The sequence below is a fragment of the Xenopus laevis genome, chromosome 7S (assembly GCF_017654675.1).
Source record: "Xenopus laevis strain J_2021 chromosome 7S, Xenopus_laevis_v10.1, whole genome shotgun sequence".
Classification (NCBI taxonomy): domain Eukaryota; kingdom Metazoa; phylum Chordata; class Amphibia; order Anura; family Pipidae; genus Xenopus; species Xenopus laevis.
In genome coordinates this window covers 108,450,856-108,520,067 of record NC_054384.1, presented here as the reverse complement: position 1 = coordinate 108,520,067, position 69,212 = coordinate 108,450,856, and the positions used below count along the sequence as shown (strand labels likewise).

The window sequence follows — 69,212 nt, the reverse complement described above, 5'->3', positions numbered from 1 at the left end:
ACGATGGAGTGATCCTTTTCTGGCTTTTTTTTTTCTTTAAATTTTCCGGGACAGACGCATGTGCAGTAGAAGGATATAGGTAGGGATGGGCGAATTAGACCTGTTTAGATTCGACAAAAATTCGCCGCTGGTGAAATGTCGCAGACGGCCATTAAAGTCTATGGGCGTCAAAAATTGGTGAATTTTTTTTGATGCGCCTCTTTTTTTTTTTTGACGCACGCCGCCATAAAAGTCTATGGGCGTCATTTCCACGGTGAAACAAGGCGAAAAATTTCGCCCATCCCTAGATATAGGCAACTTCTTAAAGTTACGCTTTTCGCTCCACCGTTCATGCGCAGCCACGAGAATGAAGAGGAAGCCAATGGTTCCGTGGTGCTCCCTGGAATAACCCCGGGCCGGTGCAGTCTTTTGTTTTTCAGACAGTTAATCTTTTTAAAGCTTTTCAAATGTTTCACATGTTTATAAGTCATTTTTGAAACCTATTGTTATTTTAGGGTTACATTGAAACTTGGGTTTTTACACAGACGCTTCTAATCCCCATTCATTTCCTTATGAAACACCGATTATATATTGAGATGAAATGCAAGGATACTTACTGCATTAATACTGCTCTCGGGTGATAATTCATAATTTTCAGCAGAAAAGCAGAACAAAAATGAATTTCTTTTCCATGAAATCCCATGAATGTGCCTCAGTTTTTTTTGTAATTTATCAGTCATGAATGTGGATTTTTAATCTGCTATTAGATCCTATTTGTCTGGCACCCAGGCAGCTGCCTCGAATTCTAGGTGTTTCCTTCTATTCAGCTTTATACAAGTCAATGGTCTGATCCACATGAAGTAATGAAACCAATGTATCTCGCACCATCCCACTCTAATCCCAGTTTAGCCACTGGTCACAGAGACAATGATCTGGGAAAGCCTGAGATACAACATTGCTGTCACTTGGCTCCACATATCTACAACTGGTTCCATTGTGTTATATTTCTATTATGATTGACTCACAGAGGCAGCGGTATTACTTTCTCTTTACATAAACTGCCCTATCAAAGAAGTAATGCACATGACACAGAGTGGGTTATTTATCAAACTTACATTTTTTCAAATTTTTTAAAGGAAAACTATACCCCCAAACAATGTAGGTCTCTATAAAAAGATATTGTATAAAACAGCTCGTGTGTAAAACCCTGCTTCATGTAAATAAACCATTTTCATAATAATATACTTTTCTAGTAGTATGTGCCATTGGGTAATCATAAATAGAAAATTGCCATTTTAAAAAATAAGGGCCGCCCCCTGGGATCGTAGCATTCACGGTGCACACAAACATACCAACAAACTATACATGTTAGGTCACATGAGCCAATTAACGGACAGAGTTGTGTGTTTTGCTTCCACACTTCTTCCTGTTACAGTTAGAGTTGTAGTATTTCTGGTCAGGTGATCTCTTCCTGTTTCAGTTAGAGCTGCAGTATTTCTGGTCAGGTGATCTCTTCCTGTTACAGTTAGAGTTGTAGTATTTCTGGTCAGGTGATCTCTTCCTGTTACAGTTAGAGCTGCAGTATTTCTGGTCAGGTGATCTCTTCCTGTTACAGTTAGAGCTGCAGTATTTCTGGTCAGATGATCTCTTCCTGTTACAGTTAGAGCTGCAGTATTTCTGGTCAGGTGATCTCTTCCTGTTACAGTTAGAGCTGCAGTATTTCTGGTCAGGTGATCTCTTCCTGTTACAGTTAGAGCTGCAGTATTTCTGGTCAGGTGATCTCTGAGGCAGCACACAGACCATCACGAAATGGTGGCTCAAGGCAAGAGATGTAAAAGGGCAATATTTACTTAAATATATATTCCAGTTTGGTAAGATTCTTTTATATGCCATTTAATATGATATGAACTATCTGTTGTTTTGGGGGCCGATTCACTAAGCTCGAGTGAAGGATTCGAATGAAAAATACTTCGAATTTCGAAGTATTTTTTGGGTACTTCGACCATCGAATTGGTTAAATTCGTTCGAATTCGAACAATTCGAACGATTCGAAGTAAAAATCGTTCGACTATTCGACCATTCGATAGTCGAAGTACTTTCCCTTTAAAAAAAACTTCGACCCCCTACTTCGGCAGATAAAACCTACCGAAGTCAATGTTAGCCTATGGGGAAGGTCCCCATAGGCTTGCTAAACTTTTTTTGATCGAAGGATTTTCCTTCGATCGTTGGATTAAAATCCTTCGAATCGTTCGATTCGAAGGATTTAATCGTTCGATCGAACGAAAAATCCTTCGATCGATCGAACGAACGTTTAGCGCTAAATCCTTCGACTTCGATATATTCGAAGTCGAAGGATTTCAATTCGAGGGTCGAATTTCGAAGTATTTTTAACTTCGAAATTCGACCCTTAGTGAATCTGCCCCTAAGTGTTCATTTTGGGGGTATAGTTTTCCTTTAAGTAAAAACAGTCCGACCAAACTAGAATCCATGATTTGACCCTTTTTATCATTGAAAAAGCTTGATAAAATTGGTTCGGTAAAAAAAACTCAGGTTTTATACCTGAAACGCTCTTGTTGAACTGAATTTGGCTCATAGTACTTATGCCTGGCGATGGTATAGAACAGGGGTTCCCAACCCACTTGAAGGAACTGGGCTGCTGAGCCGAATACGTATTTGATCAGGATGCACTGAATTTGATGCAGATGCACCAAATTTGTCTCAGCACGCAGGCAGTTGACGTCCCAGGGTCCTTGCAAAAAATTCTGCCTTTACACCGGTCCCTGGGGCAAAAAAGGTTGGGGATCCCTGGTATAGAAGACCTACACTCTGCACTCTTGAGGCACCTACATCTTTAAAGAAGCAATCAATAGACATATCTCCTTTATGAAAAAAAGTAGCAAATTAAGCTTACTCTAAATGCATACTTTTCTATAAATATATAGAAAAAAATATAACTATACAAATATGGGACCTGTTATCCAGAATGCTGGGTTTTCTAATCTTTCTGTAATTTGGATTGTCATCCCTTAAGTCTACTAGAAGTCTACTAGAAAAATAAAATTTTTCGAGATTTAGGGGCACATTTACTTAGGTCGAGTGAATAAATAGAATAAAAAGTACTTTGAATTTCGAACGTTTTTTTTGGCTACTTCGACCATCCAATTGGCTACTTCGACCTTCGACTACGACTTCGACTACGAATCGAACGATTCGAACTAAAAATCGTTCGACTATTCGACCATTCGCTAGTCGAAGTACTGCCTCTTTAAAATATACTTCGACCCCCTACTTCGCCAACTAAAACCTACCGAACATCAATGTTAGCCTATGGGGAAGGTCCCCATAGCCTTTCCTGTCAATTTGGGATCGAAGGAAAATCGTTCGATCGATGGATTTTTCCTATGATTGTTCGAACGAACAAATTGCGGTAAATCCTTTGACTTCGATATTTGAAGTCGAAAGGATCTTACTTCGACGTTCGAATATCGATGGATTTTTCCTATGATTGTTCGAACGAACAAATTGCGGTAAATCCTTTGACTTCGATATTTGAAGTCGAAAGGATTTTACTTCGACGTTCGAATATCGAGGGTTAATTAACCCTCGATATTCGACTCATAGTAAATGTGCCCCTTAGTATACCCCGAAGATGGAAAAGGTATGAATCTGAAAAAAAAAGCATCTCAGACATGTCAAGGTTGTATATAAGTCAATGGGAGAGGTCCTTATCCCATTTGGATGTTTCTGTGGTCTGCACTGGAATTAGCATGAAACTTTTTGGGCAAAAAATCAGGAAAATTCACGCTTTTTGGGAAAAAGTCTGAAAAAAACGTACTATTCAGAAAAAAACGTACAATTCGGGTTTTCTCTCAATTTTGTCAACTTCCCGATCTGATTAAATTGTGCTTTTTTAATAATAAATAAGGTCTCATCATGGATTCTAGTTTGGTCTGACTTTTTTTTTAAACAAAATATCAGATAAAAATGGATTTTGATAAATAACTCCCTTAATAAAACCAATAGGCTGGTTTTGCTTCCAATAAGGATTAATTATATCTTAGTTGGGATCGAGTACAAGCTACTGTTTTATTATAACAGAGACATTACAAGGCAAATCATTTTTAAAAATCTGGACAAAAAAATGTATCGTTAAAGCAAATTTTCTAAATGAAGAACTATTGACAGTGAATCGTTTATAGAATTCTATAATTTAGCAAATTGCTCTGGAAACACAACAAACCTGTATAATCCCACTGGAAATCCCTGGCTTCCATAGCTAATACTTTCAATGAAACTGAGATTTTTTTTTGTACCCAAGATAAATGGAACTATTGTCTTTGTGGTTATTTTGTTTGGTACAGCCCAAAAATTACTCAAAACGAAATGTATTAGTAATATTACAATGTCTATTACCTGCTTTGAAAACAATTTTGTAAGGCCTTTGCCCCACCTCTAGTAACTACAGAATGATATAAATGTCGGACTTTGTAGCCTGTGTAACATCACTTCTCTCCACGATGGTCACAATGAGATCAGCCCTGAGAGTCCTGTGTGTCCTCCAAGCTCTTCTGTCTACTGGTAAGAACCAACTTTATGAGCTTTATTTATTAAAGTCCGTATTTATCTGAGTATTTTAATCAAAAAAATCTGACAACTTTCCCAAAAACAATGGGCTTTTTTTTATTTTCTTTTTATTTGTCTTTACATCCACTGGTTTAGTTAGTATTTGTTAGAGTTTCTATGTTTTTTTTATATATATCAATGTTATTCATTTTTGAAAATAACATGCCATTGTACCCATTACAGCATATCCTCTGAGTCTGCTGTCATATAGATTTTTCTTGTTTATGTGAAAATCAAATAATATATTTTAAAACAAAAAAAATCAGACCAAACTAGAATCCACGACTGAACCTTATTTATTATGCAAACATGAAAAAATTGAGCGAAAATCAGAATTGTACGGAAAATCAGAATTGTACGTTTTTTTCTGAGGTTTTTCACGCTCTGTTTTTTCAGATTTTTTCCCGAAAAACCTAAATTTTTCAGATTTTTGCCTGAAAAGTCCACAATTGTTGGATTTTCAGGCTAATTCCAGCTCAGACCAAAGAAATGTCCAAATAGGATAGGGACCTCTCCGTTTTACTTATATACCCTTCAGTAGATCTGTGATGCCGAATTTTGGATTCTGACTTTTTCCATCCTCAGGGTATAATAAATCTCGAAAAATTCAATGTTTTTTTCCACTAAAAATTCAGATTTTATCGTAAAAAAATTTAAATTTTGGAGTTTTTTGCTCAAGGAAGTAGCATTTGTGATTCCTTTCTTTCTGACACTGAGCTAGAGAGGTTCAGGTCCAGGGCCATATATTCCTCCAGCAGTTCTTTGAGTCCATCTTTTTATTTTTAATTCTTTATTTACTTCTTTTGGGGTACATAAAAAAGGTAAGCAACAAAAATATAAAAACAACAACATAAATCTTTGGGTTCGTCTTATACAAAGTTGTCTCTGTTCAATAGAGAAGAGAAGTTAGTGTGTGGGCCAAAGGTATGAACCCCGAGGGGCTTCTATGTGGTCCTGAGGGTTTGCCAATCCACTGACTAGCCACTATACAAGGCTGCCAACATGGAATGGCTCTAAAGCTAAAATATTACATCAATGGTCAAATTTATGAACATTTAATATATAATAAATTGCGTCTACTGCAATTCAAGATGAACAAAATGCAAGTTTTCTGAATTCGAATTTTCCCGTTTTTTTACTTTTTCAACTTTTAAAAAAGTCAATTTTTGGAATAAAAAAAAAAACTTGGGTTTCATCAGAATTTTTCTCCCCACATGACTGAATTTTGAGTGCGGATTTAAAAAATTTATAAATCTGCCTACCTGGTTTGGGAGTACTACTGAGAACAAGCCCAGTTGGTAAATTGATCTAGTTAAACTTCTGGAACATTTCGGGGCCCATTTACTTAGTTCGAGTGAAGGAATAGAATAAAAAAAACTTCGAATTTCGAATGATTTTTTTGGCTACTTCGACCATCGAATGGGCTACTTTGACCTTCGACTACGACTTCGAATCGAACGATTCGAACTAAAAATCGTTCGACTATTCGACCATTCGATAGTCTAAGTACTGTCTCTTTATAAAAAACTTCGACCCCCGACTTCGCCAAGTAAAACCTACCGAACCACAATGTTAGCCTATGGGGAAGGTCCCCATAGGCTTTCTAACAAATTTTTGGTCGAAGGAAAATCGTTCGATCGATGGATTAAAATCCTTCGAATCGTTTGATTCGAAGGATTTAATCATTCGATCAAACGAATTGCGGTAAATCCTTCGACTTCGATATTCAAAGTCGAAGGATTTAACTTCGGCGGTTGAATATCGAGGGTTAATTAACCTTTGATTTTCGACCCAATGTAAATCTGCCCCTTCATGTTACTTGTCTCTGCACCGCTAATAGTCTATCAGCTAAATTAGCAGAGGTGTATAATGTGGCAGTGAATTAATTAATAGTTGCAAAGCTAAATGGCACATCTGGTTGGACTACAATGTTAAGTGATCTATACAGACCATTTTATAGTGAAATGTTTTTGACTCATTAAGGGGGTTATTTATCAAAATCCATTTTCTCTGATTTAAAAAAAAAAAAAAAGTCCAGCCAAACTAGAATCCACGATGTGACCTTTATTATTAAAAAACTCAGATTTAATTGGATCGGGGACAAACTCTAAGAAATTGAGTGAAGACCCAAATCGTACATTTTTTTCAGGATCATATGATTTTTTCCAGGCTTCTTCATGAAAAGCCCCAATTTTTCAGATTTTTGCCCAAAAAATAATTGGATTTTCAGGCTAATTCCAGAGCAGACCACAGAAACCTCCAAATAGGATAGGGACCTCACCCATATGCTTATATACAACCTTGGCAGGTCTAAGATGCCGGCTTTTTGGATTCTGACTTTTTCCATCCTCGGGGTATAATAAATCTTGAAAAATTCTATTTTTTTTACACTAAAAATTTGGTTTTTATAGTTAACAAAACTAGAATGTTTTCAAGTTTTTGGCACAAGGACTTTCGAAAATAACCCCCTAAGTGAATGTCCATAGTGTGACCTTAATTGTGATTTATTCCACAGCTTCTTGTCTCTCGTGTGCGCATTGCACTCAGGTTGGTGCCACAACATGCAGGGGACAGAGCAGACCTTGTGCTCCAAGACAACTTTGTGGCTCTTTATTAACAGTCTCCACAAATCCAGGTAGGTGTGTCCCTGGACATTTTATTTCTGGCTTTATTTCTGTTCCAGCAATTTTATTCTCTGTTTTGTTTCGATGTAAGACTTCTTATTAAAGTGTTGTGTCACTGACAGTGTTGGGCTGGGACCCAGTGGGGTCCATGAATAAACCTTAGATCTGAATTTGCCTTGCAAAATACTTCTTCTTTCTCTCTCATAGTTGACTGTTTATCTCCTATTTGTTGTGTCTGTTGTTATACGGTCACTAAATAAAAATGTTCTTCTTTGTCATGCTTAGGGAGAGCCACCATGACCATCACAAGAGCATGCTTTGATAGAAACCAGTGCAGCCTGCAAAATGCAGGTTATAGCTTTCCGGATACAAAAACCAAGATGGCCATCTCCTGCTGTTTAGGTGACAACTGCTCTCCACGTGTACTCAACTGTAAGTGTTTCTGTATCCTACCACCTGAGTATTCATAAGGCTCCATGTCCATGTGGAGTTACCTAGCAGCCACTTGGGTGCTCCAGTTGCATTGCTACCAGCAGCATAAACCTTGGTTGTGAGAGGGCAAAAGTGTGTTGATGCAACTGCTGAGCCTTTGTTACATTATGCAGAACTCTGAAGGTGCAGTACTCTGGAGCACAACACAGTCATGCACTTATGAATGGGGGACAATGCTCTCATTTCACCTTGAGCTCACAGGTGCTCCTTAAAATGCATTAAGAATGGCGCTAGTAAGTAGCAGGTAGGTGGATGGCCATGTACCACCCATTGACCAAGGTGGTCTACAAGAGAGAGCACACCTACATCTCACCTTCTACATCTAATATATACAGTATACATATTGAAGTGCTAGATGCAAAAAATGATAACTCTCAACCATTTCTCAACCATTTCTTAATAGTGTGATCCCATTGACCTAATACTTTAGTGAGGGCCCTGCTATAACCTGTGCCTTAACCAGAGATCGGCAGGAGGCTACATACAGCATTACAGTGTTGAAAATATAGAAATATGTATTTGTTATGGTCAATGAATGAACTATTCATAAAATAAAAACACATCTCTTTTTCTTCTAAAAGTGCCAGCAGATAACAACCAACTGAACGGACTGACTTGCCCAACCTGCTTGTCTACGTCTTACAAAACATGTTCTGGCCCAGAGAGGCTGCGGTGCATTGGGAAAGAGACAAGCTGCTTTACACAATCCGTGAAAATGTCAGGTAAATCTAATAATGTGCTGCTACTCCCTGAATTCACTGCATATTGCACCCATTTCTTCTGAATTCTGCTTACTACATCTAAAGATATCTTTTTCTAGAAGACAGAAATTTAAATCAACTTCTTGATTCATGTTATGGGCCCAGAAAAGATTTGGATGCACCAACTTATATTTAGTAATAAAGACCTGCTCTGAAGTTATATTTGTTCTCTACAGGAATCCACACAAGCACTTTGGTGTATCATGGTTGTGCTACCGAGACCTTCTGCAAAACAGGCAACCGCACCATAAACACTAATATAATAAATGTGGACATTACAATCTCCTGTACCAATGGTATCAGAGTGAATACAGGTACCACTACAGTGCCAGCTTCCAGCACCAAGGGAAATGTTACCACCAGTATGGGAAATTCTTCCAGCACCAGAAGAACTCCTGTAACCACCACTGGAAATGGTGTCACTACTAGAGGATTTCCTTCCAGCACCAGAGGCAATCTTACCACCAGTGTGGGAAATTCTTCAAGCACCACAGGAACTCCTGTAACCACCACTGGAAATGGTACAACTACTACAGAAAGCCCTTCCAACACAAGGGGAAATGTTACCACCAGTATGATAAATTCTTCCAGCACCAGAGGAACTCCTGAAACCACCAGTGAAAATGGTGTCACTACTAGAGGATTTCCTTCTAACACCATAGGCAATATAACCACCAGTATGGGAAATTCTTCAAGCACCACAGGAACTCCTTTAACCACCAGTAGAAATGGTACAACTACTACAGAAAGCCCTTCCAACACAAAGGGAAATGTTACCACCAGTATGGGAAATTCTTCCAGCACCAGAGGAACTCCTGTAACCACCAGTAGAAATGGTTCAACTACTACAGAAAGCCCTTCCAACACAAGGGGAAATGTTACTACCAGTATGATAAATTCTTCCAGCACCAAAGGAACTCCTGTAACCACCAGTGAAAATGATACAACTACAACAGGAAGCCCTTCCAGCACCAAGGGAAATCTTACCACCAGTATGGGAAATTCTTTAAGCACCACAGGAACTCCTTTAACCACCAGTATAAATGGTACTACTACTACTACAGAAAGCCCTTCCAACACAAGGGGAAATGTTGCCACCAGTATGGGAAATTCTTCCAGCTCCAGAGGAACTCCTGTAACCACCACTGCAAATGGTGTCACTACTAGAGGATTTCCTTCTAACACCATAGGCAATCTAACCACCAGTATGATAAATTCTTCCAGCACCAGAGGAACTCCTGTAACCACCAGTGAAAATGGTACAACTACTACAGGAAGCCCTTCCAACACAAGCGTAAATGTTACCACCAGTATGGGAAATTCTTCCAGCACCAGAGGAATTCCTGTAATAACCGCTGGAAATGGTGTCACTACTAGAGAATTTCCTTCCAGCACCAGAGGCAATCATACCACCAGTATGGGAAATTCTTCAAGCACAAGAGGAACTCCTGTAACCACCAGTAGAAATGGCACAACTACTAGGGGAAGCTCTTCCAGCACAAGAAAAAGCTCTACCACGACAAGAAGGAACACCGCAACAAGCAAAATGAACCCTACAAATACCAGTAAAAAAGTTGCAACTACTAAAGTCAATAGTTCCAGTACCAAAGGAAGACCTACCACAACTAGGAAGAACACTACAACCACCAAAATGAATCATGCAAGCACCAGTAGAAATGTTGAAACTACCAAAGCCAATATTTCCAGCACCAGAGGAAGCTCTACCATGACTAGAAAGAACACTGCGACCACAAAAATTAATCCTACAAGCACCAGTGGAAATGTGGCAACTACTATAGAAACTAGATCCAGCACTAGAGGAAGCTCTACCACCACAAGCCTCAATTCTACAACCAGCAAATTAAATCCAAAAAGCACTAGTCAAAATGCTGCAACAACTAGAAGAAGAAGAAGAAGAAGAAGAACTACTCTCAGCACCACCACCAGACAAATGGTTTAAGGCACCAGTGCTACTGTTTGTTGGAGCACAATGCAAGATATTTAGAATTCCAGGAAACATAATTAAATACACATAGTGATTTTATTAGTTTTACTTATAATGCTTAACCAGTTTGTATTAAAGGGGACCTGTCACCCTCTTGTGCAGGCGGTATTGGGCATTTCTCCACTGGCAATATATTATGCTAAAAAAAATAAAAATGATTCTACAGCCTCTAACTCTTCCCTATATGTGCCGGATTTTGTTTGATTCAAAAGGTATTTTCACGTGACAGGATCCTTAGCCAGAAAATGTCCAAACTATATCATTGATAAATATGGATTGGGTGATCTCTAGCACCTGCGACACTTGAGCTATTGTTGATCTTAAACAGAAGAAAAATGGAACGTTGTAGTTTGTAGGTTTAGTTTGAAGGCTTGGAAGGCTTGCAATTCCTGCTCTTCAGAAAGAGAGATTGAAGAGAGTCGATTTCTGTAGGATTTAGATCAGGGCTGTCCATTTGGGGGAGACTATTGACTTATATTTATTTTTTTAGCAAAATTTGGCTTTTCAGTATGCATCATTGCACAGTAGGTTGAAGACCAAACCTATAGATCACTGAAAACTACATGGTTTGACCTGCACCCTACAATATCAAATGCTAATTGCTCTCTTTGCAGGAGGGAGTCTACTTTAGTCTTCCAGCTAGGGAGTGGACCTTGACGCCAGTGTCTTGCGTTTTGTGGGATTTATATCTTTTGGTGGGTGTGGTTTTCTCTTTTCCTTTCCGTAGGCTAGAGGCTGCTGGTAATACGCCCCCCTTAGGTGTAACTGCTGGCTATTGACCAGCCCCATTAAGATGATGTAAGGCAGATATCCATTAGGACTCTGTATTATAAGTTTGTGCTTTATAGTGGTGCAACAAGACACATTTTGAAATTGAAATAGTTCAAGATCCATCTGGGCCATTCCAAGCTTACGAAATACACACGTACATATGAGTTAAGCAGTGAGTACATTGTGGTACTATATATATAAATATATATATATATGTAACACACCCGTGGGTCAGCCTGTTAAGTAGTAGAGGATGTGTGACTGGCTGACAGTGTACCCCAGATATCCTTAGTCTGTGGGCAACTCCCAGCAGTGTGTAGTTGCCCCTTTAATACCTTACCCTCAGGTGGATCCTGGGTGTCTTTTGGTGAACAGATCAACCAATCTGGAAGTAACAGCAGTCCAGGGTGATTGTTTCAAACAAATAACTTATTTGTTGGGCAATTGCAGATTGATATGGCTCGCAGCAGCAGTATAGCAACACACAGTGGACAACCTTAACACTTTTTGATATTTCCAGTAGATCCCTCACAGGTGGTAGCTCAACCTGTCTTGATGATTTTCCCAAACGCTAGGGATCCTATGGGGTAACTTGCTCCTTAACATTTTCCCTGCTCCTGACCTCACCAACTCGTGTCCCTGTCTGGTGGCTTGATCTCCTCAATGGTGCTAACCCCAACTACTCTACCTGCAGAAAGCTGCTCACTAAATAATCTACCACTATCTTTCACTCCTAGAGCGACTATAACATAAATTCCTACTAAATAAACTTGGGGTCTGATACTGACCAGGCCTGATCCTGTACCCACTTCCCTGCAAGGTGGGATCCAAGAAGTGAGCCCTGAGCACTTGTGTGATCTCCCTTTTAAACACTCCTACCTACTGGGCAAACCCTTAAACTACAATGGACCCAGGAAAAGGGACAAAGCTAGCTGGGTGAATCAAAGAACCACTTAGGTGTTCAATACAAGGGAAAACTGCCTGAGTAAAACATACCTAAACCTCAGGGTCTCTACATACATACAAATACAATTCCTTTCATGTAAGACCTAGATTATTTGGTTGTACAATTATGAATGAAGTAGACTAGTAAATTATAGCAGAGGGAGCCAGAGCCAATAAAACAAACTCCCAGTCAAGAGTCTCTAAGGTTTTGTCTAGAATAATGTCCCCATGTACAAGAAATTAGGAATACATAAAGAGAAAATATAATATATTTGTAAAAATAATTCATTTGCCATTTATTCTTCCTCACTAACTTTTTTGGGGCCGTTCAGTCAATTTGACAGCCCATTTGAAAGCTGGAAAGAGGCATTCTATGACATATTAAATCCATTTAAATACATCAAATGAGAATGCTCAGAAAAGGAGCACGATATTTCAAAAACCAATTAAAACCTACTGCCAGATTTACTGATGGTTAATAAAGATGATGATTTGAGGTGGAAACAGTCCATAAAACATCATATGATCCCTATCAACTTGTGTTTGAGATTGTGAGAGCTGGGGTTATTGTAGGGAACTACTCCAGCTCCTGAAATAATTACACATGTAGATGCAACACACCCTATCTCCGTGTGACAAACAGGGTGTGCGTTATGCAAACTATGAGGCAAGAAAACATGCGTTACCTGTTGGCTCACAATCAGGGCAGGGGGTGGGGTCATGATGTCACTGGGGCGGGTCAGTGATGCTGAGGGAAGGGCATGCTACATCACGTGGGCAGGGCTATGATGTGGAGATCAGCAATTGGCTGATCGCCATGTCAATCAGGGGAGATCCTGCCCAGTTTTCCTTATTTGGGCATTCCGGGCAGCCCTTGAAAAACCTGGCTGTCTGGGTCAAATCGACAGATGGCAACCATAGAGAGATTCCATTTCACTTTTCTCCCAACTCAGTTCCAGTTTCAGTAGAGTTTTCATGTAATAAACAGGGAGATTGTTTCACTGAACAAGGTGGTGCCTAATTCAAGAATAGGGATGTAGCGAACCGCCGATAATGTGTTCGCGAACGCCGTTCGCGAACACCGGCAAAAAATGCGAACAGTTCGCGAACTTCGAACATCCGAAAATCGTTCGATTCGAACGATCGAAGGATTTTAATCGTTCGATCGAACGATTTTCGTTCGAATCGAACGATCGAAGCCATTCGATCGAATGATTTCATTCAATCCAATGGCTTCGATCGTTCGATTCGAACGAAAATCCTTCGATTTTAGCGATCGAATGGTCGAATGGTCGAACGATTTTGACGCGAACGCCTATTGGCGAACGTCGCGCGACGTTCGCGAACTTGCGGCGGACGCGAACAGCCAATGTTCGCCGGCGAACAAGTTCGCCGGCGAACAGTCCGCGACATCCCTATTCAAGAATAGGATCCACTGGTCCATAGGATCTTTCACTCTCCCCCTAATTGTTCATCTATATCTTTCACTGTGCTTTGGGATCTGAGAGGGTTACCTTTAATGAAGGTGATGTGACCAATGTAGGATCTTTCTCTTAGAACAGCATGAATTTTGTAAACCCAGAGTTTGCCGAGACCAGGTTTAGTTCAAAGAAGAGTTTTGAGTCACGTGAAATATTTAATGTTAAATTAGAATCTTAGTACTATGGTTTATCACGGGAAAATTAATGGGAGAGATTTTAGGGTTGTCACCTTTGTGCTGCTCACAATCAGGGCAGGGGGTGGGGTCATGATGTCACAGGGGCGGGTCAGTGATGCTGAGGGAGGGGCATGCTACATCACGTGGGCAGGGCTATGATGTGGAGATTAGCAATTGGCTGATCGCCATGTCAATCAGGGGAGATCCTGCCCAGTTTTCCTTATTTGGGCATCCCTGGCAGCCATCTGTCTAGGTCAAATCGACAGATGGCAACCATAGAGAGATTCCATTTCAGTTTTCTCCCAACTCAGTTCCAGTTTTTTCCCCTCTAGGCTTCAATAGAGTTTTCATGTAATAAACAGGGAGATTGTTTCACTGAATTGTGTCTGTCTCTATTGCAAAATCTGGAATTGAAGGCTTTTCAAATGAAACTGGATCTGGCCCATAGTGTGAAAAAAATTGCTGAGATTCCTTGAATCCATATGTAAATAACAAATAAACTAGATAAACTTGATTTCTTCCGCCCCAGAAGGAGTGTGATTTGTTCTCTGAGGAACACGTTCTTGTGAAGTTCAGGGAGGGCACCTCAACTGTACCATGAGTACTTTAGTAGTAGTGTATAGTGAGAAAAGGTTAAAAGAAGCGTTGTTGAGGCCTCGTTCTCCATGGTATGCAGGTTACCATGCAGTAGGAACCACTTTTTATTAGTAATATTCCTTGTTTTATATGTCTGTTTAGCTGTTCCTTCTGGCTGGATTTTTGCTGAATCAGGGCCATTGAGTGACTGGTAACAAGAATAGGACTGAAGCACAAGATAATATACTTCTGAAGCTTTCATTTCACGTGTGTGGGTAATGAAAACCCCATCTGCTGACCGTGTTATAATCCCCTATAATACTCTTTATTGTGCTTGAGATTTCTTTTTTCTTAATTTTATGACAAGACTGAGCTCCTTTAAAGATTTAAGAGACATGACTTAGACAGTTGTTATTATCTATTTCTTGTTATATAAATCTATTATTGTCCCAGATATTTGTGCTTTTCGAGTGCTAGACAAGTGCAGTAGGAGTCATATAGTGACCTTAGCTGTACTTTCTGACAGCTTTTTGTCAAGTCATTGTCAGTCCTGGGGTATTTACACCAATGGTAGTAGCCCATAATCACCATGTTTTAGTGAAAGAGAAAAGTGCTGGAAAACTGCTTTAGTTCTTAAAAAAATGCACTTGGCAGCAAGTGGTGCAAATGGCTCCATACCAGAGCCACCAAGAGTTTCCCTGACAGATCTGGGGGAAATCGTCTTTCCAATGGGTTTAAAAAAACATAAAAATCATAATGCATTTTGCACCCCCCTTACTAAATGAGCATTGGCACAAGTAAGTGTTGACTCAGATAGGAGCATTATAAAGCACATTACACAAATATTGTGTATCACAGGCGGTTAAACAAATCCTCTTGTAAAATAGTTCTGGGCAAGTTCCAACACATTGTAATCAAGGTATAATTAATGACGTCAGTGCTACTTTCTATTGCATAATGAAGTGTAAGCTTGAATTTCCAGTCTTGCGTTTTTCATATTCTGTAACTCCTGTGTATAAGGCAAGTGCCATATGGTATTACTATATAGTCTCTCTTGTCATTTATTGTCCCTACTATCATTATTCTTTTCTAGAAAGTAGGCATTTTCTATATTATATTAGTAAATGATTGTCGAGAACAAGTATTAGGCAGTACATGGTTTAAACCCCCTTCCCCAACACATTGTAGCATTACCCTCACCCTGACAAAAATTGAACTCGAAATAACAAGGTGGATACTTGGGTTCCTAAGCAGGATGGTCACCAAGAACATTGGACATTGACACTATGGGGCCGATTCACTAAGGGTCGAATATCAAGGGTTAATTAACCCTCGATATTCGACTAGGAATTAAAATCCTTCGACTTCGAATATCGAAGTCGAAGGATTTAGCGCAGATAGTCCGATCGAAGGATAATTCCTTCGATCGAACGATAAAATCCTTGGAATCTAACGATTTGAAGGATTTTAATCCAACGATCGAAGGAATATCCTTCGATCAAAAAAAGTTAGCCAAGCCTATGGGGACCTTCCCCATAGGTTAACATTGACTTCGGTAGCTTTTAGATGGTGAACTAGGGGGTCGAAGTTTTTTTTAAAGAGACAGTACTTCGACTATCGAATGGTCGAATAGTCGAACGATTTTTACTACGAATCCTTCGATTCAAAGTTGTAGTCATAGTCGAAGGTCGAAGTAGCCCATTCAATGGTCGAAGTAGCCCAAAAAAAGTTTTTTACCTTCGAATCCTTCACTCGAAGTTAGTGAATCGGCCCCTATGTATTATTGTGGGTTTGGACTTACTAATAAAACTTGATCTTGAGCATCTGTGGTCAATTGAGTCTCACTACCAACATATCAAGCACCGTAAGCTACAAATGGCAGCTACCTGAACCAACAATAACCTTTTCTTTCAATACTGAGAGACACTTCTGAGTTAGAGTTCAAGTGAAATGTGCTAAACCAACAAAGTGTCCTGGAAAACATTCTTATGGGTTTACTGACTATGATTTGGTTCTAACCACCCCTTCTATAAAGAAAGTAATTTACAAAAAAGTAAAAATCAAAAGTAAAAAAAAAAAAGAAAAAGCTAAAAACCAAATAAAAGTCAATGTGATGCTACTAGAAAAATGGATGTCTCTTCCACTGATAACTCTCTGTCCTAGACTCAGGTCTATTTTGTCTTCTCACAAATCTGGACTTGATCCTGCAGTATCATTTAGTCTTCTCCTAATTGTTTTATATTTGCATTTACAAGGCCAAAACACATTATCTCTGTACAGCAACACATGATACCACGTGGCACCTCCTCAGTGCTCTGATGATTAGTCACATTGTCATGTAACACCAGTTTATTTGTACACATCTGAAGGTTGGTGATTATGAAGAAACCCAGAATTACATTAGAACCAGAATTGCTCTGGCTTGTTTATAACAGCTACACCTACAGCCAGAATCATTATTTAAACGTCTCTTTCAACCTGCATCCTCTCACTTCTGGCAGCATCACCTGCTAATAATGATATTCACAGTGGGGCTCCTGCTCTCCGTTCTTTTATCAACAGGTAAGAACTCATACTATTTCCATGAGGGATATTCATTTCGTTTTTATAGAACAATGATACTTTTGTAGACTGTATATTTTTTTCTGTCCAGGAACCCCGTTGATATTTTCCCAGTAGACTCATTTTTAAGGTCTGCCATTGAGAAGACTACAATTACCTACCTGCTGTTGGTCATATACTGTATCAGTCATTTCTCTATTTTGGGCTGCAGCTTTGAAGCCTGACACTCGTTGAGTCTCTCATGGCTTTCTTTTTAGTTTCAAGCCCAGGACTTTGGTTCCTTAGTATTAATTGGGTACAAAACACTACTATTCGTCCATTTCATGTCAAGGGGTAAAGTTTTCTGTAGGACACCAAGGAGATATGCATCCCATGCAAACTCTCTCTCTCTCTCTCTCTCTCTCTCTCTCTCTCTCTCTCTCTCTCTCTCTCTCTCTCCCTCTCTCTCTCTCTCTCTCTCTCTCCCTCTCGTCTCTCTCTCTCTCTCTCTCTCCCTCTCTCTCTCTCTCTCTCTCTCTCCCTCTCTCTCTCTCTCTCTCTCTCTCTCTCGCATCTAGCTTAGTTAAAGCAATGAGACCAGACGTTTATGTATTGGTGCAAAATGAACACTGTAATTAATTAAGGCGGAAATGTCACGGGTTGGGGTTTACATTAAACTAATTTGCTTTCACAAACAGCAAACTCCTTTTATTATTCACGTGCAGCTCCCAATGATCAATTGCTCTCACTTTCTCCAGCTATTAGCTTTGGAATCTCGATTATCTGACCTATAAATAGTTTCTCTATTAATGTACTATTATTACAATACATTAGATGCTTTTACTATTTATGATTTTCATTTGTCTCCCTCCTTTGTCTATATCCTGATATGTCTAGAGTCTTTTGTAAGTTTCTTCCTTTACTTGTTTCTCCAACAGCAGACACATAAAAAAAAAAAAGGCAAAATAATGAAGTTATGAGGAAAGACAGTATCAAGTTAGTGGTTATGTTTAGAGAACAGGCACTTATTAGGGGTCACAATTACAAGTACATTATAGCACGTAGAAACTATAGAAAAGAACAAAAGACCAGAGGCTCCTTATTTAGACAAGAGGAACAGAACTTGCAGATGAAGCAGCATAGGGGGTTCTTCACAGAGAGGGCAGTGAAGTTGGGAAATGACCTAACATAGTAAGTTAGGTTGAAAAAAGAAACTACATCCATCAAGTTCAACCTTTTAAGTCTATATATAACCTGCCTAACTGCCAGTTGATCCAGAGGAAGGCAAAAAACCCATCTGAAGCCTCTCCAATTTGCCTCAGAGGGGGAAAATTCCTTCCTGACTCCAAAATGTCAATGGGACCAGTCCCTGGATCAACTTGTACTATGAGCTATCTCCCATATCCCTGTATTCCCTCACTTGCTAAATACCATCCAACCCCTTCTTATACCTATCTAATGTATCAGCCTGTACCCCTGATTCACTTCCCAGCTCTCCCTGTAACACCCCTTTCCCTCCTCTAATCTCATTGGCTCCCTCCTGTCTGCTGGGAGGAGCTACTGGTGAATAAAGCATCCGACCCTTCCTTGTACCTATCTAATGTATCAGCCTGTACCCCTGATTCACTTCCCAGCTCTCCCTGTAACACCCCTTTCCCTCCTCTAATCTCATTGGCTCCCTCCTGTCTGCTGGGAGGAGCTACTGGTGAATAAAGCATCCGACCCTTCCTTGTACCTATCTAATGTATCAGCCTGTACCACTGATTCACTTCCCAGCTCTCCCTGTAACACCCCTTTCCCTCCTCTAATCTCATTGGCTCCCTCCTGTCTGCTGGGAGGAGCTACTGGTGAATAAAGCATCCGACCCTTCCTTGTACCTATCTAATGTATCAGCCTGTACCACTGATTCAGGGAGACAATTCCACATCTTCACAGCTCTCACTGTAACAAACCCCTTCCCAATATTTAGCTGGAACCTCTTTTCTTCTAATCGGAATGGGTGCCCACCTGGCAGTTAATGTTGTGTTGGCAATTGCTTGCACAAGCATACTATTCAAGGCTATTGTGGTCTCAAACAGTGATGGGCGAATGTATTCATGGCGAATTTGCACAAATCTCCGCTGGCGAATAAATTCGCGAAACGGCCGTGAAAATTCACTGGTGTCAAAAAAACGGATGCCGGCGCAAATTCGCCCATCACTAGTCTCAAAGTCTACAGTTTAATATAGGTACTGTATTTGAATACATACTGTATTTTTATATATGTTAGTGTATGGATAGATCTATATATGTTTATATGCATTTTTATCAATCAAGAGTTTTTTTAAGTGTAGAAATGCTGCGTCTGTTGTAGGCAATATGCAGATTTTTATAACAAACAGCCAAACCAGGAAATAAAAAAAGAAGGTGTCACTGTTTTACACAGCTGGTGCATTAAAGCCATCAGAAAACCTACACAAATGCTTATTTTCAATGTTCTACTAATGCTTTGCTCCCAAGGCAAAAAACGATTTGGATAAAACCAAGCCAAATGCAATGGATTTGCTCTTGACATATAGGACCTGCCTTGTATTTCTATCCAAACCTTGATGGAGGCTGCAAATACATGTTCTGGAGAACAGCATGGCACACTGTATAATAAAAAAAGTATAATCACTTGGTCCCTAGTACAATATGAGCTCAAAATGAGTCCGTGGTCTGAAATCTTGCAATATTAAAGCATTGCAGCCTGAGAAATTGGATTTGTGGTAATAAGTACAAACAAAAACAGAAAAAAATGAATTCTCAGACCTTTTAAAAAAAATAATGATGAAAACCGAATGAAATATGTTATAAAAGCTAATTACGAAAATAACTATTTTCCTGTTATTCGATTTAAAAAGGTCCTATATTGCTAAAATACATGTTTTTTTTTGATATTTAAAAAAATAAACCCTGCAATTTATGTTTTGCTGACATGCCTGCATATTTTTTATTTCTATCCAATTCATCTTGATTTTAACTGCCTTGTTTTTATTTTTTTTACAGTTTCTTCTCTTTCCTGCATAACTTGCTCTCAGAAAAACGCTACACTTTGCGAAGGAATTAGCATACTATGTCCTAATGAAACCCTTTGTGGCTCATTATTGTTATCCAAAACTACAGGTAATTTGGTGTTTATCAATGTTTAAAAAAAACCAGCAATTTTATCGTAAATGTATTTCACTTCACTTTAAGGGGCCGATTCACCAAGGGTCGAATATCGAGGGTTAATTAACCCTCGATATTCGACTGGGAATTAAAAGGATTATTCCTTCGAATCGAACGATTAAATCCTTCGAATCGAACGATTAAATCCTTCGAATCGAACGATTAAATCCTTCGAATCGAATGATTCGAAGGATTTTAATCCAACGATCGAAGGAATATCCTTCGATCAAAAAAATTTAGGAAAGCCTATGGGGACCTTCCCCATAGGCTAACATTGACTTCGGTAGCTTTTAGATGGCGAACTAGGGGGTCGAAGTTTTTTCTTAAAGAGACAGTACTTCGACTATCGAATGGTCGAATAGTCGAACGATTTTTAGTTCGAATCCTTCGATTCAAAGTCGTAGTCGTAGTCGAAGGTCGAAGTAGCCCATTCGATGGTCGAAGTAGCCCAAAAAATACTTCGAAATTCGAAGTTTTTTTACTTCGAATCCTTCACTCGAAGTTAGTGAATCGGCCCCTTACACTTGGCCATTAAGAGGGAACATGAAAGTCTGAAAGAAAGTTTTTGGCGATTGATGGGATGCTGAAAGCTGCCACAAGAGTTGGACATCAGTGATGAGTGGATTTGTCAAGTTTCGCTTCACTGCATCATTTTTGAAACTGCAAAAAAATCCGAGAAAAGGTGAAACAATTTTCAAAAAGCATTGAAGTCAATGGACATCAAATTTTTTTTACAACCAGCAATTTTTTCTCACGCCAAATGCATTAAAATCAACAGGCAACTTTTTTGACTCATCGACTTTTTTGTCTTAGCAACTTTTTTGTCGAAATGCATTAAAGTCAATGGGCATTTTTTCTGATGGCCAATTTTTTTTTGTCTCTGCAATAATTTTGTCTTGACAACTTTTTTGTTGCAGCGAATCCATGCCTGGCAACATTCACTCATCACCACTAGACATCCCTGAAATAATCAGCATATCTAACAATGGTTGCAATCTGTTTAATACTTATGGAACGGTTCCTCTCTAATTCTGGGGCTTTGGGCACGCTCTAGTGATGGGCGAATCTGACCTGTTTCAGTTCGCCACAAATTTGCGAAACAGCAAAAATTTGACAAAATGCATTGAAGTCTATGGGCATTAATTTTTTTTTTGTCACGGGATGCGGAGCGTCAGATTTTTTTGTTGCACAACAAAGTTTTTTCACCCATTGGATTCTATAGGCAACATTTTTGCTGAGTAAAATTTCACTCATCACGAGCAAGCACTGTTTCTGCCCCACCCTAAATATGGACCTGCCTAAATTTCCTCCTTATTTGTTGTTCTTAGATGGACGAACTCAATCGAATATTGCCAGAGGATGTTTCCAGCAAGAGCAGTGTGGGCAACCTATGATATTCCAATTTGCTAATGCCACATCCAAGCAGATCATCTCCTGTTGTTCCGAAGACGATTGCACTCCACTAGATGAGCTATGTAAGTGCCCCTGTGTTCTTTAAACAACAAGTTTTGTGTTGGTGTGGTACAGGCAGTCAGTAATAAGTTAACATAAAGGCCCATACATTACGACCCAAATTCACTAAGCGCCGAAGCGCCTAACGCTAGCGTCAATTCGCTAGCATTGAGCATTTTCGTTACTTCGCAAATTCACTAACGAACGCTGGCGTAAATTTGCTAGTGTTACTTCGCACCCTTACGCCTGGCGAATTTTCGCTACGGACGTAAGTACGCAAATTCACTAACGCGCACAGTATACTGAACGCTACCTTTTACGCCAGACTTCCTTCGCCACCTCAGACCAGGCGAAGCGCAATAGAGTAGATAGGGATTGCTTAAAAAAAAGGTAAAATTTTTTCTAAGTCCCAAAAAACGCTGGTGTTTTTTCTATATTATGGGTGATAGGCTGGAAAAGATCGAAACATTTTTTGGGGCTCCCCTCCTTCCCCCCTACATTTCCTGACTCATGGCACCTTAACTATACAGTGGGCACATGTGTAGGGCAAAATAAACATTTTATTTGCTGTTTTGAAGGTTTCCCAGGCATTTGTAGTGCTGATACGTATTCCTCCATTGAAATTTGAATTTGGCGCCGTATGCAAATGAACCATCGCTAGCGTAACTTCACTTCGCTTAGCGAATCAGCACTAGCGCAACTTCGCAACCTTACGCTACCCCTGTGCGCAACTTCGGATTTTAGTGACTTTGCAGAGCACTGGCGAAACTACGATTCTTAGTGAATTTGCCCCTACACTGGTACCGTGGTCCAATGCTGTCCATGTTGTGTTTCAGTAGTGCATTTCTGGCTCATGCTGGAATCAGTCAGCTAAGAGCGGGTGACATCTGTCGGGGACTCACAGCATGGTGTTGTTTGCAGCTCAAGTTAGGTTGAGAAGCTCACAAACAGATTATTAACTATATCAACAACTGTAGGAATAATATAACTATTTGAGAAACAGAGAAATCAGTGGAGGACGTCCTACAGTAGCCAGAGAGTGCTCCATCTATTATATTTAGTAATGTTTTACACAACTATAAATTTACTGTTTTTAACCCCAAAAAGTGCATTGTATGCAATTTTATAACATAGTTTATAAAAATAAACTGCTTTCGGCTAATTGAATTACATTTCAGGTGCTAATACAGGCATTGGACCTATTATCCGGCATCATTGGGACCTGGGGCTTTCCGGATAACGGGTCTTTCCTAATTTGGATCTTCACACCTTAAGACTATTAGAAAATCATATAAACATGAAATAAACCCAATAAGCTGGTTTTACTTCCAATAAGGATTAATTATATCTTAGTTGGGATCAAGTACAAGGAACTGTTTTCTTACTACACAGTATAAGGAAATCATTTTTAAAATTTTGGATTATTTGATTATAATGGAGTCTATGGGAGACGGCCTTTCTGTAATTTGGAACTTTCTGGATAACGGGTTTCCGGATAACTGATCCCATACCTGTATAGCCAAGATGCTATTTTTAAGAGAACTGCTAAAATAAATCTCTGCTCATCTTAAGGGAATGACAAGCCAGGTTGTTCTTGGATTGAAGCCCAATGAATCCGAGCAAGGCCCTCAGCCAGTTTATTTCATGACATGAAAACTTGATGTTCCTGTGGGAAAGTGCACTTAGTAATCTTCATTAATATTAATTAGATGTTTCATCACCTTTCCAGAACTTAAGGTGTTAAACATGTGGGTGTGGCAGACTCTTCTTGTATCTTGTTTTATACTCAAGGTGCCCATCTAACAACAATAGGGCTAAGATTTCTAACATTCAATAGCACTGTATTCATGAGAAGTGGGTGGGGGGAGACATGCCTCCCCTCCTGGCCCCAAACTTGTGCATCATTTCTTTCCCTCTAGCAGCCAAAAAAAATCATGTGCATTTCTGACTCTTTGTCCTACATCTTCCACTGGATTCAAAATTCCAAGGCCAGACCCTGGACACAAGTGCTTTTTAATTGAGCACTAGGACATGTGATTTTGCACCCCTTAGTTCTCTAGCATCTGTGGTCAAAGTAAATGACCTCTAATATGAGATGTACTGTTGGCCAACCTGGGCACAGTGTGGATCATATAGTAACGTCTTGCCCTTTTTAAGTATATGAGTGTACCATACAATAAACTTCTTGGTTTCTAATTCACCAATGGACCTTCCCAAAAGACAGAAGAATAGCTCTTGGGATTACAAGATATGAGGTTTAATCTTAAAGGCAACAGGACATATAAGGATTCTAGGCATTTAGTTGACAGGCAATACATCTATGGGTGGGTAATTGCTGCAAATTGCTCCTCATTGAGTTGAACATCAATATCTTGGGGCAGATGCCTTGTATTTCTTGTTGGCAAATGAGAAAATACAAAGCTGCTGGCACAAATACTCAAACTACAATGATGGTCCAAAGACTGGCCCAATTACATTTCTTGGAGACAAAAGTTAGTTCTTCTTCTGAAGAAAAATTGGAAACAGTTTCATGGTGTATGTAGGAATTATCTGAGAAACTTTTATGAAAGTGTCTTGACAGTAGCTACCATGCATCCCTTTAACTGACTCCAGCAAGCCAGATACAACTTCAGGAAATGTAGGTTTACTATTAGTATCACTAGCCTCACCAAAATATCTAAATGTGTTTCATTGGATTTATTTAGGCTGTTGTGATTATGGGCAAGTTTAGATTCTGAATTGACTACCCAACAGTGCCTCCCTGCCCTGCTGGATGTTTCTTTTCTACCTAGACAGACTAACTGTGGCTCTCCAGGTGTCGATGAATAATTTACCAAGGGCCCAAGACATATAGGGGTGCAGCTCCGGCATTTACACCAACCATCAGTGGTACCCAGCCGCCCAATAACCTGCTTCCAATGCTATTAGTACTGTCCCCTATACCCAGATAGCAATGTACTGGGCTTCACTATATCTGAACAATATAATCACTGTGCAATAGACCCCCAGCTATTTGTAAACTTGATTGTCAAATAAGCAAAGTGAATATAATGTATTCTTTACATAGAAAAGCTAAACATCTGATGTTTGATGGTCAATCCTTCTTGCTTACAGTACCAGTTGATATAAACGAGCCCAATGGAATGACTTGTCCAACCTGTTTCTCCACACAACCTAATGGCTGTTTTGCCGAGGAGTCGATAAATTGCGCCGGGGAAGAGACCCAATGCGCCTCTGTTACACTGTCAGGTAAATACAAAATAACTGCAGCCAATAGTAACATAGAAATCACATAGGTCTGCTGGTCAGAGGACAATGCAGGCCCTTTGCTGGTGTGACATGGATAAAGGAATATTGAAAGAATAATTTAGCATTTTAAAGTGACAGTAAAATGGAAATCCCTTCTACATGTCCCATTTTATATTGGTTTTTGATATATTTGATTACTAAACATATCTAGATTTCATAAAATCATAATAAAACGGGTGCCAAATTGTACTATTTACCTCTTCAGAGTTGAAGATCTGGCAGTAATGTGAACAACGGGTTTTTATAAAGGACTTCAGGAAAACGTTATCTCTGTATAATGATCTGCTCTTAATCTTTTGTTTGTTTCTACAGAGGCTGCTCAGTGGGCTGATTGGCTTGTTTCATTTTAATCCTTGAGATCAGGGAGTTAAATTTCGACCCTGTTTAGACTAATGAATAACCAAAAAGATAGAAATTCCCTAATGAAATGAATATACAAAAAAGCCCTGTTGATTGAACCAAGGCCTTGCTAAAAATATTCTATATCTACAGAGTGGTCCAGAATCACCTTTATTTGTAGTTAAAGGGATCCTGTCATGGGAAAACATGTTTTTTTCAAAATGAATCAGTTAATAGTGCTGCTCCAGCAGAATTCTGCACTGAAATCCATTTCTCAAAAGAGCAAACAGATTTTTTTATATTCAATTTTGAAATCTGACATGGGGCTAGACATTTTGTCAATTTCCCAGCTGCCCCAAGTCATGTGACTTGTGCCTGCACTTTAGGAGAGAAATGCTTTCTGGCAGGCTGCTGTTTTTCCTTCTCAATGTAACTGAATGTGTCTCAGTGGGACCTGGATTTTACTATTGAGTGTTGTTCTTAGATCTACCAGGCAGCTGTTATCTTGTGTTAGGGAGCTGTTATCTGGTTACCTTCCCATTGTTCTGTTGTTTGGCTGCTGGGGGGGGAAGGGAGGGGGTGATATCACTCTAACTTGCAGTACAGCAGTAAAGAGTGATTGAAGTTTATCAGAGCACAAGTCACATGACTTGGGGCAGCTGGGAAATTGACAATATGTCTAGCCCCATGTCAGATTTCAAAATTGAATATAAAAAAATCTGTTTGCTCTTTTGAGAAATGGATTTCAGTGCAGAATTCTGCTGGAGCAGCACTATTAACTGATGTGTTTTGAAAAAAATGTTTTTTTCCCATGACAGTATCCCTTTAATAGCAAACTCTGAATACTGTGTATACCGCTATCAAACTGGAAAGATGGCAACAACTTCTCTACTGCTGCTAATATCAAACCTAGATTTAACAGTTTAGAGACACAGTGGAGCTCATTTGTTATCCCCCTGGGCAGAAGTATAAGAGCACTAATGGGTGCAAAAGCCAATGTCTTGTATGAGATTCATTAGGGGGTTGGAGGGGGGAACCAATGGGCCACGCCCTACCTGTTCTTGATGATATTTAAGACTTTAGAACAAATTTGGCCATAGTACTATTTGCATTAAAGCTCAAGTATTAACAATGTATTAACAAAATATTTCCTATGTTTTTTATTGGCAGGACCCTTAACAGGAGAAGTCTCATTTCAGGGTTGCTCCGATGACAATCTCTGCTCATACGGCAATTACAATCTGAGTGCCATAACCAGCACCATTGTCTGCTCCAATACTACTGACAATACTACTGACAATACTACAGACAATACTACTAACAATGGAACCAACACTGGAATCCCAACAAGCAATTCTACAGCCACCATTGGAAACACAACCGGATCTTCTGATACCAATAATACCGTTGAATATACAACTAACGCTCCTTTTACTATTAATAGTGATATTAAGGATGTCAGTGAAAATGCTGGAAGTGGTTGCAGTAGATTTCAGGGTCACTTTTTATTGTCAGTAGCTGCTCTTTTTGTACTAATGAACCTAATATCTTAAACACAGTCGGGGTCATGAATAATGCTCTAAGGTGGGTACATTAACTGGCCATGTAGCATCCAATCCAAAAAATTGATTTAATGAATATATCTTAGACCAGTCAACGCTATGTTAACTACTAATTGTTTTTATATTAGTTGCTACAATGGGGCCAATTCTACCAAATTTTCTATAATTATATCAAGTTAAAACCACTGTTCCTCTACAGAAAAATGATGCATGTTCTTTAGGGGCAAATTCAGATGTTTTATAAGGTTATTCCACTTTCTGTAAATCCTGTGACATCGTTATGTCAACATCTTATATTTGAGATGGATTATAGGTGTCTATGAAGATTCTCATTAATCCAGGTCATGATATACATTATCTAGTAGAATTAAGTCAAAGGCAACTGGATCTAAATTCAAATTTAATTTGAGTTTTTTTAACTATAAAATCCGAATTTTTTGTGAAAAAAAACTGAATTTTTTGGAGATTTATAATACCACGAGGATGAGAAAAAGTCAGAATTCGACAATCTCAGACCTGCTGTGGTTGTAAATAAGTCAAAAGGAGAGGTTCCTATACTATTTGGAAGTTTCTGTGGTCTGCGCTGGAATTAGCCAGAAAATTCAACTATTTCGGGCTTTTCGGGGGAAAAAATCTGAAAAAATAAGAACTTTTCATGAAAGAGCATGAAAAAATTCAGCAACTCGGGAATTCTTTTTAAAAAAAACAAACCACCATATGATTCAGAGTTTCACTTGATTTTATTAAGTTTTTCCCCAATCCCTTTAAATTGTGTTTTTTTAATAAAAAAATAAGGTCAAATTGTGGATTCTTGTTTGGTTGGACTTTTTATTTGAAAAAATATATACTCGAGTATAAGCCGAGTTTTTCGGCATCCAAAATGTGCTAAAAAAGTCTACCTTGGCTTATACTCGAGTTAGTGGGCAGTTGCTGAGATTGCAGTCACTTTTAATCATTCCTATACCAACAGTTCGCTTGGGGAGAGACTGCAATATCACACAGCGCCCTCTGTTGGTTATATGAAAGAATAACAGTGACTGCAATATCACACAGCGCCCTCTGTTGGTTATATGAAAGAATAACAGTGACTGCAATATCACACAGCGCCCTCTGTTGGTTATATGAAAGAATAACAGTGATGGCAATATCACACAGCGCCCTCTGTTGGTTATATGAAAGAATAACAGTGACTGCAATATCACACAGCACCCTCTGTTGGTTATACAAAAGATTAACAGTGATGGCAATATCACACAGCACCCTCTGTTGGTTATATGAAAGAATAACAGTGACGGCAATATCACACAGCACCCTCTGTTGGTTATATGAAAGAATAACAGTGATGGCAATATCACACAGCACCCTCTGCACATGGTAGTGGGACAGTGGGACAATGCACACAGTAATCCGTTTGGCAATTCTCTGTCACCATCAACTTTGCAAAGAAGTCCGGTTGATCGCTGGGGGGTGTCTTTGGCGGAATGTGCGCTGCTGGGAGACAGGGCTGTAGTTGTGTCTAGGCTTATGCTCGAGTCAATACGTTTTCCCAGTTTTCGTAGGTAAAATTAGCTACCTCGGCTTATACGGTAAATTTGTGATAAATAACCCCCTTAAAGTTTTTCCTTGAAAAGTTTCACCACCACTTCAGTAGAACTCAAGAAGCATGCGTGGTGAAACGTTTTCAAGAAAAACTCACATTTTAAGGACGTGCTGGTAAACTGCTGTAAGGCGAATATTATTATTTAATGTTTCATGTGGCAGTTTGCATGAGGATCTGTCAGGGTCACAATATTTTTTGGATTTAATTGGAGCTGCTCATTAACAGAACGGCACCTTTACTAAAAATCCCCTATATGCGGCTCCCTACTATAGTTTATATAAACAAGCTGCTGTGTAGCCATGGCTGCCCCCGTGGCTACACAGAAGCTTGTTTATATAAACTATAGTAGTACTTATCTGTTATCTACTGTGTATCCTGTGCTTGAATGGCTGCCCCCGTGGCTACACAGCAGCTTGTTTATATAAACTATAGTAGTACTTATCTATTATCTACTGTGTATCCTGTGCTTGAATGGCTGCCCCCATGGCTACACAGCAGCTTGTTTATATAAACTATAGTAGTACTTATCTGTTATCTACTGTGTATCCTGTGCTTGAATGGCTGCCCCCGTCGCTACACAGCAGCTTGTTTATATAAACTATAGTAGTACTTATCTGTTATCTACTGTGTATCCTGTGCTTGAATGGCTGCCCCCATGGCTACACAGCAGCTTGTTTATATAAACTATAGTAGTACTTATCTATTATCTACTGTGTATCCTGTGCTTGAATGGCTGTGTAACATTCACAGCGGGAAACCGCTGCAACAGGAGTTAAATTCACACTTGATAGCGCGTGTGGTGGAAGCCCAGGGAAAAAGCCACAAATACTTGAAGCAGGCATGATGAAATATACAGGATTTAATGGAACTGAAGCAAAACAGGAACAGGTCAAAAATAAAAAGTCTTTACCAGGCAGGCAATGAAAAGCTGGAACAAAAACACAGGAACAATATTCAGGAACTTAGAACATCCAGGAACAGATTCAGGAACAAAACCAAACAGATTCAGATTCAGATTCAAACATATACAAGGTTTTCAAGGATTAGGTCAGGAACAAACAGAATACATTCAATGACTCAGCCCTGAGCAGGGCGTGGTTTATAAAGGGCAACTGATTAGAAAACACAAAACACATGAGAGTAACAAGAAGGGAGGAGACCAGGGAGTAGACAAAGTGGAAACATAACAAGATACAGGATCACTATAACAGGATCAGAACGAACCCCAAGAGCCTCCAGTGGCTCACTTGGTAAGTGCACCGACTGTGCACTTAAAGTCCAGCATTCCCAAGTGTTCAAATCCCAGATGGTCCTTACGGGCTGGCCGCACAGCAGCTTGTTTATATAAACTATAGTAGTACTTATCTGTTATCTACTGTGTATCCTGTGCTTGAATGGCTGCCCCGATGGCTACACAGCAGCTTGTTTATATAAACTATAGTAGTACTTATCTGTTATCTACTGTGTATCCTGTGCTTGAATGGCTGCCCCCATGGCTACACAGCAGCTTGTTTATATAAACTATAGTAGTACTTATCTGTTATCTACTGTGTATCCTGTGCTTGAATGGCTGCCCCCATGGCTACACAGCAGCTTGTTTATATAAACTATAGTAGTACTTATCTGTTATCTACTGTGTATCCTGTGCTTGAATGGCTGCCCCCATGGCTACACAGCAGCTTGTTTATATAAACTATAGTAGTACTTATCTGTTATCTACTGTGTATCCTGTGCTTGAATGGCTGCCCCCATGGCTACACAGCAGCTTGTTTATATAAACTATAGTAGTACTTATCTGTTATCTACTGTGTATCTTGTGCTTGAATGGCTGCCCCCATGGCTACACAGCAGCTTGTTTATATAAACTATAGTAGTACTCATTGTTTTCATACTCATCAATTCTCATAACTTCTGAATGCGGAGCTAATGAGAGACCTTCTATGAGTTTATCCATAGGGAGGCTCCAAATCTCACATGTAAACAGGAAAGGATTGCACACTCAAATTACAGAAATTAAATAATAGATTTATTGCATGAGGAAAAAAAGAAACATTTACAAAAATTACAGAAATCAAAAGTAAGCCCAACGCGTTTCGACCATTTTGGTCTTCCTCAGGGGCAAAAATAACGAAAAAAACAAGAAAAAAAGAAAAATTCTGTAATTTTTGTACATTTTTCTTTTTTCCTCATGTAATAAATATATTATTTAATTTCTGTAAATTGAGTGTGCAATCCTTTCCTGATTGGTTACATATTCTAAAATTTGAGATGGATTAAAGCCTTGAGGTAAAGTCCTGCGCAGAACCAATTGTTGAGACCCAGACCCGACACAAATCCGCATATTTACCCGCTTGGATCCACTACCGCCCCTCAACAAAAATTCACCACGGGCGAAATGTCACCAACGCCCATTAAAGTCTATGGGCGTCAAAAAAATTTTGTGGCGCGACTTTTTTTTTTTACGCACGTCTTTTTTTTTAACAAGGCGAAAAAATTCACCTTACCCGCCAGCCACCCTAAAAAGGAAGTGCTGTTGCGGCAAACCGGAAGACAAAAAAAGTTTTTTCAAATTTTAAAACTAGTAAAATATAAGATAAGAAAAATATATGTGGCCCACAACCTGACCAGCGACCCACATCTATACCCGCACCTGAAAATCCTACCCTCATCCCGCAAGGTACCCACTTTTTTTGTGGGTAACCCACGGGTACCCGACCGCTCCAGGGCAATTCTGGGGCTGCTGTTGGCTCAGGCCCCCACCCTGCTCCGTGTTTAAAATCAGCGTCAGAGTTGGTCACAGGGGGGCAGCAATGAGTTCAATAGTGATCTCTGCACCAACAGAGCCGCATCTCCAAGATAAAACCTGGAAGTTCTTAAAGTTACAAGAAGCAGCATATTATCTTTTCATTACTGTAGGACACTCATTTTTTTGGTGTTACTGTTCCTTTAAGTTTACTAGAAAATCATGTAAACATTAAATAAACCCAATAGGTTGGTTTTGCTTCCAATAAGGATTCATTGTACAGGTATGGGATCTGTTATCCAGAAACCTGTTATCCAGAAACTTCCAAATTACAGAAAGGCCATCTCCCATAGATTCTATTATAATCAACCTGGAAATTGGGCTCTTAAAGTTACAGGAGGCGTCTTTTTACTGCCCTTGTAACTAACTGCTCACTGCCAGTTCTCACCTTGCCTCATGTCAGGAGCGGCCCTTATGGGCACACAGTATATAATGAGAAGACAGGGCAGAGACTGTGACTAATGCCTTTGGAACACCTTTCTTAAGTAATGTTTTACCAAATCTAATTACTTCCCAAATGCTCTCAGGCATTTATTTACCAGAATATTACTGTATAATTACTGTATAATCATTTGTCATCAAATCAGGTACTTCATTACCCAACAATCCTGCTGGGTTTATTTAGGGGCAGATTTATCAAAGGTCGAGGTGAATTTTCGAATTAAAAAAAAATTCGAGCTATTTTTTGTGTACTTCAACTAGAATTTGAAAATTCGAATATAGACTATCGACCATTTGCATCTTACACCTGCCAAATTGCTGTTTTAGCCTATGGGGGACCTCCTAGAACCAATTTGGAGTCAATTGGTGGACTTTGAAAAGTCTACATTTTTTTTTTTTGGTAAAAACTTTGAATCAAATGCGATAGGATGAGCTTTTCCTTCGATTCGGCCGAATACGCACCTGTTCGATCGAAAATGGACCTATTCGACCAAAAAATTCGACATGAATTCGAATTTCGAAGTTTTTTCTATTCGAAATCTGACCCTTGATAATTATGCCCCTTAATGTATAAGTCACATTAAGTGGGTTAAGGGAGTTATTTATTAAAGTCCAAATGCTAAAAACTCAAAAATTCGAGTTCTTTTAACAATGAAATTCGAATTTTTAGTGGAAAAAAACTCTTAAATTTATTGAGGATAAAAAAGTCAGAATTCGACATCTCAGATCTGCCAAGGTTGTATATAAGTCAATGAGAGAGGTCCCTATACTATTTGGAGTTTCTGTGGTCTGCGATGGAATTAGCCGGAAAATCCAACTAAAAAAAAAGCCAGAAAAAGTTGAGCAAAAGAAAAAACTCATACAATTCAGATTTTCGCTCGATTTTTCATGTTTGTCCACAATCCAATTAAATTGTGCTTTTTTCATAATAAATAAACTGAAATCATGGATTCTAGTTTGGTTTGACTTTTTAATTAATATAAAAATTGAAAAGAATTTTAAAAAAAAATTGTATTTTGATAAATATGCCCCTAAAAGTATGGAGATCCAAATCATGGAAAGAGCTGTTATCCCCAAGTCCCAAGCATTCTGGATAACAAGTCCCAATATGTGTATTTTAGTTGGGATCAAGTACAAGGTACTGTTTTATTACTACAGAGAAAAAGGAAATCGTTTTAAAAAATTTGTATTTTTAGGATAAATTGGATAACGGTTTATCCAGAAAGTTCCGAACTACAGGAAGGGCACCTCTCATAGACTGTATTTAACGCAAATAATTTAAATTGTTAAAAATGATTTCCTTTTTCTGTGTAATAATAAAACAGTAGTTTGTACTTGATCCCAACTAGGAGATAATTAATCCTTATTGGAAGAAAAAACTGCTTATTGGATTTATTTAACATTATAATGTTTTTTTTCAAGTAGAATTAAAGTAGGGAGATCCAAATTACAGATTTCTTATCTGGTCCCAAGCATTCTGGATAACAGGTCCCAGACATGTTATTGAATTATTTGAATTGAAGAGCTTATTATTCATATAAAATAAATGGAAGCAGCAGAACAAGATGAGCGGGTCTGTAACTGGAACATGAAAATGACTAGAAGGAAAAACAAGGAGAGTCTGGGACTTTCTCAGATTTTTCTAGAGACTGGGTGTGTCACATTAAAGGAAGCCAATAATAACAGCAACTCAAGCCAGACAAGACTATTTAAATGTGCTGATTTTATAGCAAAGTGTATCAAACAATAAATACACAAGTAGTATCTTATTATCTATTTTGACCACCAAAATAAGACTATGAAATCATACTCTTATTGTCTCTGATTTAAAGGATAAGTAAACCTTTAAAATAAGTGAATGTAAAACTGATGGCGGGGGGTTATTCTAAGCATTTTTTAAATTTACATTCATTGTTTATTTTGTTTTTATTCCAAGATATTAAGGGATACATGTGCTGTTAATATGAATGAATTTTGTTACAACAGCGCCACCTGCTGGTCAGTTTCCCACCAGTCTGACCAGCAAGTAGTCAAGGAAGTTGTCAGGAGAAAGAAAGAGGCTGATGTTCTTCTGCTTAGGAATAAAAAAAACCTTTCTCAAGTCTTTCCTAAGCAGAAGAAAATCAGAGCAGCCTCTTTCTGCGCCTTTTTCTCTTTTATTCTTTGTCTGGATTGGTTTCTGTGATTTTGGAATATGTCTATAGGTGGCGCTGTGTAGAATAGGATAAAGCTGTATGAGCGTGTGTAGATCAGTAACTTGAAAAAAGGCCGTGCCTGGGCCTGAAACATTGTTTGTTGTCAGAGATCTGAACCATGATTCCAATAAAGGCTTTTTAAACTGTGATTCCAATCACTATTATCCAAGCCAGTTGAAAACTTTACACGGGCACCTGTTTTTTTCTTTTTAGGGCAGAGACACACACTCAGATTTGGGGAGATTAGTCTCCCAGCAACAAATCTCCTCCTCTTCGGGGCGAGTAATCCATGAACTGCCTCCCGCAGGCGATTTACATTCTAGCAATTCTGGCAATTGGTGTGCTTCATTTTCCAAAGTCGCCCAAAGTTGCCTCATGAGGCAACTTCGGGTGACTTCGGAAAACAAAGCGATCCAAGTGCCATCCTAACGGCGATTTAGATTCTATCCAGCGGGAGGCAGTTTGGGGATAGTAGTACCCCCTGAAGAAGAGGCGTTTTATCGCTGGGCGACTAAATCTCCCCGAATCTGAGTGCGTGTCTCTACCCTAAAGGAGCTTGGTGAGTGCTGACCTTTTGCATTATTACGGTGTATTTGGAGTCATGTGATTACTATAGGTTTCAAAAAGCTCTTGTGTCTTGATTTTGTAACCGTTTTTACTGAAAATGTTTAAGTTACGTGCACAACCTACTTAAGGTGACAACAAACCATTTGTTTGATTCAGTTGATGGTAGATGAGATTCTTGAACAGGTAATAATTTCCTAAAAAAGTCAAATGAATTATCTATGTCGGGCAGGGAAGTTTTAGGCTTGGTCGGCCAAAACAATCCTAATTTTAAATTTCTCTTTTTGTGGATGTCGATTCCCACAGAGGTTAAGGATTGGCCGGTAGTGGGTTATTTTGCTCTCCTTCTCCCGTGGATCCATATTTACAGTGTATACTCTCTAATTTACCATAACTAATGTACCCGACATCATTAAAAAAAACACCAAAGAACCAAAGACTATATACTGTACATCCTCTGGATTGTGCCACGGTTCTCTATAATTTTCTTCAGTAATTTTCATTACTCTTGGGGGGTTATTTACTAAACTCCAGTCGGGCTTTTTTGGTGCAAAATTAGAATTTTTCAGTCTTTGTTTAAAAACTTTTTCGAGGTTTATTAAAGTCCGATGCAGCAAAAAGTCAGAAACCAAAAATCCAGCATCTCAGACTTGAATATGAGTCAATGGCAGAGGTCCCTATCCTATTTGTAAGTTTCAGTGGTCTGCGCTGGAATTAGCCTGAAAATCCAACCTTTTCTGGCTTTTTTGTGCCAAAATCCAAACAATTCAGGCTTTTCGGGGCAAAATTCTAAAAATTTGGGATGTTCGGGGAAAAAGCCCAAAATAATCGAAGCATTTGGGAAAAAAAACAAAAAAAATCGTATGATTCTTGTTTTCTCTTGGTTTTATTGAATTTTTACCCAAATAGTTTAAATCAAGCTTTTTAAATAATAAATAAGGTCAAATCGTGGATTTTAGTTTGGTTGGACTTTTTTTTAATTTAAATAATCTGGATCAATACCGATTTTGATAAAGACTCTATAATAACCTATGTGTCTGGACAAAAGTTTTGATTCTGAAATATACGTTCCCCGCTGGCCATAGATTTCTATCTGATTTCATTATGAGAGTCTAAACTTGGCTAAAGTAAAGGAAGACATCAAACTTATTTTTAAGATATATATATGTACCCCGCTGTTTTTGTACAGGTATAGGATCCGTTATCCGGAAACCCGTTATCCAGAAAGCTCCGAATTATGGAAAGGCCTTCTCCCATAGACTTCATTTAATCCAAATAATCCAACTTTTTAAAACTGATTTCATGAGACAACTCTATAAATAAAACCACATGTATTTTATTTAAACATCCATAAAAAAGCACTTCCCTTTCCCATAAAAACATGAACAGGAGGATACAAGGAGGGGCCCTTCCCCGCTAATAACAATGTGCTACAAATTAGTACAGGTATGGGATCCATTATACGGAAACCCGTTATCCAGAAAGCTCCAAATTATGGAAAGGCCGTCTCCCATAGACTCCATTTTATCCAAATAATTTCCTTTTTCTGTGTCATAATAAAACAGTAGTTTGTACTTGATCCCAACTAAGATATAATTAATCCTTATTGGAAGCAAAACCGGCCTATTGGGTTTATTTAAAGGGATACTGTCATGGGAAAAAAATTTTTTTCCAAAATGAATCAGTTAATAGTGCTGCTCCAGCAGAATTCTGCTCTGAAATCCATTTGTCAAAAGAGCAAACAGATTTTTTTATATTCAATTTTGAAATCTGACATGGGGCTAGACATATTGTCAATTTCCCAGCTGCCCCAAGTCACGTGACTTGTGCTCTGATAAACTTCAGTCACTCTTTACTGCTGTACTGCAAGTTGGAGTGATATCACCTCCTCCCCCCCCCAGCAGCCAAACAAAAGAACAATGGGAAGGTAACCAGATAGCAGCTCCCTAACACAAGATAGCTGCCTGGTAGATCTAAGAACAACACTCAATAGTTAAAACCCATGTCCCACTGAGACACATTCAGTAACATTGAGAAGGAAAAACAGCAGCCTGCCAGAAAGAATTTCTCTCCTAAAGTGCCGGCACAAGTCACATGACCAGGGGCAGCTGGGAAACTGATAAAATGTCTAGCCCCATGTCAGATTTCAAAATTAAATATAAAAAAATCTGTTTGCTCTTTTGAGAAATGGATTTCAGTGCAGAATTCTGCTGGAGTAGCACTATTAACTGATGCGTTTTGAAAAAAACATGTTTTCCGATGACAGTATCCCTTTAATGTTTACATGATTTTCTAGTAGACTTAAGGTATGGAGATCCAAATTACAGAAAGATCCATTATCTGGAAAACCCCAGGTCTTGAGCATTCTTGACCTTGAACAGGTCCCATACCTGTATTCGAATTCGACATAAACCTGCTTGTAATAACTTCCCTAATTAGAAGAAGTCAGGCTTTTCCCATACAAGGGTTCCTGCAAGTGAAGGCAAGTTCCCAAGGGAGGACCCTGTATTTATAAATGCACACACCCCATTGTGATTACACATATTCCTGTAAGGAAACTGCACTGAATTATTTATAGGATTTGATTTCTTTGTGTTGGGGAGATACACCCAGCAAGATTTTTCGGAGGGAGCTCGTCACGGGTCACTCCTTTCACTCTTAAACACACCCAAACACCGAAACCTTTAAAATCCTGCAGAGCGCAGTTTAGGAGTATTCCTGGTTCTTGCACTGATTCTTTCACACAGGTAAGTACTGACTTTTTTACATCTTATAATAATAGACTTTAACATATTTGGCTACTTTTTATGATTTCTTTTTTCTGTGTAATAATAAAACAGTCGCTTGTACTTGATCCCAACTAAGATATAATTAATCCTTATTGGAAGCAAAACCAGCCTATTGGGTTGACTGATGTTTAAATAAGATTTTTAGTAGATTTAGGGGCATATTTATCAAGGGTCGAATTTCGAATTTGAGAAATTTCGAAATTCGAATATATAAAGACCAACCGAAATTAAGTCAAAGTTTTTTTTGGCCGAATAGGTCAGTTTTTGATCGAATAAGTCCGTATTTGGCCGAATTCAAATCATACGAATCAAAGTAATATTGCATTCGAATTGAAGTTTTTCCCAAAAAAAACTTAAATTTTTCATAGTCCACCAATTGGCTCCAAATAGGTTCTAGGAGGTCCCCGATAGGCAAGGTTTTTAGATGGCAAATGGTCGAAGTTGAATTTTTAAAGAGATAGTACATGATAAATTTCGATGTTTGAATTTTTTAATTTTTATCTCAAATACATATTTGAAAATTGCAGTTTAGATATAACTAAAGCAATACGCCTTCTATGCACTTGGTCTTCCATTCTCTGTGTGCAGCCAGTTGTGATTATGGCACTTTTTTATCTCTATTGAGTATTTTTATTATGACAGTTTTGTTGGTTCCCTTTGCTTTAAACAAAGCTGTTGACTGTTGGAAGATGCTGCCCATCGATCATTCAACTGAATGTCAAATGTACATCATGCTCTTGGACAGGAACATCTAATGGTGGCACTCATCTGGGGCAGTTGCTGCTGCACCCCCCTCCTCTGGAAAGTACCTGGAGCAGCATTTTTGCCGCCCCTGGTACCTAGTGGGGCGCTGCCGCCTGAGGCGACAGCCTCAACTCGCCTCATTGGCGAAGCACCCCTGATTGGGGGGCTTGAATACTAGAAAGTAGCATAAAGTACTTTGTCTTATGATCATAAGATTTCGTATTCCCTGTTTACATTCCTTATTGATTTATCTGACATGGATCTATTCACTTTAACTTTAAGGCGTTTTTTATGCGGCATCCATTTTTGACGGCAAAAACTCGATTTTGAGATATGGCCAGGATTCAGCACGATTCAGATCCAGCTGAATCCTTGTACCTGGCTGAACCGAATTTGAATCGTAATTTGCATATGTAAATTAGGGGCGGGAAGGGAACTCATGTGACTTTTCATCAGAAAACTAGGAAGTAAAAAAATCCATGTCCCGCTGAGACACATTCAGTTACATTGAGTAGGAGAAACAACAGCCTGTGAGAAAGCAGTTCCATCCTAAAGTGCTGGCTCTTTCTGAAATCACATGACCAGGCAAAATGAGCTGAGATGCACCTACACACCAATATTACAACTAAATACACTTGCTGGTTCAGGAATTAAATTTTATATTGTAGAGTGAATTATTTGTAGTGTAAAGTCAATTAGAAATAAAACCATGAAAATCATAACAGAATCCCTTTAAACAAGCCTTCGATCAGTGTCCAAAATGTACTGTGTCATTTACAATATGGGCAAAGATTTGAGAGAATAATTAGGCCATGTTCATTGCTAACATTCCCAATTGTAATCCTAGGAAGTGAGGCTCAGAGGCTGAAATGAATTCCAATATGAGATCATGTCTTATCTTTGTGCTTGGTGAGTATAAATTAAACATCAATACATATATACACTGATACTTTTATCCCAAATGTTCATTAAGGGGCAAATTTACTTAAGGTCGAATATCGAGGGTTAATTAAACCTCGATATTCGACTGTCGAAGTTAAATCCTTCGACTTCGAATATCGAAGTCGAAGGATTTAGCGCTATTCGATCAAACGGTTAAATCCTTCAAATCGTTTAATTCAAAGAATTTTAATCCATGGATCGAATGATTTTTCTTCGCCCAAAAAATACTTAGAAAGCCTATGGGGACCTTCCACATAGGCTAACATTGACTTCGGTAGGTTTTAGGTGGCGGACTAGGGGGTTGAAGTTTTTTTTTAAAGAGACAGTACTTCGACTATCGAATGGTCGAATAGTCGAATAATTTTTAGTTAAAGTTGTAGTTAAAGGTCGAAGTAGCCCATTCGATGGTCCAAGTAGCCAAAAAAAACATTCCAAATTCAAAGTTTTTTTTATTCATTCCTTCACTCGAGCTAAGTAAATGGGCCCCTAAGAGTCTTGAGTAGTAATGGGTGAATCTGTCCCATTTCGCTTCACCGAATAATTTTGTGAAACTCCGAAGAAATTCATGAAACGCATTGAAGTCAATGGGCACCAAAACAATTTTTACAAAAGCATAAATTTTCATCCGCGCTATTTTGCCCAAATGCATTAAAGTCAATGGGAGTCCGAATAATTTTGACGCGCGACAATTTTATGCACTCTGCAATTTTGACGTGCACAATTGTTTTTGTTGTGGTGAATTTTTACCACAGTTTTGGTAAAATATTATGCCTGGCGAAATGCGGAAATTTGCTGCAAATCTATACCTGGCAAATAAATTCGCCCATCACTAGTCTTTAGAAATAAACATTTATATCTCAATGATAAAGTATAATTAAACAAACAAAAAAAAACCTTGCAATTACCGTGGACCATTTATTATTTTCAGCTATATAATTTTTATTAACTGCCAATATAATACCTGCTGGTCAGTTCCTGTAACAGTACAGTTGAAGAGAGACACATTCAGAAGGAAAGTGTTCTGATTTTGAGCTGCTCAGGAATAGTGATGGACGAATGAATTCGCCAGACACAAATTCGAGACGAATTTCCACGTTTCACTACAAGCAAATTAAGTAGTGAGACTGAGGCGACAATTCGCCGGCGAAAAACTGCCAAAAAAAAAATTGGTGTCAAAATTATTTGGACACCCATTGACTTTAATGCATTTGAATCAAATAGTCGCGCTTATATAAATTGTCGTTTGCGTCAAAATTTACGTGCATTAAAACTATTTGGCCCCCTCTGACCTATGCGTTACAGCAAATTTTTTCACAAATTTTGCGGTAAATTCAAGAAATTTTTGGCGAATCGAAACTGCACAGATTCTGTTATCACTACTCAGGAACTTAGTACTTTGAAAAAGCATGGTGAGCAATTTTACACTCAGTTTTGGACTGGAAAAGCCAATAAATGCTACAGCAAAACAACAAGATGACAGAAGAACTACTTAAAAATGTATGGATGGATGTGCGTGGATGCATCAGGCCAGAACTAGGGGTAGGCAGAGTGGGCACATGCCTGGGCTGCAAAGCTGGTGGGGCGCCACTCTCTGGACTGTCTGCTTCTGTGCGCGCCAATTCGCGCTTGTGCTTTTGCATCACCAGTGTCTTTTTGCAAATGCGCGGGAGTTTTGCACATGCGAGCCAGTGATTTTACGCATGCACACCATTATCTTTTCGTGCATGCGTGCAACTAGCCGGTTGCCTAGGGCGCCTCGTCGGCCTGGCACGGCTCTGGGATGCATGGTTGCAGTTGTCAGGTCAAATGTGAATAATTGCTGTATCAAAGTTCCAGTTTAGAATAGGCCCAGCAAATCCTGTTAGCTGAGGAATTCAGAGAAGGCATTGGGTTTGAGGGTTGAGCATGGCCCAGGTTGATGTGATAGCTATGGGATTTATACCAAGCCTTGGGAATGCTGAGAAAGCCAGTTGGATGACTGGTGAAACATCTTCAAGAAAAAAAACAACAAGTTCAGTTGATTTGACTTTATTTCTACAGACATACCATAACCTGGATGAATGAGAATCTTCACAAACATGTTCAGCTGATTATTTGGTCTGCCATGTAGCAATGTTGTTATGTGCTTAATTGTGTAACTTTAGATACATCAGTCCAAAAAACAATATTTCACAGTTTTGCTTGACTTATTATTTTTCTTTTAAATCAATAACATTTCAAATTCCAAAAAAAAAATAAATAAAGTTACTGATCAATGCAATTTACAGCAATATAAAGTCCACCATGATGACTTTAATACGCTTTTTACTTGACAGGTTTGACATTCCATCTCGTGAGTGGACAAAATACAACAGAATGTGAGTAAAACTGGTGAATATTGGCAATTGGCTGTACCTGTACAAAGTGCCAAATGTTACCACCGATTAAACGGATGATCTGCTAAATGTGACAACTACATTAGATTTCAGTATGACTGATTCATTACACGTGGGAGGCACCACTACAGTAGTAGCACATGGAAATAAACACCTCAAATAGTTAGATAATTGGTATGTTTTACTATATAACAAACAGCGCATCCTAGCAGCACCTTATAGTTTTGCACATTTAAAGGAGAACTAAAGCTTAACCAAAGAAGTAGGTGGAAATGTTGTACATTATGTTTTGTGATTCTGTACCAGCCCAAGGCAACCACAGCCCTTTAGCAGTAAAGATCTGTGTCTCCAAAGATGCCCCAGTAGCTCCCCATCTTCTTTTCTGCTGATTCACTGCACATGCTCTGTGCTGCTGTCACTTACTGAGCTTAGGGACCCACTCACAATATACAGTACACATAGAATAGAAATGTCACAATATAAGGCTGATTAGTAATTAATACACATAATTACTACATGGCAGCACAGAAACCAGTGCAATTAGCATCAGAATTGAATAATCAGCAAACCTGTAGCATCAGCTTATATTACAGCCAGGGAAGGTCATTTTCTGCTGGATAATTAGTGACGAGCCCTAAGCTTAGCTTCTCAACAGCCAATCAGAGCCCACTGAGCATGTGAGTGTCACAGACACTTTCCAAGATGGTGACCCCCTGTGACAAGTTTGAAGTCCTGGATCATTGCTGCTATTGACAAGCTGACACTTTAGCCTCGTGCAATAAGTTCACTATATAAAATATGGCATTTTTAGACACATTCATTTTTAGGGTTTAGTTCTCCTTTAAGTATATTCAGCAAAAACAGAGAAAAGAGAGAATAGTTAAAGTGCCCTGCGGGTCATTAATAAACAAGTTGAAAAGCAAGGGACCTAGTACAGAGCCCTGCGGTACTCCACTAACAACACTGGTCCAATTAGAAAATGTTCCATTTACCTACCACTCTGTATAATCTGTCTTTTAGAAAGTTCTCTATCTAAACATAAATACTATGATCTAGGCCAATATTCATTCATTTAAAGGGGAGGGTCACCTTTAAGCAATCTTTCAGTATGTTATAGGATGGCCAATTCGGCTGTCATTTTCTATTTGATATAGTTTTTTTTAATTATTTGCCTTTTTCTTCTGATTCTTGTCAGCTTTCAAATAGGGGTAGATACTTTGTATTACTCTATTTTATTCTATTCATGCCCTTTCCTATTCATATTTCAGTTTTGTATTCAAATCAATGCATGGCTACTAGGGTAATTTGGGCCCTAGCAACCAGATTGCTAAAATTGCTGTATCACATGCTTTGGTAAAGTCAAAGTAGATCACGTCCACTGCCACCCCACAGCCTAGATTTCTGTTCACCTCCTCACAGAAGGCTATTTAACAAGTCTGGCCAGATCTATTATACATGAAGCACAAACTCGTAATATTGTGATTTGCATAAATTATACTTTATTCCCCCTCCAAAAACTTTTTTTATGCTTGTGTTGCTCCCCAACTCTTTTACGTTTGAATGTGGCTCAAGGCTGCTCTGGTATTGGCTGCTATTGGGTTACCAAACTGTAGAACCATTATAAAACCAATTAGTTTGTTCCCCACTAATAACAACATGCTACTAATTAGTACAGGTATGGGATCCATTATCCGGAAACCCGTTATCCAGAAAGCTCCGAATTATGGAAAGGCCATCTCCCATAGACTCCATTTTATCCAAATAATTTCCTTTTTCTGTGTAATAATAAAACAGTAGCCTGTACTTGTTCCCAACTAAGATACAATTACTTAAGGTCGAATATCGAGAGTTAATTAACCCTCGATATTCAGCTGTCGAATTGAAATCCTTCGACTTCGAATATCGAAGTCGAAGGATTTACCGCAATTCGTTCGATTTTAGTCCATCGATTGAACGTTTTTTCTTCGCCCAAAAAGAGATAGCAAAGCCTATGGGGACCGTCCCCATAGGCTAACATTGACTTCAGTAGGTTTTAGGTGGCGAACTAGGGGGTCGAATTTTCTTTTAAAGAAACAGTACTTCGACTATCGAATGGTCGAATAGTCGAACGATTTTTAGTTCGAAACGTTCGATTTGAAGTCGAAGTTGTAGTCGAAGGTTGAAGTAGCCCATTCAATGGTCGAAGTAGCCAAAAAAACATTCGAAATTCAACGTTTTTTTCCTCTATTCCTTCATTCGAGCTAAGTAAATGGGCCCCTAAATCCTTATTGGAAGCAAAACCAGCCTATTGGGTTTATTTAATGTTTACATGATTTTCTAGTAAACTTAAGGTAGGAAGATTTAAATTATGAAAAAATCCGTTATCTGGAAAACACCAGGTCTTGAGCATTCTGGATAACAGGTCCCATACCTGTATTTGATCCCAACTGAGATATAATTTATCCATATTGGAGGCAAAACCAGCCTATTGGATTTATTTATTGTTTACATGATTTTCTAGTTGATTTAAAGTATAAAGATCCAAATTACGGAAAGATCCATTATCCGGAAAACTCCCAGGTCCCGAGCATTCTGGATTACAGGTCCCATACCTGTAGTAATAACAGAGTAGTGGGATATAATCCAAGCATCATTTTTAAACTACAGCACTGAATTCAAAAGTTCCAAAGGATGCTGTGAGTTATTCATTCTGCCTTTTATTAGATATGGGGGAAAGGGGCTCATTGTTGGAAGGGTGCAGTAGAGGTCGGTGCAGAGGGACAGTTCATAACTCTCTATCCACTTGAACAGGTTTTATCAAACCCATCACAAAGGGTAAAAAACTAAAATGATATATATGCCCCCCAACTTCCTATAAGCCCCCCGAAATCCTTAATATAGGACTGGGGAATTGATGGCTGACCAATTTGTTCGCAAAACTGTGGCAAAAATTCACCACGCGACTCGTTTCACAGTGCGTCAAGGAAAAAAAACGACGTGTGACATAAAAATTTGCCGCGAGACAAAATTGCTTAGATTTTGTCGTACAGCAAACCAGTTTCACGAATTTCTCCAGATATTTCGCAAATTATTCGGCAAAGCGAAACACAACAGATTCGCCCATCACTACACATTATACAACTGTACATGAGTGACAGAACACAGAGCTGGTTTCATTCATGGTTTTTCTTTTGTCTCCAGCCCCAACAACTGCCTGTGGAGACTTCAAAGTGTACAAAGATTGTGGAAGCGCCTGCCCCCCAAGCTGCTCCACGTCTAACCCAACCAATGAGTGTATCGAGGAATGTATAAAGGGCTGCTTCTGCATAGATGGGTATGTGGAAGATGTATCAAGGAACTGTATCACTTTGGACTTGTGCAAGTCCTGCACAGGAAACACCACATTCACTTCCTGCTCGTATGAGCAACCTCAGATATGTGGTGAAGAGAAGGAGCCTCAGTCTGAATTTGAGAAAGTGAAATGTTATATTGGCTGTATATGTAAGTCTGGGTATGTGCGACTGTCTGCAGACCAACTCACCTGTGTCCTTCCTGAAGACTGCCCTTCCACTAAGGCCACTCCCTGAACAAATATGTCATTTTTTTTAACTATTTTTAATACTTTTTTGTGGACATTGTCAGATTCCTCTTAATATTCTCATGGGAAAGGTGTAAGAAACCTGACTCAACTCTCACGCGCTGTACCCCAATTTACCCTACCACTATTGCTACAAATGGGACTACTTGACAATAAATAAGACAAACATGATGGTTTCATTATTTGTTTTTTCTGAAAAGGAAATAAATATAATACTGAGCCTTACACAAGGGCAACATTCTGTGCAATTGTCCATGTTTTCTTCTTGTAACTACATACAACCTTCTTTTCCATAAGTGCAACATAAATGAACCCACTGCCAACCAGCCCGGTACCAGATCCAGAAGTAATTTAAGTGCATTGTGCATCTGTGCTTAAAGGTCATGTAAAGACAAAAAAATAAAATCCCATTTTTACTTTCTTTAATGAAAAAGAAAACTATCTCCTATATACTTTAATTAAAAAATGTGTACTGTTTTTATAAGAAACCTGACTGTATGCAGTGAAATTCTCCCTTCATTTACTGCTGTGGATAGGAATTGTCAGATGGTCCCTAACTGCTCTGCAGGGAAACAATCATACTAATGAACAGCAGGGGGAGCCCCCGCCTTAATTCCCAGCCATGCAGAAGCAACTTTGTTTATGACGACCCCTAAGCAGCCCAGACCACACTGAGCATGTGCACAGTCTTGGTCTTGCAAAGATGTATAACAAAGTTACAAGATGGTGACCCCCTGTGGCCAACTTTGAAAGCATAAATCATTTGTTTGATTAGACTTGTGGTGCAGTAAGTTCATGTTTATGTATAAGTATACAAAATACAGCATTTCTAGCCTTATTCTATTTTACACTTTACATGCCCTTTAAGGGAGAAACACACATGGGTGGGTATAGATGTACCATTCAGTAGGAGAAAAACGCAGAGCCTTTAGGGACAACATATAAAGGGAGCCTTATTTTATACCTGGCTAAAGTAGGTTAAGCACTGGGCCCTTTTGCTCTGGAACATGATGTTTCAATATGGAGGAGAGCCAATAAGTGGAAGCACGTTTCATAGGTGCAATGTTGACTGGTTTGAAGCCTGTTCACAAAATAGTTTTTTTTGTATCAGAGCCACCAGTTGTGTAACGTAATGAGGCCTGGGTGCAGGGTGTGCCGGGGCCACATACCAGGTGAATTTGTGCCCCTTGTGCTGCAAGCGTGCTTGTTAAAAAATATCTTGTCCTCCCACCTTCAACTTACTATTTCTGTGGCTCCAGTGGGCCCCAAGGGAGGGAGTCACATCCCCAGTAGTTTTGCCACTGAGAGCCAGCTAGGGTTGCCACCTGGCCGGTATTTTACCGGCCTGGCCGGTAAAAATTATGACTGATCACAATGTTATTAATAGGGAAAAAAGTTAAAAATATAGGAAGGCCGGTATTTTTTTTCCAGAAAAGGTGGCAACCCTAGAGCCAGCCTATAATGTCAGTACAGGTGAGTAGGGAAAGAGAGATGGAGGTTATGTGCTTTGAGTCTTTCCTAGAAAGCTATAGTTCTTCATGATCTGAGATAATTTCTTCTCTATGTAGAGACCCTGAGGTTTCGGTATGTTTTACTCAGGCAGTTTCCCCTGTATTTGGACACCTAAGTGTTCCTTTGATTCACCCAGGCAGCTTTGTCCAATTTCCTGGGTCCGTTGCAGTTTCAAGGTTTCCCCAATAGGTGGCAGTGTTTAAAAGTTTAAATGAGAGAGCACACATGTACTGATGGCTCTCTTACTGTATCCCACCTTGCAGGGTGGTGGGTACAGGAGAGGTTCTGGACAGTATCAGGCCCCAATTTAGGGAAAGTTTATTAAATGGTAGGAGTTTATGTTATTTTTGCTCTAGGAGTGAAAGATAGTGGCTGTGTATTTAGAGAGCAACTTTCTGGCTCCAACAAGAAGAGTAGTTGGGGTTAGCACCATTGCAGTGATTAAGCCGCCAGACAGGGACACGAGTGGGTGAGCTCAGGTGCAGGGACAGTGCCCTCACCTAAGGGTACATAAGGTACCGGGAGTTGCAGGGTGTTGCCGAAATACAAGTGGGTCATGACCTTACACAAGCAGTATAGTCCTGTCTACACAGTATAATCCACATTGCTAAAGCACACTCAAGGGTGGGCCATATCTAGAACGCTGTAGCCAAACTTGGAGGGACCGAGCTCAGTCTTGAGGGTTTATCATTTTGATAGTTCTACGCTAGTGAGCTGTCTTTTGTCTTTTACGCCCTTTGGTGCTAATGGCCAATACCATGGTTTACACAGGGGCTAGCTGGAAAATGCATAATGAAAACTCTAGTAAACCTCTAGCGCTCTGAAAATGAATGTAATAATAATTAGAACCCCCATTTTATGGTTTTCAAGTTGCAAAAAAAATGGTGTAAAATCTAGGGAAATGTAAATAAGGTTTTACTCTAATGGCCTTTTGACTTTGACCATATTGGCGCTACCTGGACCCAAGGGGAGCAGGGAAGTTAAAGGGCAAGACTAAGGTCATAGGGAGAAAGATTGAGGGAAGGCGTACCTCATGTGGCCAGGAGATCGCAGCATGATCAAGTCAGAGCACATTGTCAGCTGAGATCAGCATTCTGCCCTAAAACAGGGTAAGGGATTTGGTGGTCTTTGAAAGTTTTGGCTTCTCCTGATGGTTTGTCAGTTTAGTCACAGCATGGAGGTTTGGTGGGTGGATGGTTGCCGGAGTTGTTAGGGCTAGTACCCTGGCAGTTATGGTGTGTGGTTTAACCTCCTTGGGTAATGGAGGTAGAAGTTCGGAGTTAGGCCTACTTGCCTTCACTTGCCCACCTTAGTGCGGTGCAGCTGGGTAGCCAGCATGGCAGGGGGGGCTTTCACTGCAGGAGAGTAGGCAAGCATTCCCATTGACTTATATATAACCTCGGCAGGTCTGAGATGCCAGATTTTCGGATTCAGACCTTTTGCAGCCTCGGGGTATAATACAGTAAATCTCAAAAAATTTGAGTTTTATTTTTTTCGAGTTTTTGGCATTCGGACTTTAGCTAGTCCAACAAGTAAAATAGAAACTTCAATGGAGTCTGTCGGAGATGACCATTCGGTAACTCAAATCTTTCTGGACAATGGGATAATGGGTTTCCAGATAACAGATACCATAATTGTACATCTAAAATCCCTGCCATAAACATAAGCTTGTCAGCCAGAACAAAGACAGGAATAGTGAGTATGAGCAAACCAGTATCACCATGCCAGAAAGAAAAAAATGGTCAAGTTATTTGACTGCTGACCCCCCCCCCAATGAGAATTACAGAAAGGCCGTCTGTCACAGACTCCATTTTATCCAAATAATCCAATTTTTTTTTTAAATGATTTCCTTTTTCTGTGTAATAATAAAACAGTCGCTTGTACTTGATCCCAACTAAGATATAATTAATCCTTATTGGAAGCAAAACCAGCCTATTGGCTTTATTTAATGTTTATATGATTTTCTTGAAAAAAAGGAAGAAGATCCAAATTACAGAAAGATCAGTTAACCAAAAAACCCCAAGTCCAGATCATTCTGAATAACAGGTCCCATACCTCTACTACCTGAGCCCCCCTTTTGGATTCCAATTTCAGCAGACTCACCAAGGGCCAAACAAAGGATAACTGCACACAACATCTTCTCTCTCTGCAGTTGAAATTGTAATAATAAATATTAGCAAAGCTCTGGGAAAATATGACAAGTTGTGTTTCTTCTGGCTGTGTACATAGCAGTGTGAGATGCCTTTAAATAATTATAATATTATAAACCGGCTTCTAATTATCCCATCCACTTTTCCCATGATTGCATCGTTCTTTTACAAGCCTGTCTGTGGGATCTGTGAGTACCTGCCATCTCCTGTATTATCCGTCAGTCCAAATTTTGGAAGGAATAGCGATTGTCTTTATCAATAGAACTGGGTTCATATTGAAGGTTGAAGTGTGGGGAAGTAATAAGTGGGGACAGAAATGCAGAAATGGGAAGTGTTCATTTTATTTGATGTGCAACACACACGGGGTTATTTATCAAGTTTATTTCATTTTTTTTCTGAAATATACTCCGACCAAATCAGCATGGGTTATATCCCTTTATTTATCAATACATTTTCTCAAAAAAATCATATGGAAATTCGAATTTTCTGCCAGAAAACCCCAAAACCTTCTGATTTTTGAATGAAACCCAGTGCAGATCAGGACATCTTCCGGACTTCTCCCATTGACTTATATACAACCTCGGCAGTAAGGATGGGTGAATTTTTTCGCCTTGTTTCGCCGCAGAAATGACGGCCATAGACTTGTATGGCGTTTTTCTAAATGGACAGATAATACACACAAATATAAAGAGCGTTTGGTCCCACACAATCATCTTCAGCTTCCAAATGACACCACAGACAGATAGGAATTTGCATTCCATTGACGGAAAACTTGGCTGCTGGACCCTATGATTGACCCTGAATACTGAATTTAGTCAATGCTATACGTGTTTCAATCTATTAAAGGATCTCGTTTGCCCTGGCTAGAACCAGCCAAGAGATGCTTTCCGAAACTTAGGACTTTGCACCTAATGCTATGGGACTTTATCCCAACCCCTGTTTCATGGAATTCTGGGCCTGGCAGTTCCCCCCATTGTAGAAACCTCCTATGGAATTGCCAAACATGGACAACTTTAGGGTTTTCAGGCTTTACTGGTGGGTTTGAACATTGAATTAAACATTTACAATAATATATTTTACCTTCATACCTGATTGTTCAGACTAGTGTGCACTTTAGTGGGACAACGACATCCTGGGATCAGGGATGGGCGAATTTGACCCGTTTCGCTTCGCCAAAAATTCGCCGCCGGCGAAATGTCGCAGACGGCCATTAAAGTCTATGGGCGTCAAAAAAAATTGTCGCGCGGCGAAATTATTTTGTCGCGCGTCTTTTTTTTTGACGCACGTCTCCATACAAGTCTATGGGCGTCATTTTTTCGGCGAAACGAGGCGAAAAAATTCGCCCATCCCTACCTGGGATATTATAATGCACCAGAAGACAACTGAGTGTTACTGATGAACTCATATATTGTTCATCAATGTCCCTTCAATAATAAATGGTATATTTACACTCTACAGTTATGTTCAGCCCTGTGGTGCTCAGTGGATGTGCATATAAAATTGTGTGTAAAATTGCCAAATATCCATCTTTATTTCCCTGAATATCAGTTCAAACATTCGCTGCACCAATGGAGCCTTTCATCCCCATCCTGGATCCATTCTCCCAGCAGCCTTTGCGCCTGCACTTAATACATTCATGTTTTTGTAGAAAATGACTTGGTACAGCACTGCTTTATCTTGTCTGTAGATAGGGACCTATAAAATGTACACGACCTCTGCTTGGAAGTTAATCTAACACATCTCAGTTTAATATTTTTTATTGGAATACAATCAAACATACTGGGGGTCATTTATAAACTTCGCGCAGGGCAGATTGGTTCGCAAAGTGAATATATTTGCCCTGCGCATGGTTATACTTATAAAGCTGAATAAGAGGGTGCATACAGAATTGCGAATTTTTTATTCACAATGCGAATATCTAAAGGTGCTTTATAAATATGTCACAATTCGCAAATTGCGAATCTTTATGCGCACACTCTGCGACTCAATTACGCCACAACTTTGGTGGCGGATAAAATATTCGCAAAACAGTTTTGCAAACTGCGAATTTAACGCAATTTTCGCACACAACAACCTCGCACATTGGGTGCGCTCGCGCAAACTCCTGTCTAATTTGCGCGCCATTTGCGAAAATTTATTCACACTGCGAATTCGCAAAAACCGGAAAGACGGGCAGAGCAGTGCAATATATTAGCGCTCAGCAAAAAACATGCGCAATACAACCATTTGCGAAAAATATGCGCTGCGCGAACTTTATAAATGACCCCCACTGACATCCATCAAGGCCTTGTTATTAAAAATAAATAAATATATATTTAAATACACACACAATGTTCCAGAAGCCTGTCCACTAGTAAATCATCAATACATTCCTTTACCCAAGAAATGCTTTCACTTTCATTTGAGCACTAGTTTTTCTAATGCACAACTCCCATATCTCCCAGTTTCCCAAGGTCTCCCCCACAGTTTGCTGTTGTTTGATAAGAATTCTCAGTTATTAGCAGAGGATAGGGGCTCAAGACAGAGGGGACACTGTAAGGATTCTGCACACCCCCTACATGGCCTGTGTTCCCCATTACAGACTGTCCACAGCTCCTTTTGTAATAATGATGTCCTCAAGCCTCTACCATATGGGTGGGTCCATGGGTCAAAGCTAAGTCAGAGCCCTGTTTTCTACAGCAAATATTTATATTTAAAAAATGCAAATATCTGTTTATCGCTTGACCATTCAGCTAAATGTTTTAAAGACAAAGATGTCGTCATAATTACTGCGAAAAAGAACCTAATAACTGCTTGGGCCACCCTTAGCAGCAATAACTGCAATCAAGCGTTTGCGATAACTTGCAACGAGTCTTTTACAGCGCTCTGGAGGAATTTTGGCCCACTCATCTTTGCAGAATTGTTGTAATTCAGCTTTATTTGAGGGTTTTCTAGCATGAACCGCCTTTTTAAGGTCATGCCACAACATCTCAATAGGATTCAGGTCAGGACTTTGACTAGGCCACTCCAAAGTCTTCATTTTGTTTTTCTTCAGCCATTCAGAGGTGGATTTGCTGGTGTGTTTTGGGTCATTGTCCTGCTGCAGCACCCAAGATCGCTTCAGCTTGAGTTGACGAACAGATGGCCGGACATTCTCCTTCAGGATTTTTTGGTAGACAGTAGAATTCATGGTTCCATCTATCACAGCAAGTCTTCCAGGTCCTGAAGCAGCAAAACAACCCCAGACCATCACACTACCACCACCATATTTTACTGTTGGTATGATGTTCTTTTTCTGAAATGCTGTGTTACTTTTACGCCAGATGTAACGGGACGCGCACCTTCCAAAAAGTTTAACTTTTGTCTCGTCGGTCCACAGTGTATTTTCCCAAAAGTCTTGGCAATCATTGAGATGTTTTTTAGCAAAATTGAGACGAGCCTTAGTGTTCTTTTTGCTTAAAAGTGGTTTGCGCCTTGGAAATGTGCCATGCAGGCCGTTTTTGCCCAGTCTCTTTCTTATGGTGGAGTCGTGAACACTGACCTTAATTGAGGCAAGTGAGGCCTGCAGTTCTTTAGATGTTGTCCTGGGGTCTTTTGTGGCCTCTCAGATGAGTTGTCTCTGCGCTCTTGGGGTCATTTTGGTCGGCCGGCCACTCCTGGGAAGGTTCACCACTGTTCCATGTTTTTGCCATTTGTGGATAATGGCTCTCACTGTGGTTCGCTGGAGTCCCAAAGCTTTAGAAATGGCTTTATAACCTTTACCAGACTGATAGATCTCAATTACTTTTACTAGTTTATTTTTTAACAAGGGGGGCAATCACTTTTTCACACAGGCCCATGTAGATTTGGAGTTTTTTTTCTCCCTTAATAACGTAATCCTTCATTTAAAAACTGCATTTTGTGTTCAATTATGTTATCTTTGACTAATAGTTAACGGTTTTTGATGAGCAGAAACATTTAAGTGTGACAAACATGGAAAAGAATAAGAAATCAGGAAGGGGGCAAATAGTTTTTCACACCACTGTATATATATATATATATATATATATATATATATATATATATATATATATATATATATATATATATATATATATATATATATATATATATATATTGAAAAGACCAGCAACACCAGGACCCATCTAGGACCTTTCTCAAGGCAACATGCCAGTAATCCAATCACATGCATATACCCTAAGGGGCACATTTACTAAGCTCAAGTGAAGGATTCGAATATAAAAAAACTTCGAATTTCGAAGTATTTTTTTTTGGGTACTTCGACCATCCAATAGGCTACTACAACCTTCGACTCGAATGATTCGAACTAAAAATCGTTCGAAGTACTGTCTCTTTAAAATAAACTTCGACTACATACTTCGGTAGTTTAAACCTACCGAGGTACAATGTTAGCCTATGGGGACCTTCCCCATCACTTTGCAAAGCTTTTTTTGATCGAAGAAAAATCGTTCGATCGATCGATTAAAATCCTTCGAAACGTTCGATTCAAAGGATTTTATCTTTCGATTGAACGATTTTTACTTTGATCAATCTAAGGATTTGTGCTAAATCCTTCGAAATTCGATATTCGAATTCGATATTCGAATTCGAAGGATTTAACTTCGAGGGTCGAATTTGAGGGTTAATTAACCCTCGATATTCGACCCTTGATAAATGTGCCCCATGTGAACCAATCAGTGAATAGTGACATCAGCAACATCCATCGTTACTATTTTTAAACATATTAAAGTGACATGTGCTGTACACTAAGGGGATTATTTATCAATTTTTGAATTTATCTCAGTATTTCTAATATCCAACTCCGAGCAACTCTGAATTCCCGAATGGACCTTATTTATGAAGAAAAAAGCCAGAAAAAATAGGGCAGGGTTTTCGGAGTTTTTTGCGCCGAATCCCCGAAATCATCGCATATCGGTACGGACATCAGTGCAGACACTAGGACCTTCCCCATTGACTTATACAGGACCTCGAGAGCTTTTAGATGTCCAGGGTTTCGGATTCGGAGTTTGTAGACTATCGGACTTTAATAAATCTCGAATAATTCTCTCTTGTCTTTTAAAATTCTTTTTATTGAAGTTTCAATAAAATACAATGACTTAACAAAATAAAATGCATATGTTTCCAAAAGAAAGAAATTTACATATGATGAAATTTCAAAGATTTTTTCATGAAAACAATAAAAATAAAAACAAAACAAATTAGAAACAAATTGACCTGTTATTTCAAAATAAATACAATGCGGCCAAAGCAGTGACATGTGTGAATGACTTAGATTTTACAAGGTTACCTTATTCGTTCATAATCTCATTTATAAAGGGACCATCTACATTTAATTCTATTCCTTTGAAGTAGGTTTTCCATTCTAAATCTAATAACCTCCTGAGTGCATACATTAAATAAATATGAAAGCAAATCTTTTACAGTTGGGGGATTCTCCCTGATCCAGCAAAGAAATATTGATTTTCTAGTAGCCGCCATAACTAACCAACAAAAAGACAATATTTCATCAGTGACAACAATTGAAGGTCTAATATAGGACTGTTGAAAATAACCTTTCATATGCAGCAAAGCAAACTGTGGGTTCAATTTTAGCACTGGCACCAAGGGTTATAGCAAATGACAAACACCGCAATACTCAGCCACTACTGGTTCTCACAACTTCACTTTTAGGGGCTTCCCAGACAGGTGCAGGTAGAGATGGAGCAGGTGTTACTGGGGAGTCCCTGCCATTGTCCCACTGAAATAAACAGTGCCCTGGATACACCAGTATATGCCATTTGCACTTATATTACTAAGAAAAAAAAAAAAGGAAACATCCCTGAGAAGGAAAAGTTATTGGTCCCGTCCGTCACAATTAGAAATAATCAATTCACTGAATATCAGACTGGTGATTCTTTAGGGCAGGGATCCCCAACCTTTTGAACCTGTGAGCAACATTCAGAAGTAAAAGGAGTTGGGGAGCAACACAAGCATGAAAAATGTTCCTGGGGTGCCAAATAAGGGCTGTGATTGGCCATTTGGTAGCCCTATGTAGATTGTCAACATACATTGAGGCTCTGTTTTGCAGTGCACCTGGTTTTTATACAACCAAAACTTGCCTCCAAGTCTGAAATTCAAAAATAATCACCTACTTTGAGGCCACTGAGAGCAACATCCAAGGGGATCATGTTGCTCACGAGCTACTGGTTGGGGATCACTGCTTTAGGGCAACAGAAAAGGAGAAGAAGGAAGCGGCTTGTAGACAGTTCATAGTCACTTCTGGAGGGACAAACAGAACCTTCTCAGCCTTCACTGAGGACAGGAGGCCGGCGGTTCCCAACCCCAGGCTGCCGACTACCCCGTAGCCATTCCCAGTGAAAATGGAGACCATCAGGATCGCCAGAGATGAGACAACATAGCTGGCGTTGGCTGCAATCGTACGGCCTTCCTGACTCATAAAGTCCCAGCTGGCAGTTAGGAGCAGAGCGGCACTCAGTATCATGTTGGCTGTGGACTGATCACCGTTTATCCAGAAGAAGCCAAAGGCCAGTAATGGGAGGCCTACGGTGGTGGCACTCCAGAACAGAGCCGGGCCGGCGCCCTAGGCAGCCTGCCCGGGTGGTTGCGCGCTTCTGCGCATGCGCGTAAAGACGCTTCTGCGCATATGCGAAACGACGCTTCTGCGCATGCGCAAATCAACGCATGCGTACTCACTTACTCGCACAGATGGGAACAAGTGGGCAGTCGGCAGAGAAGGGACCGGACTAGGGGTAGGAGTAAATACGTGCCTGGCGCCCCTCCACCTTTGTGCCCTAGGCACATGCCTACCCCTAGTCCCGGCCCTGCTCCAGGAGGCAGAGCTGAGGAAGGAATCACCGTGTGAGTGTAACAGAGTAGGAGCCAGGGAACAACCTGAGGCCAGAATGGAGGCCAAACTTTGGAGGAAGAAGCCAGCAGTGGCCCCTCGGTGTTCCTGCATAGACATAGAGAAATACAAAGAGGGAATGTCAGGGGCCACATGTAACTTAAATGGCACCTCACTATAAAATTAAACTGACAGTTTCCCTACTAATCCTATAGCTGATTTATTTCATTAGTGCTTGGGATGCACCGAATCCAGGATTCAGCCTTTTCTGCAGGATTCAGATTCGGCCAGATCCTTGTACTTGGCTGAGCAGAATCTGAATTTCCATATGCAAATTAGGGGCGGGAAGGGAAATCCCATGAGTTTGCTTCATACAAGGAAGTAAAAAAAGAAGACGATTTTTTCCTTTCGCGACACTAATTTGCATATGGAAACTAGGATTTGGTTCGGTGTTCAGGTGAATTTTTCACAAAGGATTTGGCCGAACCCCAAATAGTGGATTTGGTGTATCCCCAATTATTGCCGGTGTTACTGAATGATAACACAATAGGAGGGCTACAGGAGGTGAGAAGGAAGCTCGTGGCCAGACGTACTGGGATAAACAGCAAGATGAGCCAGTAACACCTTCATGGATCACAGAATCCAAGGGGGAAACTATACAAAGGGAAAGTAAAAGAATTATACAGTAGTAAAGGGGGGAAAACTCAAGGAACAATACAAAGAAATGGACTGATTCTCACCTGGAAGGTACAGGCAGCGGCCCAGAGACACACGGCACAGACTGAGATGTTTGACAAGAGACCAATAAGGTTGGTACCTGGGGTCGCCATTTGGGACTACACTGCAACTATAGAAAGGCTATTATTAATAAAGAGAAAGGGAGAGATCATTAGGCACAGAGATGGCTATACATGGGCTTTACACATTTTTTCTGTGTTAGGGGTTTTTATATATTAAAGGGGTTGTTCACCTTTAAATTAACGTTTTGTATAATTTAGAGAGAGTAATATTCTGAGAATTTGCATTTTGTTTTGATTTATTATTATTTGTGGTTTTTGAGTTATTTAGCTTTTTATTCAGCAGCTCTCCGGTTTGTAATTTTAGCCATCTGGTTGCTGGGGTCCAAATTGCCCTAGCAACCATGCATTGATTTGCATAAGAGACTGGAATATGAATAGGAGAGGCCTGAATAGAAAGAGGAGTAATAAAAAGTAGCAATAACGATACATTTGTAGCCTTACAGAGCGTTTTTAGATGGGGTTAGTGAACCCCATTAGAAAGCTGGAAAGAGTCAGAAGAAAATGGCAAATAATTCAAAAACTATAATAAAGAAAACATGAAAGTTGCTTAGGATAGGAGAGAAATGCTTTCTGGCAGGCTGCTGTTTTTCCTTCTCAATGTAACTGAATGTGTCTCAGTGGGACCTGGATTTTACTATTGAGTGTTGTTCTTAGCTCTACCAGGCAGCTGTTATCTTGTGTTAGGGAGCTGTTATCTGGTTACCTTCCCATTGTTCTGTTGTTTGGCTGCTGGGGGGAAAAAGGGAGGGTGTGATATCACTCCAACTTGCAGTACAGCAGTAAAGAGTGATTGAAGTTTATCAGAGCACAAGTCACATGACTGGCTTGCAGCTGGGAAACTGACAATATGTCTAGCCCCATGTCAGATTTTAATAGAATGTCAGATTTTAATAGAATGTCAGATTTCATAGAATTGGCCATTCTATATCGTACTAAAAGTTAACGTAAAGGTGAAACACCCCGTTTAAGGCAGTACAAAGTCACCCCAATAGTTACACCCCTTTCCTATTTAGTGCAGCGCTATTTCTGGGAGCAGCACATCCGACTGTAGAGTAAACGTAAGGTTTGGGGCTGTAACACCTAAAGAAATAACCCCGACAGAACTGGGGACCAATAACAACAAATGTATTTAACCTCTTCTTTACCAGTAACACCCACCTCCAGTGCAACTGTCTGAAGTGGCCCCCACCTTGTCCGGCCCAGATTTGTGGGAAGTAGTGATGGGCGAACCCGACTCGTTTTACTGGAGATTTGTGAAATGGCACCCCATCCATCATACACGTGTGCATAAGCGTCTGTGCTCAGTGACGACCCTGCTGCCTGGGGTGAAACTATAGAGGAAGCAGACCCTGCGGCTGCAGGGGGGCCCAGGAGGTACAGGGGCCCCACGAGACCCTAATTCATATACAATTTAAATAAATAATGGTAAAACTGGTCAATCTCTAGCCATTTTGGGGCCTGAAAAATAATGTTGCTACAGGGCCCAGTTATATTTAGTTACGTCACTGCCTGCGACTCAGTGGATAAGAGACAAGCAGCGAGGAGACAAGGCCAGGAATGGGGGAGGGGTGGAGTCAGAAGAAGAGGAAATGCCTGGGTCCCCCGTCACTGCAAATCTAGGCACGTGCCTCTTATGCCGACCCCTGTCTCATGGCCCCCCTCTTCTTTCCTTCTTTGCCCACCTCCCGTCTAAAATTCTGCCCCACAACCATAAAGTCATTCTTACATCAGAAGGTTTTTTTGGCCCCACAGTTGAACCATTTTTAAACTTTCTGGGAAAAAAATCCAACTTTTTTTTTTTTTTTTTATAAACAGTCCAATTGCTTAAAAGTCCCTGCTCTTCCTCAGCAGTCTGACTTTCTGTATACTATAGCCCCGGCCCTGCTTACTTCCCTATACCAATGACAATCCTTGGAAGTGTTTCTCTGGTTTCTCTAGCCCCACCCACGCGGGGACATTCAGGCTCAGAGCTGATTGGTTGGGCTTGTCCCTCCCGCAGCTCCAGCAACAGAAACACGTGACCCACTCAGTCGGTAAAGAAAAAAACTAGAAGAGTCCTTGAATGTGTCCGGCGCTCCCGATCCCTGTGCGGTTTATTTGCGCGGAGGGCCCCTGGCAGTTGCGCTGGTGCGTAAATACAAAGGCAGAAAAGAACTTTCCCGTTTCAATTGGCGCATGTGATCATTCCGCCGCCAGGGGGCGCCCAAACCAAGAAACCCAAGTTCCGCAACAACCTGCGAACGGAAGAACGAGGCGCCCGACAGCGATGGGAATCACGAGGTTGTCCGATCTCATCAAGTAAGAGGCTCCGGACTCCATGTCAATGGTTCTGCCAAAGGATCACCAGCGCCAGGGTAAGAGCCGACACAGCATAGAATACATTGGGCTTCCGGTAGGCGTGTCACGATGACGTCAAAGCAGGAGCATTGTGGGAGTTATGGTTCTACGGCGTCAAACCCACGCTCGTAATTATAGAACAGCGTGACCGGAAAGACTACAGCTCCCAGCATGCCGCGCGGCAGTTAAAGGGACACTGAATTACCGCTGCTGCACGTTTCTGTTTTCCTTTCATGTGTTCCGTCTGTAGCGCATTTTGTCTCTGCCCTGCGCTCACTCAGTGTCGTTAAACAGTATTATGTGTAATAGATCAGACTTATCCCAAACCAAGAACAGACCCCAAGATCCCGGTCACACCAACCTATTCAGCCTTTAAAGGATAAGTAAACCTTTAAAAAAGGGGAATGTAAATGTGACGAGGGGGCTGTTCTAAAAACTTTTGTTTTGTTTTTATTCCAAGATATTACAGGGATCCTGTCATCGGAAAACGTGTTTTTTTCAAAACGCATCAGTTAATAGTGTTACTCCAGCAGAATTCTGCACTGAAATCTATTTCTCAAAAGAGCAAACAGATTTTTTTATATTCAATTTTGAAATCTGACATGGGGCTAGACATTTTGTCAATTTCCCAGCTGCCCCTGGTCATGTGACTTGTGCCTGCACTTTAGGAGAGAAATGCTTTCTGGCAGGCTGCTGTTTCTCCTACTCAATGTAACTGAATGTGTCTCAGTGGGACCTGGATTTTACTATTGAGTGTTGTTCTTAGATCTACCAGGCAGCTGTTATCTTGTGTTAGGGAGCTGTTATCTGGTTACCTTCCCATTGTTCTGTTGTTTGGCTGCTGGGAGGGAAAAAGGGAGGGGGGTGATATCACTCCAACTTGCAGTACAGCAGTAAAGAGTGATTGAAGTTTATCAGAGCACAAGTCACATGACTGGGGGCAGCTGGGAAATTGACAAAATGTCTAGCCCTGTGTCAGATTTCAAAAGTGAATCTAAAAAAATCTGTTTGCTCTTTTGAGAAATGGATTTCAGTGCAGAATTATAGTCATTAATTGGCGAATAAATTCGGCAGGCGCAAATTCACTTTGAATTTCCATGTTTCGCCGCCGGTGGATAGATTCGTGAAACTCTGGCGAAAATTCGCCAGCGTCAAAAAAATTTGAACAAGTTGAAAAGCAAAGGACCGAGTACAGAGCCTTGGGGTACTCCATTAACAGAACTGGTCCAATTAGAAAATGTCATTTATTTTATTCATAGCTGCTTCTCAATATCCTTAATTGGCTGCACTGATCACTACTGAGTTGTTTTTATTATTATTATTTTTATTATTATTATAATAAATGCTTCTGCTCAGTCTTGTTTTGAAATGGATTGAGCCCGGTCCCACAAGTGCTGGGTACTAATCTGTTTTTTTTGTTTGCATTTCATACAAAGATTCATCTCTGGGACAATCTATTGTCACAGGGAAAAGGAGTTAGCAGCATGGCGATTGCTAGGATAATACACGTATGGGATCCTTGAAACCTGCTATACAGAAAGAGCCACATTACAGAAAGGCTGTCTCCCATAGACTCCATTTTATTTAATAATCCGCGTTTTTAAAACTGATTTCCTTTTTCTGTGTAATAATAAAACAGTCGCTTGTACTTGATCCCAACTAAGATATAATTAATCCTTATTGGAGGCAAAACCAGCCTATTGGGTTTATTTAATGTTTATATGATTTTCTAGTAGACTTAGGGGCAGATTTACATAGGGTCGAATATCAAGGATTAATTAACCCTCAATATTCGACCATCGAAGTTAAATCCTTCTACTTCGAATATTGAAGTCAAAGGATTTAGCGCAAATAGTTCGATCGAACGAAAAATCGTTTGATCGAACGATTCAATCCTTCGAATCGTTCGATTCGAAGGATTTTAATTCATCGATCTAACGATTTTTCTTCGACCAAAAAAAGCTACCGAAGCGTATGGGGACTTTCCCTATAGGTTAATATTGACTTCGGTAGCTTTTAGGTGGCGAACTAGGGGGTCGAAGTTTTTTCTTAAAGAGACAGTACTTCGACTATCGAATGGTCGAATAGTCGAACGATTTTTAGTTCGAATCGTTCGATTCGAAGGTCGAAGTCAAAGGTCGAAGTAGCCCATTCGATGGTCGAAGTAGCCAAAAAAAAACATTCGAAATTTCGAAGTTTTTTTCCTCTATTCCTTTCCTCGAGGAGGTACCTTAAGGTATGAAGATCCAGATTACAGAAACACCTGTTATCTGGAAAACCCCAGGCACGAGCATTCTGGATAACAGGTTCCGTACATGTATCCTAATGGGTTTTTCGGCAAAGAAAGGCTCCGAAGTTAGCACTTAAATATCCTGGGGGGTCCTTTCAAATTGCCCCCCAATAATGACTTTTCTTGTTCTGTAATTAAGAGCCCAATATCAGCCCGTTTTGTAAATAAAGCATTTTATTTTTTATTTATTACAACATGCCAAGCAACACATGATAGATGAGTCACAGCGGGACAGTGGAGATCAGACATTGTGACTCAGGGATACACGTTCCATTGTGCCACAAATACCCTTCTTTGCAGATACACCCAGGCCGGCATATTAGAGTGCATGGCTTTGCCTCGCAGCTGGGTGGGCAGTGCCCTCTGCAGGCAGAAAAGACTTGCAGCCCTTGGCAGGTGATACATTTTTCTTGTGGGATACACTCAATGGAGTCGCGGGTCTGCTTCACATATCCAGGACTGCAGGAACAGCCGGGTTCACAGATCTTGGTGCAGTTATTGGGCACGTTCCCACAAAGCTCCGGGCAGGGCTTACACTGGTACAACTGCTGGTTAGTTGGGCAGCTGGGCTCTGTACAATGACAGCAGAGAGATGTCTCCGTTACCCCAAAGCAAGGAAATGTCATAAAACTCTTACAGCTGTGCAATAGCATTTATAGGCATCATTCACATTCACTTTTACATTTGAATGGACTCGAAATTCATCTGGGGGGGGGGGTTATTTAATACAAAAAAACAATAAATAACAAATAACTTAAACTTGGATGAATTTTACCAAGCCGAAAACTCGAATCGAATTAGACAAGACTCGATTCGAGTTTTTTCTCCGAAAAAAACTGGAATGTCAGGAAGGCTACAAACATCTCCAAATTGGTCACTGGACATCTCCCATTTACTTATACATGAATTTGCCAGGTTTTAGGTGGCGAATAGTCGAATTCGATAAATCTCAAAAATCAAATTCAATATTTTTTTAAAAAAAACATCCAATCGAGTTGGATTATTCCCTAGTCGAATTTGACAGTTTTGACCATAAAAAAATATGAATTTTCAATTCGACCCTTAGTATATTATACAAAGCCCAATTCTTCATTTTTTTAAATTTTGTGTATTTTTTCAATTATTTGCCTTCTTCTGAGACTTTCAGCTTTCAAATGTCGGGTCACTGACCCCAATACCCTTAAACTATTGTTCTATTAGGCTACAATTTAATCGTTATGGCCAGTGATGGGCGAATTTATTCGCCAGGCGCGAATTTGCGGCAAATTTGCACATTTCGCTGCTGGCAAATGAATTGGCGTGAAAACTTTTTTGACGCCAGCGACAATTTCAATGCCGGCGTCAATTTGGATGCCGATGACAATTAAACAGATGCCCATTGACTTTAATGTGCGTCAAAAGTCGCCAGTGACGTCAAAATTCAGTTTTGTGAATTTTTCACGAACGGGACAAATTCGCCGAACACGAGTTTTGGCTACTTTTTATGATTTATCTTTGTAGCCAGTCCCTCTTCTATTCGCGTCTCTCATTTGAATCACTGCCTGGTTGCTAGGGTAATTTGGAACCTGGCAAACAGAACTGCTGAAATTGCAAATTGGAAAACTGTTGAATAAAAAGCTAAATAATTACAAATAAATGGAAAATAAAAAGTAAAGACCAATTGCAAATTGTCTCAGAATATCAATCTCAATATCATCCTAAAATGTAATTTTTGATGGTGAACAACTCCTTTATAGTGATGGGCTAATTTCTCCCGTTTCGCCAAAAAAATTGCGAACTTCCTGCAAAATTCGCGAAACGGCGAAAATTCACGAAAAATTCTGAAATCGGAAAGTTCACGTAAAAATTTTGAAAATTCGAACATTTTCACGAAAGAAACGTGAAATTCTGACGTCTACACTCAAAAATCTTAAAATTTGAAGGTTTTCACAAAAAAATCGTAAAATTTGAAGGATTTCTCTAAAAAAACGTGAAATTTTAAGGTTTTCACAAAAAAATCTTGAAAACCTGACATTTTCAATAAAAAATCGTGAAAATCGGAAATTGACGTCGGCAAATTTTCAGTGGTACTAAGCACAATTCAGCAGGAACAGTCCCCTAAGTTTGCTCATAGTCTGTACAGAGAGATCTCATAAAACTATGGCAGCATAGGTATTCCCTGTACTAAGCACAATTCAGCAGGAACAGTCCCTAAGTTTGCTCATAGTCTGTACAGAGAGATCCCATAAAACTATGGTACATAGGTATTCCCTGTACTAAGCACAATTCAGCAGGAACAGTCCCCTAAGTTTGCTCATAGTCTGTACAGAGAGATCCCATAAAACTATGGTACATAGGTATTCCCTGTACTAAGCACAATTCAGCAGGAACAGTCCCTAAGTTTGCTCATAGTCTGAACAGAGAAATCCCATAAAACTATGGCAGCATAGGTATTCCCTGTACTAAGCACAATTCAGCAGGAACAGTCCCCTAAGTTTGCTCATAGTCTGTACAGAGAGATCCCATAAAACTATGGCAGCATAGGTATTCCCTGTACTAAGCACAATTCAGCAGGAACAGTCCCCTAAGTTTGCTCATAGTCTGTACAGAGAGATCCCATAAAACTATGGCACATAGGTATTCCCTGTACTAAGCACAATTCAGCAGGAACAGTCCCTAAGTTTGCTCATAGTCTGTACAGAGAGATCCCATAAAACTATGGCAGCATAGGTATTCCCTGTACTAAGCACAATTCAGCAGGAACAGTCCCCTAAGTTTGCTCATAGTCTGTACAGAGAGATCCCATAAAACTATGGCAGCATAGGTATTCCCTGTACTAAGCACAATTCAGCAGGAACAGTCCCTAAGTTTGCTTATAGTCTGTACAGAGAGCTACTATGAAGCTACGCTGTATTCCAATAACTTTCATTAGTGCATTATTTCCACCATCAAACATTTGCTGAGCATATAATTAACGTCACCCTGCTAAAATGACATTCATTAGTGAATTATTAGACAATGGATCTTTCTTACCAGTCACTGTAGGATCCTGTGAAATCACCAGTGTCACTATTAGTGCAATAAAGAAAGGAGAAACAATTAGAGAGATTCTCATCAAGTCTCGCTGTGTATGACAGGGCCAATGTTGCTGTCTGTAATGGCAGATCTAAACTATAAACGAGATATTGTTGATGTTCCTGTATTAATAAGCCTTCATGTCATTGGCACTTCATGAGATGCATTAAAGGGACAGTCATATTAAAAAAAATCCTTCCAAGAGGGCTCGTTTACAAACAAAAACAGAACTTCTGCTTCAAAGAAAATCTATTTACTGCTTCTAACAGTTTCCTGTTATTGTATGTGCCAGGACTCCCTCGCATGGCTCCATTATTATTGATTATGAAATCAAAAAATTAGATTTCACTTGGAATGAGAGGCAGGAACAGCCAGCGACGGACTGGGCTAACAGATAAAAACCAGGACTAGGGTTGCCACCCTTCCATCTGACTAAAGGTGGCCATACACCGAGAGATCCGCTCGTTTGGTGATGTCGCCAATAAAGCGGATCTCTCCCTGATATGCCCACCAGGCATATCGAGGTGGGCGATATCGGGCTAATCCGATCGTGGACCCAAGGGGCCAACGATCGAATCATAATGATGGGTAAACGGGCAGTCGTATCGCAGGACCGCATCAATGAACAGATACAGTCCATGATCCAACAGAATTTTTAGTCCCATCCGATCGATCAGGGAAGCCCATCGGGGGGCCCCATACACGGGTCAATAAGCTTCTGACTCAGTCTGTCGGCAGCTTTAATCGGCCCGTGAATGGCCACCTTAACTCCAGGAAGGAGGAGCTGTAACATAGTGGGGGGTGGAGCGGGACATAGAGGGGCGGGGCTATGATGTGGCAATCTGCGATTGCCTGATCATTGCGTCAGTCTCAGGGAATCCTGGCGGTTTTCCTATTTTGTAAAACCAGGCAGGCTGTTTTGGCCCGGACAGCCCTTCAAAAAAATGGGGTCAAAACCAAGACTGCATCCTGGCCATTACTGGGAGATAAACTTGAGGCGGCTACGGTTGGCGGGATTGTGTCAGGGGTAGGGTTGCCACCTTTGTGCAGTTTAGGATCTGGACAGGGGCGGGGCCATGATGTCACAGGGCAGTGGCATTGCGGGTGGTGCATGCTACGTCACATGGGCGGAGCGATTGGCTGATTACAATATCAATTGGGAGATCCTTCTCGGTTTTGCTTTTTTGGAAAACCAGGTAGACTGTCTTAACCTGTGCAGCCCTTGTGAAAACCAGGCTGTCAAATCCAGGCACCTCTAGTCAAGGTAGGAGGGAATTGTTACAGAGGTAGGGGTGGGCCCCTTTAGCTGGGGTAGTGGGGAGCTGAGGTGGCAGTTTCATTAACTGCAATCCAATGATTGGCCAGAGCTGTGTCTGTTACTCTAACCCTTCCTGTTACAGTTGCATCATTTCCTGTCAGGTGATCGCTGTGGCAGCACACAGACCATCACAAAATGGCGGCTTAAGGTAACAAGATGTAAATGGCCAATATTTGCTGATATATATAGACCAGTTCAATAAGATTCTTTAGTAGCTCACAATGTGATATCAATTATGTGTTAGTTAGGTATTCATTCTCAAGGTATAGTTGTCCTTTAAAGGAACAGTAAACGCCAAAAAAATGTAAGTGCTTTAAAGGAATGATAATATAATGTAGTGTTGCCCTGCACTGGTAAAACTGGGGTGTTTGCTTCAGAAACACTTCACTTGTTTATATAAACAATCTGCTGTGTAGCCATGGGGGCAGCCATTCAAGCACAGGATACACAGTAGATAACAGATAAGTACTACTATAGTTTATATAAACAAGCTGCTGTGTAGCCATGGGGGCAGCCATTCAAGCACAGGATACACAGTAGATAACAGATAAGAACTACTATAGTTTATATAAACAAGCTGCTGTGTAGCCATGGGGGCAGCCATTCAAGCACAGGATACACAGTAGATAACAGATAAGTACTACTATAGTTTATATAAACAAGCTGCTGTGTAGCCATGGGGGCAGCCATTCAAGCACATGATACACAGTAGATAACAGATAAGTACTACTATAGTTTATATAAACAAGCTGCTGTGTAGCCATGGGGCAGCCATTCAAGCACAGGATACTCAGTAGATAACAGATAAGTACTACTATAGTTTATATAAACAAGCTGCTGTGTAGCCATGGGGGCAGCCATTCAAGCACAGGATACACAGTAGATAACAGATAAGTACTACTATAGTTTATATAAACAAGCTGCTGTGTAGCCATGGGGCAGCCATTCAAGCACAGGATACACAGTAGATAACAGATAAGTACTACTATAGTTTATATAAACAAGCTGCTGTGTAGCCATGGGGGCAGCCATTCAAGCACAGGATACACAGTAGATAACAGATAAGTACTACTATAGTTTATATAAACAAGCTGCTGTGTAGCCATGGGGCAGCCATTCAAGCACAGGATACACAGTAGATAACAGATAAGTACTACTATAGTTTATATAAACAAGCTGCTGTGTAGCCATGGGGGCAGCCATTCAAGAACAGGATACACAGTAGATAACAGATAAGTTCTGAAAAATCTCATTGTATATTACAGAACTTATCGGTTATCTGCTGTGTATCCTGTTCTTTTTATCCTTTTTCAGCTTTGAATGGCTGCCCCAGCTTGTTTATATAAACTATATTTGTAACTGTACAATTGCAAAGATACAATTGTATCTATATAACATAAGCAGGTCTCTTGGGGGAAACTGTGACTTGCAGATTAAAGGGCAAATTAGCAAAACTATAATAACACATAAAAACCAAAAAAATGTGTTCAGACTTTCATAAACTTTCAAATTTTGTAAAAATGACGTGGTCATTAGGGGGTGTGGCCATTAAATGGGTGTGTTTTTTGTCCCTCTTTCTGTTTTCCAAATGTCGGGAGGTATGATATGTTTTTTATCAGAAGTTTAATGGGGATCTGAACTATAAATACAGTATCAAGGGTAAAGCATGCTGGGAGCTGTAGTCCAGGAATATTAGGGTTGTAGCCTTACGACAATATCGTTTGCTTAATTTTTTTCTCAGCTTTACAGAGTCTGTGGTGCCATTAAAATGCAGCCAAAGTCTCTGATGACCTATAATATGATAACCCAAAAACAGAAGGGGGTCATATAATAAAAAAATACAGTTAGAATTGACTTACCCAGTGCCAAAAGCAGCGGGATTGGAGTGCAGCGCAGCATTTTGACCTATAGAGAAAAGGAGACAGTTATAGACACAGAATAAAGGCCAAGCTAAACCTATATCCATACTGGAGCATTATCACTCTCTTACCTGTCTTTTCAGTATCAGTGATGCCGACTGAATACTCAGCTGCTATTTATCCTCACCAATAATGCACATTTAAAAAAAATAAAGGTGTGCCTCTTGTACTAATAACAACGTACTCAGATAATAATTGGGTAATTTTATTTTCATCAATGATCATCAAATATAATTAGAACTCTCTTTGCTCATTTCTGTTACTCAATCTGAACTGAATTATTGACACAGAGATGACAGTTTCTGCCCAGTGATGATAGATTTTACTGTGGAAATTCCGTGTCACCCAAAAACCCACAGCTGAGTGATCATAAAATGAAAAGGGACAGTGAAACAGCAACACTGATCTGTTGCCTCATATTTAGGGAAAGCTTTCCTACTAATTACATGGGCAGCAGTAGAGCTCACTGTTATTCTATTGCTAAAGAATTCAATAAAAAAGGGTTTTAGTCACAAGTCACGTGTCAGGTTTATTACATCACAATGGGAACTAAGTCAAATGATTATAGTCATGAAGATACACGCATTCGGTCAACACCCAAATATATATATATATATATGTGTGTAATAAAAAGTCATATATATATAATATATATATTATATATAAATATAAAAATCTATTTTTATGACTGTATTTGCCACTGCTCTCTGTGTACAAGGCAAGAAGTATAGGTACGGGACTGGTTATCCAGAATACTCAGGACCTTATCTAATCTATATATCCAATCATCTATCTATCTATCTATCTATCTATCTATCTATCTATCTATTATCTATCTATCTATCTATCTATCTATCTATCATCTATCTATCTATCTATCTATCTATCTATCATCTATCTATCTATCTATCTATCTATCTATCATCTATCTATCTATCTATTATCTATCTATCTATTATCTATCTATCTATCTATCTATTATCTATCTATCTATCTATCTATCTATCTATCTATCTATTATCTATCTATCTATCTATTATCTATCTATATATCTATCTATCTATTATCTATCTATCTATTATCTATCTATCTATCTATCTATTATCTATCTATCTATCTATCTATCTATTATCTATCTATCTATCTATCTATCTATCTATCTATCTATCTATCTATCTATCTATCTATCTATTATCTATCTATCTATCTATTATCTATCTATATATCTATCTATCTATTATCTATCTATCTATTATCTATCTATCTATCTATCTATCTATCTATCTATCTATCTATCTATCTATCTATCTATCTATCTATCTATCTATCTATCATCTAAAAAAGGCCTGTAAAGTCAGCCCTGTACACCCACCGCTGCAACCCTCACCTGTGTGTTTGTTGAAATAAAGCCGAAAATTTTACACGAACGCTGTTGTCCTCATATGGTATCCTGGATTGGCGCCAAATATGTGAGAGTACTGTTTGTCCTGCACGGAATACCGGCGTGGAGTAGCCGGCGTCTCGCACAGGCTGCGGCTAGGAAGACACTGCATTTCCGGGTGAGCTCCGATGCGAACTGCATAATTTTTTGTTTAGTTAAGAATATTATTGGCTACATCATACCAAAGTTCCAGTTTAACTTCCCCTTTAAATACATTTTTAGGAAACGAATCTCTCTTACCAGGTACTTCACCAGGATTCTGTGATATCATCAGTGTCGCTGTGAGCGCTGTACAAAATGGGAATAAAATACATGGACATTATGATGCACATTTATTGCACTCATGTCTAAACCCCCCTCTGACCCCCAAAACTTCACATCAGGTCTGATATTTATTCTTTAACACTCTTTCTGCCAGAAGTAGAGTTTGTGTTGTTACATGGGCACAATTTGCAGCAGCCTAGTAATACATATCAGGAAACCATCTATTTTATTGTTATGGTTCATTAAAAGCAAGTCGGATTAATTTAAAAAAAAGCAGTGGTTTTGTTTCCGACGGTTACTGGACAAGAGTAAAAACGTATGAATATTATTACATAGCACCCTAAAGAATTAGCCGCACTTTGTAAGACCAGCAAGTTTTCCCTTAGTCTATTATACTATGGCATCCGGGCATGATAGAATTATAATTG

General features: G+C 39.7%; 3 protein-coding genes across 4 annotated transcripts; 2 read left to right on the top strand and 1 right to left on the bottom strand.

Moving 5' to 3' along the window:
* The first annotated feature begins 16,804 nt into the window (after positions 1-16,804).
* Positions 16,805-27,625, top strand: LOC121396619 (phospholipase A2 inhibitor and Ly6/PLAUR domain-containing protein-like). The gene is made up of 5 exons (XM_041571739.1): positions 16,805-16,995; positions 20,002-20,118; positions 21,492-21,638; positions 24,730-24,864; positions 26,434-27,625. The coding sequence occupies exons 1-5, from the start codon at positions 16,950-16,952 to the stop codon at positions 26,814-26,816; spliced, it is 828 nt and encodes a 275-aa protein (XP_041427673.1). The 5' UTR covers positions 16,805-16,949; the 3' UTR covers positions 26,817-27,625.
* A 9,469-nt stretch (positions 27,626-37,094) lies between these two features.
* On the top strand, positions 37,095-45,098 carry LOC108697292 (venom peptide SjAPI-like). The gene is made up of 4 exons (XM_041571745.1): positions 37,095-37,175; positions 38,809-38,870; positions 41,219-41,260; positions 44,459-45,098. Exons 2-4 carry the CDS (start codon positions 38,831-38,833, stop codon positions 44,842-44,844), a joined length of 468 nt encoding a protein of 155 aa, XP_041427679.1. The 5' UTR covers positions 37,095-37,175; positions 38,809-38,830; the 3' UTR covers positions 44,845-45,098.
* A 15,659-nt stretch (positions 45,099-60,757) lies between these two features.
* LOC121396623 (zonadhesin-like) lies at positions 60,758-68,746 on the bottom strand. 2 transcript variants are annotated; one of them, XM_041571747.1, is made up of 4 exons: positions 68,467-68,746; positions 67,020-67,065; positions 63,801-63,836; positions 60,758-61,359 (listed from the first exon to the last, which is right to left on the bottom strand). In XM_041571747.1, exons 2-4 carry the CDS (start codon positions 67,057-67,059, stop codon positions 61,010-61,012), a joined length of 426 nt encoding a protein of 141 aa, XP_041427681.1. In that variant the 5' UTR covers positions 67,060-67,065; positions 68,467-68,746; the 3' UTR covers positions 60,758-61,009. The 2 variants fall into 2 exon arrangements, with proteins under 2 accessions (XP_041427681.1, XP_041427680.1); XM_041571746.1 differs by lacking the exon at positions 68,467-68,746 and adding an exon at positions 67,151-67,474 and having other exon boundaries at positions 60,759-61,359.
* Between the last annotated feature and the right edge of the window lie 466 nt (positions 68,747-69,212).

Coding starts and splice junctions, on each gene's coding strand:
- LOC121396619 (XM_041571739.1), top strand. CDS start 16,950: ATGATATTCACAGTGGGGCTCCTGCTCTCCGTTCTTTTATCAACAG. Junction 21,639..24,729: donor CACTCCACTAGATGAGCTAT/GTAAGTGCCCCT, acceptor TCTTGCTTACAG/TACCAGTTGATATAAACGAG. Junction 24,865..26,433: donor CGCCTCTGTTACACTGTCAG/GTAAATACAAAA, acceptor TTTTATTGGCAG/GACCCTTAACAGGAGAAGTC.
- LOC121396623 (XM_041571747.1), bottom strand. CDS start 67,059: ATGCTGCGCTGCACTCCAATCCCGCTGCTTTTGGCACTGG. Junction 63,837..67,019: donor CCCGCTGCTTTTGGCACTGG/GTAAGTCAATTC, acceptor TTGCACTAATAG/TGACACTGGTGATTTCACAG. Junction 61,360..63,800: donor ACAGGATCCTACAGTGACTG/GTAAGAAAGATC, acceptor GTCATTGTACAG/AGCCCAGCTGCCCAACTAAC.
- LOC108697292 (XM_041571745.1), top strand. CDS start 38,831: ATGAATTCCAATATGAGATCATGTCTTATCTTTGTGCTTG. Junction 38,871..41,218: donor ATGTCTTATCTTTGTGCTTG/GTGAGTATAAAT, acceptor TTTACTTGACAG/GTTTGACATTCCATCTCGTG. Junction 41,261..44,458: donor TGGACAAAATACAACAGAAT/GTGAGTAAAACT, acceptor TTTTGTCTCCAG/CCCCAACAACTGCCTGTGGA.